The sequence below is a fragment of the Arachis hypogaea genome, chromosome 3, assembly GCF_003086295.3.
Source record: "Arachis hypogaea cultivar Tifrunner chromosome 3, arahy.Tifrunner.gnm2.J5K5, whole genome shotgun sequence".
Taxonomy (NCBI): domain Eukaryota; kingdom Viridiplantae; phylum Streptophyta; class Magnoliopsida; order Fabales; family Fabaceae; genus Arachis; species Arachis hypogaea.
The window spans coordinates 27904494-27976582 of NC_092038.1; the positions used below are offsets into that span (position 1 = coordinate 27904494).

Genomic DNA, 72089 nt, shown 5'->3' on the forward strand with positions numbered 1-72089 from the left:
TTTTAGTTTCTTATGAATATTTTTTCTTGGAACATAAGGGGTATTGCAAACAGAGAGACGGTTCACACACTCAAAGAACTAAAGAGGTTGTATAAGTCAGATGTGACTATTCTTCTAGAGCCAAGATGCAGTGGAACAAAAGCAAAAGAGGTGATTCAATCAATTGGGAGCCAGTTCTCATGCGTGGAAGAACGGTGGGGTTCAGTGGTGGTGTGTGAGTGCTGTGGGATGATGCCTCTTTGATGATTTCCATTATTAAAAAATAAGCACAGTTCATTCACATGAGGGTCAAAATAATGAACAATCCTAGCTGGTACATTACAGCAGTTTATGCTTCCCCACAAGAGCGGCTTCGTAGACAACTCTAGGAGGATGTTCAGGACATTACTATAGGTATGACAGATCCTTGGGTTTTAGTTGGAGATTTTAATGAAATTGCAAACTTATAAGAAAGGAAAGGGGGAGGTACCAGAACCATGAATGCTTGCAGGAAGTTCCATAGATGGATTTGTGACTGTAATCTGATTGACTTAGGATATGTAGGTTCAAAATTCACATGAAAGGGGGTAGAGAGAGAAGGAATGGAGAGGATTTTGAAAAGGTTCGACAGGACGGTTGCAAACAAAGAATGAAAAATGATGTTCCCGGATGTTAGAGTTGAAACACTCCCGAGGTGTAGCTCAAATCATCACCCCCTTTTGATAAAAACTATACCAGCTAGAATGGATATAGGAGAAAAGCCTTTTAGATATGAGAATATGTGGGAGACTCATTCAGAATATAAGGAGGTAATCAATGAAACTTGGAAACTAGGATAAGATTTGTCTCAAAAACTAATTTTGCTCACTAATGATTTGATGAAATGGAATAAAGAAGTATTTAGGGATGTGTTCAGAAGAAAGGAGAAAGTTCTTAGAAGATTAAATAGGATACAAAAATCTCCAAATTATGGCAACAATCAAATTTTATACCGGCTGGAGAAAGAACTCACAGAAGAATTAGCGGAAATATTGAAGCAGGAGGAACTCCTATGGCTAGAAAATCAAGGCAGCTATGGATTACAGAGGGTGATTGCAATACAAGATTTTGCCATACAAAAAAGTTGATAAGAAGAAGGAAGAACCATATAGTAAAATTGCGAAATAGTGATGGAGAATGGTGTGAAGATATAGAATGTCTGAAAGGATTAGCAATAAAGCATTTTGATGACCTTTACACTGAAGATCAACAAAAAAGTTTTCAGCTAAATAATACACTCACATACCCGCCTATGGAGAGCGAACACTTGGCTATTATGGAAGCTAATCTCAAGCATGATGAGATAAAGGAAGCGCTATTTGGAATCAGTTTCCTCAATCCCCAGGGGAGGATGGATATCCTGCTCACTTTTTTGAAGAGAATTGGCACCTGGTACAGGAAGCATTTTGCTCATATATCAAGTATTTATGGCTGAATCCGGAAGCTATTACAGAGGTTAACCAAACTTTAATTTCCCTTATATCTAAAATCCTTCAGCCTGAATTTATTACATAATTTCGTCTAATAGCTCTATGTAATGTGGTATATAAATGCATTACAAAGATCTTAGTTGTGAGAATTAAACCCACTTTAGCCACAAGGATTGCTCCTAACCAATCGAGTTTTGTGCCAAAAAGAACTATACATGATAATATTATTATAGCCAAAGAGATGGTTTATGACATGAAGAAGATGAAGGGGAGAAAAACCTTTATGCTATAAAAATTGATTTTGAGAAAGCGTATGATCGTATAAGGTGGAATTTCATTCAGAGGAGTCTTGAAGAATTTGGAATTCCACACCACCTAAGGCGCATTGTAAAGTCTTGTGTTAAATCTGTGTCTTATAAACTCTTGTGGAATGGGTGCAAATTGGAGAAATTCCTTCCAACTCGTGGCATAAGACAAGGAGATCCAATTTCTCCTTATCTTTTTGTCATTGCAATGGATAAACTATCACAACTCATAGAGGAAAAGGTCAACAAAGGAAGATGGAAACCAATGAGGGCTGGGAGACAAGGACCAGCCATTTCACACTTGCTTTTTGCAGACGACCTTTTGCTTTTTATGGAGGTTTCTACAGATCAAATGAAAGTGGTAAAAGGGGTTTTTAAGGATTTTAGGTTTGCCTCAGGATTTCAGGTGAATGTTACAAAAACATCTATCTTCTTCTCTAGAAATATGACAGGACAGACTGAAGAAGCAATTAAACCAGAGCGAATTTACAAAAACAGACTGCTTGGAAAGATACCTCGGAGTGATGATGACAAATGCCCGAAAAGGTAAAGAGAAATTTAAGAATTTAATGGATAAAGTAGCTGGAAAGTTGAAGGGTTGGAAAAGTAGTTGTTTATCTTTTACGAGGTGGGTAACTTTAGCCAAATCCGTTATAATCCCTTCTATGAACTTTGATATGATGCATATGAAGATTCCAAAAGGAATATGTCATGAAATTGAAAAAATGCAAAAAAAATTTGTTTGGGCTGGTGATATGGAGAACAGAAAATTACATGCTGTTAATTGGAACACTCTTTGCCGACCAAAATATTTGGGAGGACTGGGATTCAAAAAGCTGGAGACTATGAATGTTGCTTTTGGTTGAAACTTTTGTGAAAAGTTCATACTTATAAAGAGGCATTATGGGTGCAAACACTAGTGAACAAAAATGTAAAGGATAAAATTTTTCTACATGATATGAAGGCCTGTACTACGTATTTTCTATTATGGAAGGAGTTAACTAAACTCCAAGGATTGTTCTACCAAAACATTTCTCACTCTATAAGGGATGATAAGGAAACAAATTTGTAGAGAGATAGATGGGTGAAGAATGAACCTCCGCTTATGCTGAATAACAAAAAACTTATTGATAACACAACCTTTAATATGATAGTTAGTGAGGCGGCCATACATGGGCAATGGAATTTTGAATTCCCGCAACAATTCCTGCATGAGAAAACTTTGTGCAAGATTAGAGCTATACCACTAGCTGAATCGGAGCTTGGTAGAGATGGGTTGAGATGGAACCCTGCAAATGACGATAACTTTTCCATCTCAAGTACATATCGAATGCTTGAAAATCATGGAGAGCAAACCGATCAAATTTGGAGGATTATTTGGAAGTAGAGAGGACACGAAAGGATCAAATATTTTATATGGCTAGTTGTCCATGAAAGAATCATGACTTCACACAGAAGAGCATGGATATTTGGGATGAAAACACACTACATATGTTGCGGGACTATCTAATGGCACCTAGAGTTTGGGTAAAACTAATCCATCATGAGCACATACATGATTTCTTTAGAGCTCCTTTTAATGCTTGGATCCGATGGAATCTTGCCATGGATCTTGGAACCACCAAACAAGGAAACTAGGAAACAATTTCTAGTAACTTGTTGGTGGTTATGGAAGTGGAGGAATCAAGAAATATTCAAACCACAATTTCAAAGACCAATGCAATTTTTGCCTTTTATCCTAAAACAGGTGAAACTAATCCAGGAAGCTTTCAAGAAGGAGGGTCAGAGGTAAAACAAAATTGAAGCGAATATATGCTAGGAATGCCCACCTGAGGATCGGATGAAAGCTAACACAGATGGGTGATAAACCACTATTTTATGGTTTATATTGTTTTTAATTGAGTGGTTTTATCAAGCTTTTCACCAACTTATTCATAGGATTTGCATGATTTTACAATTCCTTCTTAGTTTAGTTCTATGATTAAAAATATGCTTCTTTGGTCTTAATTTAGCTAATCTTAATCCTCTCTTATTACCATTCGATGCCTTGATCTGTGTGTTAAGTGTTTCAGGCTTCATAGGGCAGGAATGGCTTAGAGAATGAAGAGGAAGCATGCAAAAATGGAAGGAACACAAGGAATTGAGGAGATAACCAGCGAAAAGTCACGCGGTCGCATGGCTCACGCGACCGCGCGAAATAGAAGGAATTACCGTGACGCGCCCACATGCCTGACGCGACCGCGCGGATTGGAAGCTGCACGAACGACGCAAAGGCGTGGACAACGCGCACAGGTGGTACGAAAAACGCTGAGTGACGCGATCGCGTGGACGACGCGGACGCGTGACGTGCGCGATCTGCAGAATTACAAAAGTCGCTGGTAGAGATTCTGGGCCGCATTTCAACCCAGTTTTTGGCCCAAAAACACAGATTAAAGTCAGGGAACATGTAGAGACTCAAGACATCAATTCATATCAGATCATAATACAATTTTAGGTTTTAGATGTAGTTTTTAGAGAGAGAGGTTCTCTCCTCTCTCTTAGGATTTAGGATTAGGATTCCTCTTAAAGGATTTAGTATTTCTTTTAATCATTGGGATTGTTTCTTCGTACCAGGTTCAATAATTTATGTTTCTCTTCTACTTTCATTTACTCTGATGCTTTCATTTGTATCTGATTTGTGTTACCCAATTGGCTTATGAACTTTTCATGTTAGGATTGATTTTCTTATTTAATACACATTATTGAGATGTTTTCAAATATATGATTTTAATTTAGCTTTCTATATTCTTAGCTTTGGTTGACTAATTGGTAACTCTTGAGTTGTCAAACTCATTGTTGACTAAAAATTGGAATTCTTCAAGAATTAATTCGAGTTCCAATAACTCTATCCTTTCCCAAGGAAAGACTAGGACCTGAGGAATCAAAATTAATTCATCACTTAACTTACCTTCATAGTTATAGGTTAACAAAGTGGGAGAAAAATCCAATTCTCATCACAATTGATAAGGATAACTAGGATAGGACTTCTAATTTCTTATATATTGCCAAGAGTTTATTTTATAGTTATTCATTTATTTTACTTGTCATTTAACATACTTCTTTCTTACTTTCAAAACCCCCAATTTACAAGACTCATAACTAATAATAAGAACACCTCCCTGCAATTCCTTGAGAAGACGACCCGAGGTTTAAATACTCGGTTATCAATTTTAAAGGGGTTTGTTACTTGTGACAACCAAAACGTTTGTATGAAGGGATTTTTTGTTGGTTTAGAATCTATACTCACAACGCAACTATAGTTTTACAAATTCTTTACTAGCAAAAATTCCGACGTCAATGGGGCTCCAAAGAGAAATCCTAGAATGACTAGATGCAGAGGTTTAATTCGTAATTATCAAGGTAGATGGAATGCAAGTTTTGTTGCAAATGTTGGTTATTGCACAACTTACTATGCAGAGTTATGGGGGGTTTATTATGGACTCAAAACAGCATGAAAATTGGAATTGAGGAAATCATTCTGGAAGTAGATTCCAAAATAGTGGTGGACGTGATAAAAGGAGCAACAAATTCCAATAAGCACACAGAAGTAATAGTGAGAAAAATAGTGGAGCTCCTCCAGAGGGAATGACAAACTAAACTGGTACATAGTTATAGAGAAGGAAATAGAGGAGCAGACTGCGTGGCAAATGAAAGCTTATTTACTGAACCAGGATATCATTTCATTTATCAACCAAGTACCAAACTTAGGAGCATCTTAGCTGATGATTGTAGAGGGATTACCTTACCCCGATTAATTTCTATTTTGTAATTTCTTTGTTTTGGGTGTTATGCCCCCATTTTGTATGCAAAAAAATAGGCCAATAATAAATGACATGCTAAGGTTAGTCAATGAACGAAGAAAAAAAAGTTTAAATGGTCACAAACAGTAATAAATGACATGATAAGCGGCCAAGTTCTTCGTATGTTTTTGTTTCATTTGCTTTACTGGATCACTACCACATAATAAATATGCATTTAATTAATACTAATATTGATAATAAGAAGAAAAAAAGATAAATAGATCATTGACCTTTTGTTCCACGAATATTTAAGTCTCCGATGATTTGAAAATATATTAAATTTCTGACCTTCTCAAAACCTGGACACATCAATCTCTCTCTTCAATTGGGTCTTTCAGACTCAATGAAAAAATCAAACGTGATTTTCATTGTATTGCCCTGGATAATATACGATTGTACATGTGAGAGAGTTTTTAAAATGGGACAAATTAGACCCAAGAATCGATATGTCTAAATTTTGAGAAGGTCAAAGACTTAAATATATTTTCAAATCCTCGAAAATTTAAATGTTCACGGGACAAAAGGTCAAGAACCTATGTGTTATTTTCTCTAATAATAATAATAATAATAATAATAATAATAATAATAATAATAATAATAGGAACAATTTACATATATAAAATAAACGGAAAAAAGTGTTACACAAATACAGCATTTCAGAAAATCAGATGCAATTGCAACATTCCTAACTATATGAAAATCGCAACACCCTAACGTGGATTCAACTTATACGTAAACCGCTAGACCCTGTCGCGGTTTACGTTCATAGCATGCAAGCACATAAACCGCTACACCCTATAACGGTTTATGAAGAGATACATAGTGAATGTATTCCACGAGACCCTGTCGCGGATTATGAAGAACGTGGTAGCTTGAAAGATTTCTATATATACCAACAAATTGTGTAGAGTGTCATTTTCATTCAAAACTTAAGAATGGAGAGTGAGGAGAGATTTTTAGTGCTAGTGCATTCCTCTAGAAAAATAAAAAAGAGTAAGAGTCATGGTGTGAAGTTTACCGATAGAGAATCACTGAGTGTTTTTATCAGGTCATCTAATACACTGTTAGATCTGAAGACCAGTATATTGCAGAAGTTGGGCGCGTGTGGCACAAAGTGGGTGAAGAAGCTATTCTACAAGATTCCTATTTCGATTGTGTCAACTGGCGTGAAATATGAAACATTCGTGATATGATCGGATGAAGATATGCAGGTGTTGTTTCATTGTTACCGGAGTTTTCTGGAAGTGAGGATACACGAGTTGTTTGCAAAGTTGAAACATGACATCGATAGTTCTGGGGTATCGGCACCGAATCCTCAGTCGACGATGATGGGGGGTGTCTCCACCTCGATGCCTGTCATTGCACCTGATTGTTTGTTGGCTTGTCTTCCAGTTGGTGTAGTTGGGGTCGTTACCTCAGCCCGTCCAACTCCATATGTTGGACGTGAGGGAGAACCGGATCGGGTTGAAAATGTGATGCTAGAGGATGATTCGGATGAAGAGCCTACTGACATTGGTGGAGACAGCGATGATGATATTCCGACAAACTCAGCAACATGTCAGCCACCGTCAAGTTCTGGCACACATGAGCAACCTGCACAATTTTCTACGCTGAACCTGGAAGCCGTCGACCAAGGGCCGGAGTCAGTTCCAACCTTTGGGAGTCAAAGATTGCACGAGGAAATGCTGTAGTTGAATTTCAAGTTAGTCAATCTTTCCAAAGTAAGGAGGAAGTTGTTCTTAGTGTAAAGGATTACAACATTCGCCATGGTGTGGAGTACAGAGTGATGGAGTCGGATCATCTTAAGTATCATGGGAGGTGCAAGGAGTTCAGTAAAGGTTGCACGTGGATGATTCGCATTAGCCTTCGGCAGCGAAAGGGTACGGGGAGGTTCGATGGTACAACGGACCACACACATGCTTGTCTATATCGATATCTAGTGACCACCGACAGCTTGATTATCACGTCATCTTTGCGAAAATCTTTCCTCTGGTTTGAGCCAATGCAGCGGTATCGATAAAGGTATTGAAAGAAGCTACCGAAGCAACGTACGGGTTCAGGCCAACTTACAGGAAGGTCTGGTTGTCAAAACAGAAGGCAGTAGCACAGATCTACGGAAACTAGAAAGAGTCCTATGCCGAGCTACCCCATTGGATCCTTGGTGTGCAGTCTACCATGGAGGCGACCGTTGCCTTGTTGAAGACTTCTCCGGTTCGAGTCAATGATGAAGTTGACGATTCCACTGTGTACTTTCATCGTCTTTTTTGGACATTTCTTCCTTGTGTTGAAGCTTTTCGACATTGCAAGCCATTGGTAAGCATAGACGGTACTCATCTGTATGGCAAGTATGGCGAGACTTTGCTCCTAGCCATCGCCCAAGATGGGAACTCCATCATCTTGCGTATTAATTTCAGTCTCGTGGAAGGGAAAAATGTCAAGTCGTGGTCTTTTTTCCTGACCAACCTACGCCAACATGTGTCTCCGCAACAGGGGATACTGGTCATCTCGGATAGACACAACGGCATCAAGGCTGCACTTGAGGCACCTAACAGTGGGTGGTTACCCCCTCATGCGTATCGAGCATTTTGTATTCGACATGTTGCAGCTAACTTCGCACTCAGTTTCAAGGGCACGGATGCAAAGCGTTTGCTTGTGAACGATGCTTATGCAAAGACTGAGGCATAGTTTCACTATTGGTTTGATATAATGTGGACTGAAAATCTGGCAATGTGTGATTGGGCGAATAGAATAGACTACGATAAGTGGACTCAGCACCAGGATGGTGGTAGACGATTCAGTCACATGACGACCAATATATCTGAGTGTGTTAATTCTGTTCTGAAGGGTACAAGGAATCTTCCGGTTATCACCCTGGTAAAGTCCACATACGGTCGGCTTGCGGAGTTGTTTGTGATTCGTGGTCAGACGGCAGAGGCTCAGTTGGCCAGTGGTGCCAAGTTTTGCCAGTTTTTTATGAAGACGATGAACCGCAACTTGAGAGTCTCCAGGTGCTTCACTATCACCCTATTCGATAGACACCAATCTGAATATACTGTTCCCGAGACGACTTCGACCAGAAATTTTTTGCTTGGGATGTATCGAGTTTTCCTTAGGGATCGTACCTGCGACTGTGGATACTTTCAGACTCTCCATTATTCATGTTGCCATGCTGTTGCATGTTGTGCCCAGTCACAACTTGACTGGTCTGTTTATGTCGACGAAGTTCACACCATGTAGAAGGTGTTCATGGGGCAAATAATTTACATGTTTTGTGAATTTAACGTATGTGTATTCTTTTTGTTTCAATTTATATATGTTTTGTGAAGGGAATAACGCATCATAAAGAGATGTTCAAAAATAAAGAATTTATTTTAGATATCCAAACACAAAAATAAAAAAAAATATGAGAGAGAATTTCATTTTTGATAAAAAAAAGAGTAGTAATTTTAATTTTAACTTTTAAAAGTATGTTTAATTTTAGCTATTAAATTTAATTCAACAGTAATAATTACTTTATCACATTTTTATATAAATAAAAGTATAAAACAAATAAAAACTCATCTTCATTAGATATATTCTCTATAGTTTTTTTTTTTATTTTTTTTTAAAAAGGGATAAACAAATTTTAAATGAAGAAAAGTTTAATTAAAAATTACAACTCTTTTAATTATTTTGCATAATTTAATAAATAATCAAAATATTTAATATAAAATTTTAATTCATTTGATAAATATTTTAAAAATTAAAATTCAATTAAATTCAATAATTTTATTAATTTATTTTAAATGTTAGAATTTAATTTAATTGTGACTAAAATTTAATTTTTAATAAAATTTAATTTAATTTTATATCATTAAAAATTTTGAAACAGATTAGAAAGCTAGATAATTTCTTTTTGTTAATCTATTTTTAAGTAAGATCTCTCATCCAACTATTTTAAAACTTAGCCTAGGAATATGAGAATGCACCATAAGCAATTAAGCATGACTTGGTCTTCTTACCGGCCGATCAAAGCCGGCACTGTGAATCTTAGGTAATTTGCAGCCCGTATATCACTTGATATCTTTAAATTTTAAAAAAAAAATAGGTTGACAATAAATTTAGTGAATAAGGCAGTTATATATACGGTAATCACTTTTTTTCACTTGTGATTTTCATGATTTTCATAGGAGTATAGTGTGTTTTTATTTTATTGAATCAAATTTAAAGTCCGTTATTCACATTATTTATTAAAGTCATTGTCTACCTAATAAAATCGTTAAATTTATATTTAATGTTTTTACATTTTTTATTAAATAAAAGAATATTGGATATTATGTAACCGAATTCCCTAAGAAGTTCATGCATACTTTTACACACGATTGTTTTTTGTAATTTATAATATAATTTCATACACAACCTTATATTCTTCTATATCTATCTAAAATGATGACTTTAGTGTTCCTTTTATTTTCTTTCTATTTCATGGGATTTTCCCCGTTTCTGTGATTTATTTATTTAATTTTACTTAGATGTCAACAATTGTCATGAGCTCGTTAGGGTCAGGGGATGTGCCACGGTCCGAATGATTCCAAATGTATACGAATTGTTCAGAACTTTTGAAACTGGAATTGATCTGATTTAAGAATTAATTTTTTTTTTGTTTAAAATACGTAAGAAGTAGAAATTAATAAGATTTGAAAATAACTAAATATCATAGATTTATATTTTAACTAAACTTATCGTCTTAGAAAAAAAAAGAATAATTAGTGGGTTTTTTTACACATTATATATGTTGTCATCGGAACTATATAAATAGTATGCTCCATCTTCATACTGAGCATAACACACTTCACTCCCTCCGCTTTACGGATCTCTGTGTCTTTCTCCCATTGACATGGCTGATTGGGTTTCTAAATTGTTTACTTTCGTAGTCTTCCTCTGCCTTGCACTTCTGCTTTTCTCCTACAAGAAAAAAGGCCTATGGCCACGCTTTTTTTTGCCACGCTTTAAAAGCGTGGCCAAAAGTGGTCAATAGCCACGCTTTTGTGAGGGTGGCGATTGAAAAGAGATTTGGCCACGTTTTTTCTTGCCACGCTTCAAAAACGTGGCGAAAAGGGTCAACGACCACGCTTTTGGAAGGGTGGCAATTGATTAGAGAAACGGCCACGTTTTTTTCTGCCACGCTTCAAAAGCGTGGCCATAGAGAGAAACAGGGACATTTTAGAAGTGTGGCGACAGAGTTTCATTACGGCCACGCTTACAAAATGTGGCCATATCGTAGTATTCTTTTGGCACGCTTTAAAAGCGTGGCCAAAAGCTTTTTTTAAAAAAAAACCCTAAAGACCCGGCCCCTAACCCAGTCCCCAACCCAATTGACGTTCTTTCAACCCGTCCCCAACCCTTATCGAGCTACCCTCATCGAGCTCATCACATCCCTTGGTCACTCTTTCACCCTTGCTACCCTATTCGAGCTCACATCCCCGCCGTCTCCAACACCACCCTCGCTGCGCCGTTAGCCTCCGCTCCCTCTCCGCCTCGTCTCTTCGTCGCCGTTACCAGCATCCTTACCGTCAGCGTCAGCGCCAATGGCTTTCCGCGTCTCTTGCTCGGTGTCGGAGCTCGGAGGCGGCAACTGTTTTCTGCGTCTCTTGCTCGGATTCGATGTCGGTCTTGCCCTTGTTGAAGGAATAGTTGCTTTGTTGCATTGTTTCAGGTTCTTCTCCTCTTTCTTTCATGTTTCAGTTCGCGCCGGCAGTGCATTTGCAAATTTTAGGGGTTTTTTTAGTGTTGTGCACAATTTGGGGGAGGTTTTGGTGGGGAACGGGAATTGAAAAATAACGATGAAATAAAGGACGGTTTGTTTATGAGTTCAAGCCTCTGGAAATTTTGAATTCCATCTGCTTATAAATGCATTCATGAGCCAATTTTTTGGGGTTTCTTTAATACCTTGTTTATAGAATATTTTGTTGTTGTTTTGTGTGTTTGCACCTATGGTTACATGTTTGTACCCGTGATTCTTTTTTTAAGTTCTGTATTCCTCTTTTCTTTTCTATTTGTTTTCTTCACTAAATCAACTTCCTTTTGGTACTACTCTGTTGTATTTCTCTGCCCTTGTTTGATGTTTTTTCCATTGGAAATTTGGAATTTTGCTAGCAGGCCAGGGAAGTATGTGACTGAAACCTGAACTAGATGTAGGAATGATGTAATTTTCGTTGGCTTTTCAAGAAATGTTGCTTGTCATCCTTGAGTTTGTTTATTGTTCGAGTTGTGATTTTTTTTCTCTGATTTAGGGACTGGTATAACCTTGAGAAGTCGAAGCAGGTGAAGGCATTTCGTTGTGGAGAGTATGGTGAGTGCATCGAGAAGGCGAAGGCATCTACTGCTAATTCGAATAAGAAGGCGGTGAAGTATGCTCGCAGGGAGGATGCTAGTTCTGGAAGTTAGTTCATCAAAACACTCAGCACCAACTTCTTCTAAAGTTTATTCTGCAACAACTTTTGGCAGTTGCTCCATCCTGGTTCATTCACTTGGTTGGTATATTCTGTTTCGTAATCATCAATATACTTGGTATGTTTCATGGTTGGCCGTAGTAAATTTGTGTACTTAGTGTTTTCGAGTTTTTTCAATTTGTTTGCAGATGGTGAAGAAATTATAGGGCTTCAATATTTTCAATCTAGAGGAATGAACATGAAATACAATGTCTCTCTTTCTTCTTTTGGATTTATTTTCTTAATAATTTGATTTCAAGGTAGCATGACTTACCATTGATGTGAAGAAAAGAATCACAAGTTCACAACTGTGTTTCTTTGTTGTTGTTGCTTCTCAAAAGTTTTGCAGTGTCATATTCTGGATTTTTTCAAGGTACATCATGTTTAATGTTCTACTGATGTTTGTAATTTTGGCTTTCTAGGATTTTCTTGGCTTGGTGGAGAAATTTTACTATCTCTCTGGCATATATGACATTGAGCTGACTGTTGGTGATGCTGTCATGGTATCTTGAAGTGTTTGCTCAGCTTAATTTCCCCTTTCTCAATTCTATTGGCAATCTGAGAAAAAAAATGTGTATTGTTTCAGGAGAACTCTTTCTTACGGCCACTTGGCCATCTTGAATTAGATCTTCCAGAAGCACCTACTATCAAGGCACCCCGTCTTCCTCCACTAGCTGTTGATCCATACACGAGATATGGGCCCAAAGCAGAGATAACCCACTTATTCAGGACTCCTGAAAGTAAAGTTGCTGTAGAAGGGAGAGTTCAGTTTGATCTGCTCCAGGTAATGTTGATTTTGCTTTTCATTAACTACCCTCTGTTTGGATAATCCAACTTTATTGTTGAGTAAGTTTTTTTGGCTTTGTTTTATTTGAAGGTTATGCAAAGAGACTACAAATTAAGTTCTTATTCTTTGAATTCTGTTTCAAAAAGTTTAAGCTTTAAGTGTGTAATTGACCGCAATGTTTAAGACTACAAATTAAGTTCTTATTCTTTGTATTGATTGTATCGAGTTAAGTGTGTAATTGACTGCAATGTAACTTGGCTATAGCATTGTTTGATTTGTATAGTTAACCTCGGCTAATATTTTGATTTTTGTGCTTTATGTGTGTGCAGGTCAGCTTCACCGGTTCAATGGAGGTAGGCCGTGAAATAATGCATGCTGCAGCTAGCAGCAACTTGAAACAAGTTTCACTTGAATTAGTAGGAAAGTCACCTCTTCTTATCTTTGATGATGCTGATGTAGATAAAGCTGCTAGCCTTGCTCTCTTGGGCATAGTATATAACAAGGTCAAATTTCTCTTAAGTGAATAATAATGAAGAAACTCATGTTACACATTATAATGACACTCTTTAACATTTTGTTCTTGTTTCGATTTCAGGGTGAGATATGTGTTGAAAGTTCAGTGTGTTTGTTCAGGAAGGGAATGTGCTCAATAATTATATTAAAAGATGGATTTAGGCATTCTTTTCTTCCTCTTTCACACCCTGCAGGTTTTTTCAAACATTTTAACTAGAGTTCCATATTATGCTTATTATTTTTTATTTATCAGGCAAGGGTTCCTACTGGAAGAATTATTTTGGAATTGCCTGCTGGAATGTTGGATGACGACAAGGGTGATTTCGTTGGCACTGCAGTTCGTGAGGCTTCTCTCTCTCTCTCTCTCTCTCTCTCTCTCTCTCTCTCCAATTCTCTTCATGGCTTAGTTGTGCCTCTGACAGGTTGAAGAGGAGACTGGCATAAAGTTCAAACTTGAAGACATGGTTGATCTCACTGCTTTCTTGGATTCTTCAACAGGATGCAGATTTTTTCCCTCACCGGTATAGTTGTAGCTTGAAAAAAGAGCTAATAATGCATCTGCTTTATAGTTGTTCAATAATTTAGTTTGGTATTTTGAGCATAGTTTAGTTTCGTGTTATTGTACTTTTAGATTTGCATTTACCAATCAGTGAGCATTCAATTCAATTTCTGGCTATCTGTGGTTCAATCTAACAGTATTTGATAATCCTCGCTTATGGGTCTTTTTTTTCTAAATAAAATAAAATAAAATAGTGAGAATTTATTATCTCTCTCTAAGGATCTAATTTTTTTGCTAAATGATTAACAGACAGTAGACTATAAGAGACCAACCTATGAAGAAGTTGAGAACCTACAAGCCTTACTTCCAAGGGAGTGCAATATCTACCAAATGCAAATCGGCGAAATGGTGAACTTTATGGATTCAAAATGTAGTTCAATCCATTTTCTTCACTAATTTTCACTTACTATGAGTTTGGAATACCACTGCCACTATTTGTAAATGGATGCTAGGTAGAAGCTGCTCATTAGGTGCCTACTACTTTTTGTAATAATAAAGATAAATAGATGTTCAAGGTGTTTGGAATTTTTATTCCTATTAGCATAACAATGCTGATGAATTTTTATAGTAGAATGTGAACCTGGTTTAATTTGGAATTGTTAATACATGAATAAATTAGATTATTTCTTATAATATTTTTATATATATCGTTTTTGTTGGTTCAATTTGTTCTTGATATTTTGCTGCAGGCTAGTATTGGAATGGATAACTTGAACCCTTAATGCACAAAGTGGAGCAGTTTTAGGTTGATTTTGATCTTTTACTAAGTATTTAGGTTGATGATCATCTCTATTAGTGTAATTTGATATATTATGAGCAATTCTAACTTGTATTGTTTCTGTATTTTTCTTCGATTTTTAGTTTTGGAATCTGAACTCGAGATTTATTTTGTATTTGAGTAATAGGTTTTTAATGTATAAAACAATTATAGTAAATTATATATCTCACTAATTATTGTTTGATTTGTCTTGTAATAAAAATTGCATACTATATTTGTAGGTTTGGTAATAAAAAAAGATTGAAAATTTATATTGTGTAGCAATGAAGATCAAGTACGAAAAGAATTTTTTTTTTAATTTAACAAGGCTTTCGCCACGCTTTTAAAGCGTGGCTGTATATTTTGCTATCGCCACGCTTTTAAAGCGTAGCCGCATCTCCACCTATCGCCACGCTTTAAAAGCGTGGCCGTATCTCCACCTATTGCCACACTTTAAAAGCGTGGCCATATTTTCCACCTACAGCCACGCTTTTCCAAGTGGCCGTTTGTAAAAAAGCGTGGCAATAGGCTGCAAAAAGCGTGGCGATAGAGCAACCGCCACCCTTTGATAGGTCACCCTTTCAAAAGCGTGGCGGTAGCTCAAAAAGCGTGGCAAAAAGCTATTGCCACGCTTTTTTCAACTTTTCGCCACGCTTTAAAAACGTGGCAAAAGACGTGTTTTCTTGTAGGTTAACCTTATTATCATCACTAGATAAAATTAGGCATTTAGGTTTATAGGAAATGATATTGCCATAATTCTTATTTTGATAATGTTATTTCATTTTTTCTTTTTATAAATTCGTAAAAGCATACAATGCCAAAAAATCATATTTAAAGTGGCATTATCAAAAATAAGAATGGAATGATCATTTTCCAGGTTTATATGTACAAATGATAAGATGAGAGTATTTAAGAAATTTAATTAACGTGGCATGTAGCATATAGGCAGGCACATACCTACATAGAAAATGATGAGAGCACTTGTCCCCATTAAAATTTTAATTTTTTCAAAAAAAATTATATTTATATATAATATGACTCCATTCTAAATTTTAAATGATCTCATTTTAAATAAATTAAATTTAATTATTTAAAATTTTAAACTTAATTTTTAATTTTTTATCTCTTCAGTATTTTGATTATTGGTTAACCTATAAATTTAGTCTTTTTTCATTCTCAAATCACAACAACTGTAAATCTTTTATTTCTTTAAATTCTCTTAGTTTCTTTTTAAATTATTAACAATATTGAAATGAAGAGAAAATAAAATAGTAACCAAATTTTTTATTATTTATTAGTTTTATATTTTCAATCTTCTTTTTCTATTCTTTATTTAATGGTCATTTTCTATTTGTCAAAAAGTAAATTGTAAATTCTCTATGTTCTTCTATATAGTTCTCTTTTTGATATTTTTAATTCGATGAATTATAATTTAAATATTAATCTAATTTTTTATTCTCTTTATGATTTTATATATTTATTTTATTCTTAATTTATCGATCTTTATTATTTATTTTTTTTATCTTTCATTCTATTATATGTAATTATATTGCATATAAATTTTTAAAGTAATTTGATCAATTTTTAGAATATGTTTTTAATTTTTAAAAATAATAAAAGATATATTAATTACAATACATAGTTAAACAGATACATAAAATCTTTAATTCGATATTATATTAAAATTATTTAAAAAATATAAAAATTTAATTATTTTAAAAAGAAAGAAAGAAAAAATTATAAAATAAGTTTTTATTATTTTATATAAAGATAATTTTCATATACAGGTTTTATATATTTGGTATTTATATATAATTTTAGCTTCAAATTATAAATATTAGTGTATTATTAGGCATTAATTATAATATGTCAACTGTCAAATGATTCAATCTTTTATTATTATATGTATATAAAAATAAATGAAAGTAAAATTCGTTGGAATAACAAATTATTTATAATTTAATTAAAATATTTTAAGTTTAAGTTTTAAAAATATTTTTTTTATAAATTATATATAATGAATAATATTTTAAGAATAAAAGTGTTCATTAATTTTTTTAATTTTATATTTCTATTATATTTTTTGTATAATTAATCATGTTCAATAAAATTTATTTTAGTATATATATTCTTATCTCTACTTCTAAAATTTTTTGAATTCATCACTGCATGTAGGTCTAAATCAGTTAAATCAAAATATGAGATAGAGTCACCATAAAGAAAATGTTTTTTGGGTTCCATTTTGAAATAGAATAAACTATTAAAAAAATATAGAAACTTAATTTTTAATTAGTAAATATTAGTCATTTTTTGAATTATACAAATTCTTATTTTTTAAAATATTTAAAGTTTAAGGTTTATAATTTAATATTTAAAATTTAAAATAAATAAAATAATTTTTTAAAAAAATATCTGATGTTGACTAAAAAAAATTACCCCTAGCATTACTCAACCTCTCTAATGATTTCAAATTACGAACGACAAAGTCATAATATTACGAGTTTAGACTGGCCAGTTCAATCGCATTAAGCTGCAACTGCTATGCGTAAAACAATCACATAACTTGATTTAATCAAGATTTTGAATTTTGATCCTCTCTGTTTTGGTTCTTTTAATTAGAGATGCATATTGTGGAAGCACTTTGTACACAGCCAAGCGGGACATTTTCGGGACTTTGTTTCTCGAGCAGCAGCTGCGCTAACGTGTGTACTACGAAGGACAATGGAGTTGGGGGCTACTGTTATGGGCTTGTTTGTTTGTGCATTGGCACATGTTAAGAATTTAAACCCAAACTGCTACTCATGCTACATGCCTATAGCTTTTTCTTTTGAATCAAAACTGTTATGTACTTTTTCTATCGGTGAAATTTCTTTCTGAACAGGATGCATGTGTGTATTATTTTTAAAAGTGAAGTGACAAATAAAATCTTATAAACCTTATATTTCAGACAAAGTAGTTTTTAAAGGAATAAAAATATCGATAAAATTTTCAACGATAATAGATATGGATACATTGTCTCTAAATTAGTTTCCATAATCAAGATAAAAATCTTAATTTAAACATAATTTTTGCATGTTTTTTAATGTAAAAGACTTTACTGATATTTTTTTTTAAAATTAATATATACAAAGTATAAATTTTTTAAGGGCTTATTTGTTATTTTATCCTTTTTTTTTATTGACAACAATCAAGTTTTATAACCTACTTTACGATTTTATTTATGCTCTATTTAAGTCTCTTGTTACATGATACATGCGTTATCAGCGTAGTTAGTGCAGTTCGTATTTGGCCAAGCTTAATAGAATCAGTTATAGGAGATGCTAGTTTATTTAGTTATGTTGGTTAATATGGTAGGCTAGGAGCCGGTAGTTACAGCCATATGACTCCACGAGTAGTGTTGGTAATGGGTAGGGTCGTAGGATTTAGACTCTACCCTAATTCTACCCACGGATTGAAAATTTTTTTAAACTTCTACCCTATTCTACTCTATCCACGGGTTGAGAATCTCTCAACCCTAACTCTACCCGCACCCTAAAATTCTAAACCCTATCCTACCCAACCTTATCCGCAGAAATAAAAAAATTTTTAAATAAATATAAAATTCAACCATTCCAAATTTCATATATAATAATAAAATAGAAAATAAAAAACTAAGCTCAAATTAAAATTAAAAAAAAATAAAATCTTAAAGAAATCCAACATAAAATTACAAATAATATGATAATCAACTAGTTTAATGATTATTTCAAGTTTTTATAAGAAAAAAATTGTGAGTACAAGACTCACTTTCTTCACTACATACGTAACTTTTACATGTATATTATATAATATATTAAAGGTTACTCTAAACCCGTACCCTACCCTATTTGCAGGCAAATTTGCACCCTACCTGCAACGGGTGGTCCGGATTAGATACCCGTGGGTAGAGTATATATTGCCAGCCCTACAAATGAGTTATGTGAGGGTTATTTTTTTATCTAAATAAAAAATTATATTATTTACCAATTTAAATTCATTTTAGAAGATTTATCAAGATGTACTTTTTGAAAATAATACAATTTTTTATTTAAAAAATACCAGTATATGAGTTAGATGAGATAAAAAAAATATTATATTTATTAATATATGTATTTTTTGAGATATTTACATTTTGTTTGCTATCTCATTAGCATAGTGTAAAAAAATGTTAGTGTCTATCTCGTTTATATTACCAACGAGATAAGTATTAAATTATGTTTTACTCTTATCTTGTTTTTAAATAAGATATATATTTAAAAAAATTTTTTATTTGATTTGTAATTAGGAATGGTGGAGAGAAAGTCTCGTTTGAATACGCCTATCCTACCTAATACCTAGTTGTCATGATGAATTGTTGGTTGAGTTGAAAAATCTCAAATATGAGGGCATTAGATAAAATAAAATAGTGAATTTTGGATACAGACTTCTAACAGTTGTTAGAAATCAATGCTTTCGATATCGAATTCTTTTAGCTTGAAGGCAATGAACAAGTTCGAGTGATATTTGATTGTCATGCAAAATTTTGGCCTAATAAGTGATAGAGCTCTACATTGAGGTTGTAGACATCGGGGAGGTGCAGGGCCTTCAAGATCTAGTCCGCAAGTTCTATTTTGAGATTATTATAGCTGTAGAGGTTCAGCAGGAGCACCACCTCCCATCCGGTACCCATGCTTTAATCCAGTCAACCACATGGAGGAGGATTCTGGACCAAATGACGAGTATGCAATAATTGAGACCAATGTATCCAGTGACAACGATGAGGAGTTTGAGTTTGTGCATAGTACCCCAATTCTTTCTATTGAAACCAATTCTTGTAGTCTATCACAATTTTTCTATTGACATCATTTTTGTTCTAAATTAGCTGTCATTGATTCTGAGCCACTATTTCACTTTGGTTTTTGATGTAATGCAAGAGAATAATTCATTTAGTGGTCAAGGGTTGAATGATCACAAAACATATGAGATGTCAAGTTTATGTGAGGCACGACATTACAATAAATAAGAATTTTTGCAATGGTAAAAAACTATTGTTGTAGATCAGAAAATCGTTTCTAAAAGTTTAGGCAACGCTTTGACAACGATTTTTTATCTGTGGTATATGCGGCCATTACCAATGCTATAGGCAATGGTTTTTTACCTAAGGTAACGGCAACAAAAAAAACCGTTGTCCTTGTTACCCTAATAGACAACAGTTTTCACAATAATTTTTATACAACGATTTTTACCGTTGTCTGTGATTATGCAACGGTTTATAACCGTAACAGGATTGGCAACGATTCTACGCTGTTGTAACTTTGTTACTAATTTAGACAATGGTTTGAAAACTGTTGTCTTTTGTTGATGACTTTAAAAATAGTTTAAGAACTGTTGCCTTTTGTGTTTTTTTTTTTAATAACGGTTTTAATATAATTGACATTTTGTAGATACTGTTTTAATACCATTGTTTTTTGAGATTTTTGACAATAATTTTTTGTAGTTATATATTTTTTATTTCTAATGGTTTTCTCATATTATATTTAAATTAGTATTCCAACTTTTTTTTATTTAGTCCCAATAAATAACCTTAACTATTTGATTCAAATTATTAAAACAGCTAATAGAATATTTACCAACAAATTCGATTTATAAAGTATTCTATAAGATTCACACACATTACATCATCATTGCAAAATACTATAATACTAGTCTAAGTCATAATAATCTCTAACTATAACATCTTTGCAAAATATTTAATAACAGAAAAGAGTTAAAGTAATTAAGTAGTCTGTAGCTTTATCATCATGCCCACAACTTCATGACTTTTACTCTTTAAAATTTGATCTTCAAATTTTGTAACATTAAGTTCTTTTTCCCTTTCAAAAATATTTTTTTGTGAATAAAACAAAAAAATAGTAAATCAAATATAAAACTACACATTTCTAATGCTAAAAATGTTTGCTATGGAAGAGAAAAGGAGAAGGAACTAAATTGCATTGGCCAACAAACTAATTTATGACTTATGAGAATGAGATTAGGTGCATGCTTCAAGACATACAATACAAATCATTAGACAAAAGGGACAAGAATTTAATTCGGCGAAGGCTACCATAGCCTCAGACACCAAGATGCTCTGAGAGTGGAGAGAGGAGAAGTTGAGGGAGAAAGAAAGGAGATTGATAGTTGACGAGTGTTTATGGCTAAAACAATCTAGTGGACTTGCAACATTTGGGGACTACCTCTTTCACTAATGGGATATAGGATTTCTTTGGGTTGTTCAATATGTTAGCATCACAAGGAATGGATTTGGTCTGCAACCAAGGAAAAACATCAATGAGAAGAGATACTAAAGAAGAGGTTATTGGAAGAAAAGAAGAGCATGACAGAGGGGCTGGCAGGAGGCAATTAGGTGGCGAACCAGAGAATGCATGCAACAGATTTAGAGAGCGTAAGGTGAACAATATATCTGAAAATCTGAACCTATAGAGAGAAAAATCTGAAGAGAGAGACGTGTTTTTGATGGGTCAATCTATGGTACAAAATCAATTTGATACAGATTTTACAGATGTTTTGTATGAAGTAGTTTGTGAGTGACATGTTATTCTGTCGTTGTAGGGTTTGTCTCCTGATTGATGGTATGGGTGGTTGAGCCGTGAGCCAGGTTTTTTCCGTTGGAGTCTGCATTGGTGGACTTTGCCAAGAAAAACCATTGGGTATTCAATGAAGATGGGCCCTTTTTTCTTTGGCAATGGGATGAAAAAAAAAGAAAGGCATACTGTGATGCATCCACGGAGGGTGAAGCATTGAGAAAGTTTCTATGCCCAGAAACGAAGCCTTAGGTTTGAGGGAGACGAACACAGCCGTATAAGGTGTTGCCACATCGGAGGTCGAAGCCTTCAAACCAACTACAATCATGGTTGCTTTGACGTCTCCTATTGGGTGCTGACTGCGTCTGTCCCTGACACGCTGCCGCTGCAAGCGTGGTGGGAGCTGCTGTTGTGTCACTTGGGGGGATCGCCGCAGGTATGAAATAGGTTATTTTTGCTCTATTGCAGTATACTTTATTGAAACTGGGGTGTTGCTCTAGTGGTTTGGAGCATTGGGTGTAGCGAATTCAAATGAATCCATGATTTTTTTGAAAAATTCCGCTTCAATGGTTTTGGCTTTGGGGTGCACTAAGGAGTATCGTTATCTGGTTTATGTTGTTTTCCTGGACATTCGACTGCCTTCGCACTTTTCTAATTTTCAATTTCTGTCACTCGAATGCCAACGTTTGTCGACCAACATTAATAACGAAATGGGTGTAGGAATAGAGTTATGATAATAAACTAGCTTAATGATTATTTCAAGTTTTTACAAGAAGATTGTGAGTACAAGACTCACTTTCTTCACTACATACAAAATTTTTTCATATATATTATATAATATATTAAAGGTGCAGGTAGGGTGGGGTAGGGTATACCCTAAACCTATATCCTACCCTATTCGCAGGCAAATTTGCACCCTACCCTACCTTACCCGCAGCGGCTGGTCTAGATTAGGTAACTGCGGGTAGGGCATATAATGCCAACCCTACATATGAGTTATGTGAGGGCTATTTTTTTATTTAAATAAAAAATTATATTATTTATCAATTTAAATTCATTTCAGAAGATTTATCAACATGTGCTTTTTGAAAATAATATAATTTTTTATTTAAAAAATATCAGTATATGAGTTAGCTGAGATCAAAAAATTTATATTTATTAATATATGTATTTTTTGAGATATTTACATTTTGTTTGCTATCTCATTTGCATAGGGTAAAAAAAATGTTAGTGTCTATCTCTTTTATATTACCAACGAGATAAGTAAAAATTATGTTTTATCCTTATTTTGTTTTCAAATAAGATATATGTTTAAAAAACTTTTTATTTCGTTTGTAATTAGGAATGGTGGAGAGAAAGTCTCATTTGAATACGAATATCCTATCTAATACCTAGTCGTCATGATGAATTGTTGGTTGAGTTGAAAAATCTCATATTGATGAATATGAGGGCATTAGATAAAATAAAATAGTGAATTTTGGATACAGACTTCTAACAATTGTTAGATATCAATGCTTCTGATATCGATTCTTTTAGCTTGAAGGCAATGAGCATATTTGAGTGATGTTTGATTGTCATGCAAAATTTTGGCCTAATAAGTGATAGAGCTCTACATTGAGGTTGTAGACATCGGGGAGGTGCAGGGCCTTCAAGATCTAGTCCGTAAGTTCTATTATCAGATTATTATAGCTGTAGAGGTTTAGTAGGAGCACCACCTCCTATCCGGTAACCATGCTTTAATCCAGTCAACCACTTGGAGGAGGATTCTGGACCAAATGACGAGTATGCAATAATTGAGACCAATGTACCCAGTGACAACGATGAGGAGTTTGAGTTTGTGCATAGTACCCAATTCTTTCTATTGAAACCAATTCTTGTAGTCTATCACAATTTTTCTATTGACACCATTTTTGTTCTAAATCAGTTGTCATTGATTTTAAGCCACTATTTCACTTTGGTTTTTGATGTAATGGAAGAGAATAATTCATTTAGTGGTCCAGGATTGAATGATCACAAAATATATGGGATGTCAAGTTCTATGTGAGGCACGACATTACAATAAATAAAGATTTTTGTAATGGTAAAAAATCTTGTTGTAGATCATAAAATTGTTTCTAAAATTTTAGGTAACGCTTTGACAACGATTTTTTATCTATGGTATATGCAATTACTACCAATGCTATAGATAATGATTTTTTACCTAAGGTAATGGCAACAAAGAAAACTGTTGCCCTTGTTAACCTAATAGACAATGATTTTCACAATAATTTTTAAACAACGGTTAATGCAACGACTTATAACCGTAACAGAATAGGCAACGATTCTACGCCGTTGTAGCTTTGTTACTAATTTAGACAATATTTTGAAAATCGTTGTCTTTTGTTGATGACTTTAAGAATGGTTTACGAACCATTGCCTTTTGTGTGTTTTTTTTTAACAATATTGTTTTAATATAATTGACATTTTGTTGCTATTATTTTAAAACCAATGTTTTTTGTGATTTTTGACAACAATTTTTTGTAGTTATATATTTTTTAGTTCTAATGGTTTTCTCATGTTATAATGAAATCAGTATTCCAACTTTTTTTTTATTTAGCATTAGTACATAACCTTAACTATTTGAATCAAATTACTAAAAAATCTAATAGAATATTTACCAACAAATTCGATTTATAAATTATTCTATAAGATTCACACACATTACATCATCAGTGCAAAATACCATAACACTAGTCTAACTCATAATAATCTATAACCATATCATCTTTGCAAAATATTCAATAACAAAAATGAATTAAAGTAATTAAGTAGTCCGTAGGTATATCATCATGCCCACAACTTCATGACTTTTATTTTTTAGAATTTGATCTTCAAATTTTGTAACATTAAGTTCTTTTTCTCTTTTAAAATGATTTTCCTGTGAATAAAACAAAAAATGGTAAATCAAATATAAAACTATACACTTTTAATGCTAATAATGTTTGTTATGCAAGAGAAAAGGAGAAGAAACTTAATTGCATTAGTCAACAAACCAACTTATGACTTTTGAGAATGAGATTAGGTGCATGCTTGAAGACATACAATACAAATCACTAGACAAAAGGGACAAGAAAAGCTTCATTTAGTAGGAATTCATGGAGGAGACATCATTTTAGAAATAGAGGACAAACTTGAGAAATCATTGCAAAATGAGGAATCTTATTGGAAAGATAAGTCTAGAGTCAAATGGCTCAAATTCGGTGATCGGAATATAGCTTTCTTCCATCAGAAATATAGAAATCAAATCCGAAGGAATAAAATTTGGCAACTAACTGGCAATGGTGGTGAAGTGGCTACTTCAAATGCTGGTATTGCTTCTGTAGCTGAATCTTATTTCAAGGACATCTTCTTCTGTACTTGTCATGAGAACCCTGAACCTCTGTTTACTGATTTTGAACCTAAGGTTACAGCTCACATGAACCATAGGCTTCAAAGACTAGTGACTATGAAAAAAGTGAAACGTGTAAAATTTAGCATTCATCCTCAAAGTGCTCCAGGAGATGATGGTATGATAGTAAAGTTTTTTCAAAGCTTCTCGAATATACTTAGTGGTGATGTGTTTCGAGCAGTTAAGAGCTTCTTTTTAGGAGGCAGAATTTTGAAGGGTTTTAACCACACTTAGATCTGTCTTATTCCCAAGATTTCTGATGCTAAAGATATTACTCAAGTAAGACCAATAAGCCTATCCTTAGTCTTTTACAAGATTATCTCTAAAGTACCTGTACATAGACTTTAGGGTATGATGAATAGACTAATTTGCCCTATGCAGAGTGCTTTTATTAAAAGAAGATTAATCTCTGATAATATCCTAATTGCTAATGAGTGTATGCATTACTTGAAGAACAAAAAAAAGGGACTCAAAAATGAAATGGCGCTAAAATTAGATATGAGTAAGGCATATGATAGGGTAGAATGACACTTTCTTTAGTTTATATTGGAGAAGTTTAGTTTTGACTCCTGGTGGATCATGTAGATTCGAGAATTAGTGACAACTGTTTCTTATTCTATCATTGTGGAAGGACAACCCTATGGTTTCTTCAAACCAAATAGAGGTATTCGACAAGGATCCTCTGTCTCCCTATCTTTTTCTTTTCTGTGCAGAAGGTCTCTCCTTGCTACACAAGGCAGAACAAAATAGACTAATTCAGGATCTTCAGATACATAGGCGATCTCCCAGGGCCAACCACCTCCTCTTTGCTGACGATTCCATCTTATTCTGTAAGGCTAATCCTGAAGCATGTTCAAACATCCTACATTTATTGAATTCTTATGAAAGCATCAGTGGCCAGAGGGTAAATCTTAATAAATTTGCTGTATTCTTTAGCCACAACATTCCCTCCACTACTCGTACACTACTGGCTAACTCTATGAATATTAATCATATTGGGGCCCAGGATAGATACATTGGTTTGCCTTCTACAGTCTCTAAATCGAAAAAAGGCTTCTTTTAGTATGATCAAAGAGAAGGTTCAGAAGAGAATCCAAGGGTGGAAGCGCAATCTTCTATTGTCAGGTGGTAGACAGGTATTGCTTAAGGCAGTGGGAGAAGCTATTCCTATTTATACATTGTCTTGCTTCAAGTTGTTTGATGGTTTAATTTCGAAAATTCACTCTCTACTTTCTTAGTTCTGGTGGGGACAAAAAAGTTCTAAAAGGCGGATGGCTTGGATTAGCTGGGATACTATAACTCGCCCATGAAGAGAAGGAGGCCTTGGATTTAAAGATCTCAGAATCCAAAATCTGGTGCTTTTAGACAAACAGTTTTGGTGACTTGTAACACAACCTACTTTCTTATTATCCAAAATCCTAAGAGGTAAATACTTTAGCAATGGTAATGCTATAATTGCATAAATTGGAGTCTTACATTCTTGGGGATAGAGGAGCATGCTGGAAGATCGAAAGATTGTTGAAAAAGGTCTTAACTGGGCTGTGGGTACTGGAGAGAATATCCGAATTTTTGAGGATTCTTGGCTGCCTCGTCCATATCCTTTAATGATTTCTGACATGCCAAACAGACATGCTATTTCTGAGTTGGTTCAAAGAGTTAAAGATCTAATTACTAAAAACAGGAATTGAAATCAGAATCTCATTTAAGAATTATTTTCCCAAGACGTTGCAGACAGAATTTTGTCAGTTAAAATTCAGCAGAGTAGGGACAAATTGCAATGGGATTTGAACAAATTCAAGCAATATGATACATGTTCAAGTTATAGAATTGGCTATTTATTTTACCATCCACCTTTGGAGTTTTGCCCTAATTATATGCAATAGAAAAAGCTGTGGATTGATCTATGGAAGTTGAACTTGCCTCACAAAATTAAGCTATTTATCTGGAAAGCTCTTCATGGCCGGCTTCCGGTGCTTGTTCAGATTCACAATCGCATCTCATCTATATCGCTAATAAACCCCTGCTATCATGAAGCAACAAAAACAATCACTCATGTTTGATCGATTGCTCTAGAATTAAAGAAGTATAGTCTCAGAGTTATTTTCGTGATTGTCTTCCCCCTTAGAGCCCTAACGACTTTTAGACATGGTGGATTGCATCAACAGAGATGCTTAACCCGTTGAAGAATGCTGACCGTAATCCTTAATTGCTTACCATCATTTGCTGGAACTACCAGAAAGCTCGCAACCAGTTAATTTTTGAAGGTTCTACTTCAATGCCGTCTACCATTCTAGCAAGCTCTGTCAAGTTACTCCGTGAAATCCAAAGAACTCCCAATTTAGATCGTTATCTCCATGAAGCAAACTCTTAGTTTCATTCAATTTGATTTATCATTCTTTCTTCTTTAAGATTTTTTTTCGTTTTTTGACCATGCACTATTAGATGAATACCTTCAGTGTATTGTTTTAAAAAATCCCTACCTTTCATGATGTTATCCTACTTTTGGACATCTTTATATTTTATTTTTCAATAATTAATGAAATATAACCTACTATTTTAAAAAAATATATACCTTGACCCCAAAAATTATTTCAATACCAAAAGGAGTACATCACAAAATTTACAAACAAACTTTAGATTTTTAGAATAAATTGACAAAAATTTATATAAAAAAAATTAGAATAGATAAAAATACATCACAAAATTTACAAATATTAACATATATTTTAAAGATTATTTTTTATAGACAAAAATATTCATATTTTACAAATCCACAACAATATGATATTTTTGTTTGTCGAAAACAAATTTTGTGATGTACATTAATATTTACAAATTTTAATTTGTACTATTGTCCATCCAAAACTTTTTTACTATACTTTTATCTATTTATTTTATATTTTTATCAAAAATATTATTTATATATTATTTAGTGGACATCTAGCTACCGCGATTATATTTTTATATGTAAGGTACGGTTTATTTTTTTCCATCAATAGGAGAGTGTTTTCTCAGAACACGAGATTTTGTTCCTTCAAAGAGCTTTCTAAACTAATCTTAATTTCTTTACAAACCATAAAACTAAATAACTTTCACTGTCCAACCAACATCACTGTCACACTTATCACGTAACATCGTACCCATACACTAGTTCAGATCTCATATTACAATGGCAAATTTGGGATAATTGACCACAATAAAAAAAAGACTTCGAAATTCCTACAGCAATGGTTTACTGTGACCAGTCAAAATGCAGTTGCACAAGGGAGTGGAAAGAGTGGAATTAGGGCTGATGGGATAGCAAAGCGTGGGAAATAAAAATTTGCTTTCGAAATACCAATGGCAAAGAGGAATATCCAAGAATAAAAAAGAAGGACTGGAAGAATTAGAGGTGGTCCATCTCATCAGCAGAATAGTTAGGGATCTAAGTGAGAAGAGAAAAGGGAAATTTAAAAATGAGTCCCGCTAGGGAGACAATGACTTATTTGTACAATATGTACAATGGGTTATTGAGTTATAAAATGAACATCCCTCATACTATCTAGAATAACCATTTGAGTACTAGAGATAATAAACATCTTCCCAAAAGCTTAAATTGATTTTCGAATTCACCAAGGATTGAACTCTTAATCTTTCGGATCTAGAGTTCTAATACTATGTTATGATACTACTCATCTCAAAAGGTTCAACTGATAGAAAAAGGTAACACTAATAGTTATATCTCTAATACTCCCTAAATTTCCATTGTACACATTATATAAATATTTTATTAACTCCTCGTGCTTTCTTTTTAAAAAATATAAGTATAGGCTATGAAAGTATGAATGAATAAATTAAAGAGCCAAGTCATTGATGATAAATGGGGCTATATCTTCACTCTAACTTCAAATTGGCCCAAAAGAAAAATATGTCACACTTATCAAAATAGTACAAGAATAAAAAATACGAGTGGATAATGCCTCCCTTTGAGCTCAAAGGAAATAGAGAAATTCAAGCAAATCATAAAAAGGTCCATAGCCCAGGGGAGCACAAGCAAGGAAGTCAGTCCGAGCATGGAGCAAAAAGAGACCGAATAAGTGGATATACAGAAAATTAAGTTGGGTTGGTCTAGCGATTAGTTTATTAATTCGTTCAAGTAAGTATTGGAAGTTTGAATTTTATTTTATTCATGCGATAACTAATTAGCAGCGACAAATTTTTAAATAGTGCTCCGATCAGCGACGAATACTCCGATCACGAATTAATCATTGGCCTACCAAACTAAAAAATATCGTGACAAAACAAAAAATGAATCTACGGAAAAAACAAAATTTAGTAAAAAACAGACAATAAAAAAAGGACAATCAGCTGTCGAATAGGTGAAATATATTGTATAAAAAGTTAAATTTCTCGATCAAGTTCTTTAATTTTTTTAAATTTGTAATTAAGTCTTATATTTTAAAAGTTTTTAATTAATTTCTTATATTAGTTTTAAATTTATAATTAGATTATTTTTAACAATACGTTACAAAAAATATTTTCATCCATTTCACTAATTAGTGAACCTCAACATATCCGTTAAGTTAAATGTTTTTAAACGATAAAGATACTATTATAATTTTAAAATTAATATAAAAATCTAATCAAAAATTTAAAATATAATAATTTAATTATAAATTTAATAAAATTATAACAACTGATAAAATAATTTAACCGATATGAAATTGGCTAATGACGAGGAGAAAAAAAAGAGAAATTTAAGCGAAGCCTAGCTTATACACTAGCCATTAGGAGCAATCTTTAGTAGAAGATATCAAAAAGGAATTGACGTTGAAGAGATGAGATAAAAAGCACCATATTTTAATAGTGGAAATTCATATGCAGTCGACTTCATGTGAAGTTGATTATTGAGAGCGGTTAGATAATTTGACTAATTTGACTAAATTTTCATTTAACGACTCTCAACTATCAACTTCACATGAAGTCAACTGCATCTGAATTTTCACCTATTTTAATAATATATGAAGAAAAAATTACTAAAAAAAATTAAAACTAAAAAAAATTTGTAAAAAGTAAAATGTACAACTTGATAGTATCAAAAATATTTTTGACACTCAAATTTTGGCAATAAATTTTACCTAGAGTCATCGAAAACTAAAAGATCAATATAAGTTGTAAATCTCAAGTTCCCTTTTCTAATTATTTTAAATTTCTTCTAATCTAATTATTATAATTCCTTGTGATGTATCTTGTCATAACTAGTACTATGTATTTCAACACAAAAATTTAACACACAATTTATCATGAATACTAGTTGAATATAGTACTAATTATATTTAAATTAAAATAAATCTATACGATTTATTAATTATCTCAATTGGAGAAAAGAATACAAAATCAATTGAGATTGAATGAAAAGTAAAAAAACTTTATTCAAAACCAAGTAATTACATACATTTTCTACTATAAGACTCTACAAATATAAACGATGCGAAAATACGCATGTCGCTAATTACGGTGTTGATTGGTGATGGTCAAGTCCAACTATCTAATCGACATCAAAGGGCTCCCGCTATTAGTAGATTTTGATAAGAGTAATGTGTATAATGGATTATTTATTTAGTCTAATATGAGTTAAAAATAAAAATTATTTACGAAATAATAAATTTAAAAATTTTTATTTAATTATTTCACATTAAATTTTAAATTTCAAATTCTACAATTTCAAATTTTAAATTTTTAAAAAAATTTATTAGTTATTTCAAAAAAATAACCATCTGAAATTCTTAAATATTCTCTTCTTTTTCAACCGGCGGCCACCACACCTTCATCAATAATTATCCCATTTCACTGTCGCTATTTGGCTTGTCACACGCCACTCATCCTTAATAAAAATAATTATCCACTTAAGGATAAAAATAATCATCCGTATACCTAATGAATTGAACATCTAACATTTTAATTATATATAACTAAACTCAATCCAATCAAAATAATCATCTACATAAAAATAGAATAATCATCCGCATACTTATTAAAATAATCATCCTAAATTGACCATTAAAATAGAAGAAGAAGATGAATAAACAGAAGAAACTATTATTGTGGTGAAATATAATTTTAAAAGACTAGTCATGACAAAAGCGACACTGTTGTGAAGCATAGGGCTCAAATTATGAAAGAAGCTAACCATGCTTGGATTTGAAGAAGAAGAGCATAGTGGTATCATTTGTGAGAAGAGACTTGAAGGAATGGGAGAAAACGAAGGCGCCTCCGTCACAGCCAGTGTGTCGAAAAGAAGGCACACACTGGCTGTGACGGAGGCGCTGGACGTCCGGGTTGCTACAGTGCCGTTAGTTCAACCCACACAATATGTGCGTCCTTCCTTGGCGGTGGCCTGTGCGGCAATGGTGCTAGTCGGAACAGTGTCGGCGCGATTTTCGATGGCAACTGGTGACCGTGGCGTTAGTGTACCGGCGAGACTCCATGAGAAAGACATAGAACGCTGACAAATCGTATTAAGAGAGAAAAGTGAGAGAGGGATATAATTTCACTACTAGAAAATTAGTTATTACAGACGGATATTTTCGACGGATTTTATCCCACGGAAATACAGACAAAATTTAAGAGGGATTTTTTTGTCGAAAAACAAAAAAAATGAATTAGCATAAATTACAGACGGAAAATAAAATCCGTCGATAATTCCGTCGAAAAAATTATTTTTTTTTCCGTGAAAAATGATACAGACGGATTTTTCCATCTGTAATTAAATAGACAAAACGCTATTTTTTATTAAATTATTACAGACGGAAAATCCGTCTGTAATTTAAAATTTTCCGTCGGAAACATTCAGATAACCCTAAACTCAACCCTATCTTCTCGAGCTCCATCCACACCCCACACAAGTGAGAGCTCCGTCGCACGAGTTTCTTCCTCTCTCCTCCTTATTTTGCAATATAAAATTGTGCTCCTCCGCTCCCCTTGCCGGTGGTGCTACCGTCCTCCTTTTGATGTTTCTCTTGAGCTCAGAGCCGGCGGCTCCATTCACACTCCACACAAATCTAACGAGCTTCTCCCTCTCTCCGTCAACGAGCTGCTTTTTCTCTCCGTCGCATGAGCATCTTTTGCCGCTGTCGCCGCCGCTCGCGTCGCACGAGCCCTCTCTGCCGCCGCTCTCGTCGCATCTGCTCCCTTCGTCATCGTCCCTTGGAGGTTAGATTTTTAATCCGCTAATTACCGAAACTAAAGCCCTCCGTTTTTCTTCGCTTGGAGGTTAGTTCATTCAGTGTTTCATTCTTTTCGTTGTTCTTGTTCTATGATTTGATAATGGTGATTGATGATATTTATGCAGATCTGCTTTCATTCCTTTTGTTCCTTTCGCTTGGTGGTTAGATTTCATGCAGATCTGCTTCAATCAAAACAAATAAAGTCCTAGTGGTTGTAACGATGAAGAAAGACAATATAATATGGTGTTGTCTATAGTGTTGAAGGGAAAAAGGGAAGAGTTCTTGGAACAGCTTTTGAGTTCTAGGAACAGATCAAGATCAAGGAGTGGAAAAAAGAGATATTCATATGCGGAATGCTCATCATCTTCTTCAGATGTTAGTAAGGAATAATGATTGACCAATATTTTACTTTGCTTTTGACACTCATCATCTTAGGAATATTTCATAAAACTCTTTTGTTGCAGCAGAAGAAGATGTGGCAAAGAACAGCAATGATCTCTTTAAGCAGTTTGATGGTAAGTGTATGGTTTCATTGCATAGCAAAATTGGTTGCAAAAAAATAGCAAAATTGTTTTATTATTGGCATTCTGACGTGTGTGTCCATTAGCAATCTGGTTTCAGAACTCTACTCTTTATCATTTTAGCATGTTTCATACCTCCCACCATATTCAACCTGTTCCTGCCACATTGTTTCATTATGTAGGAAATTTGTGTAGGAAATTGATGGCTTGAAGTCACGGGTGGTTGAATGTTCTAGAGACAAAAACTTGATTAATATGGCGACAGAGGAAATGGGGCAGGCCATAGAGGAAGAACGAAGACTGCAACATTTGCTGTTCAAGTCCTTACTTCCTAAGGACGATGCTGATGAAAGAAACTGCATTTTGGAGGTTAGAGCAGGTGATGTGTCACTGTTGAATAAGAATATCTATTAGTTTTTATAATCAAAATTGTTCTCCGATGAATGTGTATCAAGTTGTCTTGGGTTGTGTTGATTGTTTCTTACTTTTGTTCTGTTTTGACTTTATTTGTTGCCACTTTCATTTGCTTTTACCACTTTTGACAGGCACTGGTGGGGAAGAGGGCTTCTTTGTTTGCAATGGACATCTTCAAAATGTAAGGTTGCATTTGTGTCATCCAAATCAAAAGGGAACTACTGTTACAGTTTTCTAAAAAATGATATTGTCTACCATAATACAGGTACGAAAAGTATGCTCACAAGAATGGCTGGAAATTTGAAGTAGTAGATATTGCTCAATCAGATCTTAAAGGATACAAGGTACATATTTTGTACATTCTGTATGATCTGAGTTACCTGCTTTACTCAAGTTCCTGATATAGTAGAACTGCATTTCATCCTTCATCTGATGGATTTTTTGTTTGAACTTCACTTTCTCAGGAAGCTAGTGCAGCAATTGTAGGAGATGGTGCTTTTGGGAAACTAAAATTTGAAAGTGGAATCCATAGAGTACAGGTTTTGGCTACAACCTTTTACCATCCATGAACAAATGTACTTTCTGTTATTGCTGACTTCTTTCTTCCTTTTTTTTTTAAAATAAAAAACAACAAAACAAAAGAGAGTTCCTGTGACAGAAAAATCAGGACGAGTTCATTCCAGTGCTGTTTCTTTTGCAATCCTCCTCAGGCCGATGAGGTAATTAAATAACTAATAGCTATCATTATGAAATAGTATTTTATGTTCAGTCTAGTATGAGACAATGATATGTTTAAGTATATGCAGGTTGATGCTCAATTGAAGAATGAAGACCTAAAAATTGATACCTATAGATCTAGTGGTTCGGGTGGTCAGCATGCAAATACAACAAACAGTGCTGTTAGAATAACTCACATTCCAACTGGGATTACAATTTTTATACAAAATGAGCGTTCTCAACACCAAGTGAGTATTTTCAAAATATTGGGCATAATTTTCATTTGATGATTTTAATCTGAAATGTGTTCCATCAGTTAAGATGTCTCATTTCTACATTCTACATATGCTTTCTTATTTTTGTTTAGAACAAGGCCAGAGCACTTAAAGTATTCTGTGCAAAGCTATTTGAAATGGAAAAGAAAAATTCTTGTATTTGAACAAGATATGCTAGATTTAGAGAGGAAAAAAAAGTAGAAATTATGATAGATTTAGCATGGCATCAAATGTATTGTTATAATTGAATGTTTTTATTTATTTATGAAAAACTTCTTAAATTTAGGGTTGACTACTTCAAATAACAAATAAAAAGGGTTGGTGATATCTTTTCTTTGTTCGAGTCCGAAACGGTGGAACACTTTCTCTGAAATTGTAGAATTGAGGACATATCCTAATTTCATGGTTAAACATATCCATTTGTGTTAAAATCCTGATTTAATGTAGCTGGCTCCTAATAATTTTTTGCTAAGGCTTTATGGTGTAGTATATACTATTACTGGAAAATGTAAAACTTGAATGGACTTGTTGCTGGTAAATTGCTCTGTGATTTCTTCTTTGCTGGTAAATTACTTGAACCCGCCTGTACCACATCATTCTTATTTTTTGACATTAATAAAGTCCGCGTGATATTTATTATTAAGGTTTCAAGATTGCAAGCTGAGAGGGATCTTAGAGCGGCATTGGAAGTTGGATTGAGTATGTCTTCAGGATAGTTTTCCAATTCACGCGGCATGGATTCCAAGGTTCTTTCATTTCTAGCAAAACTTGATATTCTTTTTCCATTCTGATTTCTTTCTCTATATACACAATCTTACAAAATCGACTTATGCGAAGACAAAGGCCGAGCTGGAGGAGATTTCACTTGCTGAAGCTGATGTTGCCAGGTTGAAGCAGAAAGTTGCAGAACTTCACCATCAACTTAACCAGCAGCGACGACATCACTATGGTTCACTTACAGATGTGGGTGATCGATACCAACATGCCCAAAACCATCCTCAGCAGTAAGTATGCCCAAGCAATGCTGAAACCAAGTTCTAAATCGCGTTTCTTTAATTTATAAGGACCTGCTTTTTGTTTCAAAACTAGGATCTCTAGTCGAATACCCTATGTAACTTGATCTGATTTATGCAGGAGATTTCTTCAGCAAGATTTTGATTCAACTCTTGCCTTTTATAATCATGAAAGGAAACAAAGGACCGAGATAATTTTTGTTCATGAAAACTTATTCCGCCCACCATTAACCTCATAGTTCGAGGGCCGCCATTTTCTCACTTGAAGGCCAATCTTTTATTTTGTATTTTTTATTTATTATGATAAAATCTGGCCATTGTTATGAATTAAAGTTTTCATAGCTTAAAATAACATGGCTATGCATTTTTTCTTTCATTTTCCTCAGGAAGGCTTGTTGGGCACAGATTGGAGAAATCTCAAAGGACATGTATTAGCAGCCGGTAATGGCAGTCGACAACCTACTCGAAAGCAATTTATAGTGATTCAAAAAGTACTGAGGCATCGACAAGCATGTCTGTAGATGAGCTTGGTGCCGTTGACTCCGCTGCTATGCCCTCCACCTCAAGGGCTGCAGAGGTAAGAATTTAGTTCTTAAGAATTGTGCCTTGAAAAGTGCCTCTTTTTCAAAATTTCATTAACGTGTAGAACTATGAAAAACTAATTGTGTATGTAGTCAATGCTTCTGACTTAATCTTTGTTCCAATCACAATATCACATGTCTATCTAGGACAATTTTGGCAGTATATATAGTATGATGCAGATCAAGCATTGTTCTACTCAATGAATAAATGTTCATGTGAGCTGAAAACCATTTCCAGAAGATGGTTCTATTTTTACATAGGTTGAATTATTGTGAACTGCAATTGTCTTGGAAATTATTTGACTTTTAAAATTTGAACCTGTTTCTCTTTTTATAATTTGTTTATCTGATCTCCTGCAAATGGATTATGATTTTTAATTGAAAATTGTTTGGCTTACGCAGTTTGGATCTTAGAAGAATTGAACAAGTCGCCAGGAGATTTTTAATTGAAAATTGTTTGGCTATCTGTTCATCTCATATTATTGTTTCAAACTGTGGTGAGGCTTGCTTCCGTAGCAAATGGGAAGAAATGAAACAAACATGAACAATCAAAGTCTCAGGCAAGTTCTCAAGTTCTACTCACATCATCTGTTGATTTTATCTATAAATAAGTAAACGATGTTCTGTTGGTTAAGATTGTGATACTCTTCTCTTCTTAAGTAATCTCTATAGCTGACAGAGGGTTTTGGTAGCTAGTGGATATTACTCAACCTATTTGAGTTATAGGTTTTTTCATCTGATTTATGATATCTTGTTTCTCGTGGTGAACATTTAGGCTTCTTGCATTGGCTACTTCCTTAGCTAAGGGTATTAATAGTCTATATACTGTGAACATTTAGGCTTCTTGCTAAGGCTTCTTGCACTGGCACTCAACCTATTTTGGAGCATATATACGACTATATATTGCTTCTACTACAACTTTCTTTTCGTCTCGTATCTTTCTTTCTTACTTGATTTCTACATGCATCCATCATCCATGTATTTACTTCTCTGCTGATCTCTCATTTCTCTCTGACCTTTTTTAAAAGAAAAGAATACACCTTTATTTTTATTTTGTTTCCTACAGGGGCTTATGCTTTAAATTAACTTCTTTATTCACAATCATCGAGTACATGAGTATACTTTCTAGTTATTAAGAAGCACCACCAGTTATTAAGGAGACTCCTCTTCTAGTTCAAGATTCTGCAAAGATTAAAGAAGCACCACCAGGTTCTTTCTCTTTTTCTCTTATTAAATTTGCAGCCCCAAATCGAAAGTTATTGGAACTAGACCAGATGTTGAGGTGAGCTTCACTTGTGAATTTGTTACTTGAGATGAAGAATACACTGTACACAGATTATGTTGTCACTATTTTTTCATTTTTGTCAGAATTTGATACTTGAAAAACAGATGAAAAATGGAAAAATATAAGGAGGCAGAGAAGCCTGAGGCAGAGGATCAATTCATGACCACACTGTTTCATTATTGTATATTTTGACTTAATTAGAGGACAATAGTTGATGTATCAATACACTTTGTTGATGTATGGTTGTTACTTGTTATTATAATTGATGTATCAACACTTTGTTTATATTTTGAAATATATTGACTTGTTTGTTTATAGTACTTTTCTTTAAGTTTGATAATACGATAAATTTGTTTATTTTTTGAAATATTATAAATATTTGAATACAAATTAGATAAAAATTTGTATTAAATTTATATTTATTTTGTATGAAAACAAGTTTATTTTGTAATTGAAAAAATAAAAAAAATTATTTTACCTTACTGACGGATTTACAGACGGATTTTCTGTCTGTAATCAGAGTGTGAAATGATTTTTCAAGTTCAAATTACCGACGAAAAATCCGTCGAAAAATCCGTCTGTAATTACAGACGGAAAATTTGTCGGAAAATCTGTCGGAAAATCCGTCTGTAATTACAGATGGAAAATCTGTCTGAAAATCCGTCTGTAATTACAGACAGAAAATCCGTCGAAAAATTCGTCTGTAGTTACAGACGGAAAATCCATCGAAAAGTTCGTCGCTTTTGGGAAATGGATAGAAAATTTACAGAGGGAAAATCCGTCGGTAACTGGTAAAAATCCGTCTGTAATTTTTCGACGGAAAAAAATCCGTCGGTAAATAATTTCCGACGAGGCTTTTACAGAGGGACAAAATCCGTCGGTAATTTCGTCGGTAACCAAAAATCCGTCTGTAATAAAGACTAAATCTGTCTGTAAATCTGTCTGTATTAATCCATTTTCTAGTTGTGTTTATTTGTTTTCAAAATCGACGATAATCCTAATATTTAATTTAAATTTTAAATTAAAAATTATTCAAAATTAATTAGTTATCTATAATTTAAAATTAATTAATTATTTATCAAACATTTTAAATTTTAAATTAACTCTATTATATACATTGTACAATATCTCTATTGTCTTTTCGTACTTTTTCTTTTCATAGATACCAACATTTTTCTTAAGATTTGCATAGGCATTGTAATAATGCAACGGACATATTTGGATGGCTCCCCCCAATTTTATGTAGGTCTCCAGATTGAAGTGGTATAAAGAGCGAAAATAAATTTTTTTATAGTTATCTTTTATTATTTTATTGTTATTCAAAGTATGGGTCCTACTTTTTTTAATCTCTCTTTTATCCCATAAAAAAAAAGATATGTAAATTTACATTTTTACCATATAATTTACCATTATATATATATATATATATATATATATATATATATACCATAAGTTTCCTATGTGGGACCTAAGTGAGAGGGTTACACTCATATTCTCATTGACTATGAGGTATGACTACTATTCAATCTTGTGGATTGTAATTTATTTTTAAATTTTTTAAAATACTCATAACTGATGCATAGAAATTATGTTGATTTGTGCACTACTAGGTTGGTCAGTTTAGAAAATAGTGTAGGAATCACCATGTGGAGAGACTATTCAGATGGCGGTATAGGCTGGACATTACGGGGCTTGATCAAGTATATTATGACTGTTTATGTTAAGAATGTTAATGGCATATGTTTAGGTGTTAGTGTTTATCCTTCATATTGTTGTCTTACCTTTTTGTGTGCTATTATATATTTTATGTAATCTTTTAGTTTCAGTTAACAATATTTGATCTGTAAGAATTGTTGGCCATGAGTAGTTGTGAGGTTTATATATGGAGGGTTGTTATTCCATTGGTGTGCTTCAATTTCGTCCAGTTTTATCATGTGGGCCGAGTTAAGAGGAAGTTTTGGGTCGGGGTGAGGATGTATGATGCATGGTTTGAGGTGCATTGGGATTTGGGAGTGACATGATGGATAGAGAGTTCGTCACTTTTCTACTCACATGATTGTGATTGAGCTAGAGTTTGATCCCCAACCCAGAGAGTTATTTCACTTTATAGCTTCAATGATGTCAGAATAGACACTTGTTAGTTGATAAGGTGCTTGATGATCCTAATCTCGCAGGTTTATCCGATGATGTTCGACCGAAAACAGTGGCAGAACAACAAATATTAAAAATTACAATATTCATTGAATGTTTGACTATATTTTTTAGAAAAAATTCAATTGAAATTTGAAAGACCGATAAAATATAAAATAATACAAAACTCAATAAATAAAATTATCCAATTTTTTAAAAGCTTGCAAATTCTTCATTAGTATATATAAATACAATTATACTAATATTTATTGAATATTTTTATATTTTTTCTAATATAAATTTAAATTTAAAAAACTAATAAAACCTAAAATACTACTAAATTACATTAAAAAAAACAAATAAGTTTGTTCAATTAATTTTTCTTTTTAACTAAGGATGGGGTAATGATAAGGGTACACGTTAATAAACTAACCTTATTCAATTTTAAGCAAATCATCCAAAACTAAAAACGTAACGTGAATCACCACATGATGTAAATATATAAATCGAATTAGTCTAATTCGATTTAGAAGCTATAGTAGTAAATTGAATTAGACTGTGTCGATTTACCAAGAAAATGTGTCTTAAGCATAAATTGAATTGAATCATTTTAAGTTAAGATTGCTCTCACTAAATCGAATGAAGGTTGTTGGATTTACTTATAAGAATTTTTGTTTTACATGTCCATAATACATCAAATAAAGGTAATTCGATTTATACAAAATGGTGGCTATTGTAAATCAAACCAGACTTTGTCCATTTACTATGTATTGATCTATATGTATAAAGAAATATAGCACACTAATAATAGATTTAGTGAGAAATCAACTTATATAAATATTAATTTTAATGATAAAAAAGAGTAATTAAAAGTTATAATTTTTAGAGTAATACTCCTAATAGGTCCCCAAAAAATTTACCATCCGACAGTTTTGTCCTCCATAAAATTTAACTAGGATTTTGACCCTGAGGTTCTCAGATATCCCCCAAATACGTCCCCAAAACTGTTTGATCCGGTTAAAGTGGTGACGTGTTAGGTCAATTGTGACATGTCACCTTTAGGACATTTTGGTCCCCATCCACGGTGGACAAAACGACGTCGTATTGGAACCAGTGGCAAAACGTCGTCGTTTCGGGGAGGACAAATTCGTCCCCACTTAGACAGAGAATGCAAACGGCGTCGTTTTCATGCTGGGGACCTATTTGTCTTATAATAGTATCTTAGCGGACCTATTTGACCTATAATTTGTGATGTTAAAAGAAGCTATATTTACTTCAACACAAACTTTAAAAACACATTGACATTGGTCTGTTCATTTATCAAAATGGTAACATAAACCTGAGAACTCAAACATGTTAACCACACAAATATTTGGCTTCAATAGCAACACAAACCAAATCAAGTCAAAGAAGGTTTATTTTCTTTAACACAAACTAAACGAAACCATTCTAAATAACATAACGTCTCCTTCTTCCAATATAACAAAAGGTGGTAACATAACTAAGACAACAACTTTCACACTAATTCTTAGAAGTATCATTTCTTGAAAGACTGGTTCAACCCTCGTATGCAACAAGTGGCACAGTATCTAAGTTGTTCAAATTCATTCCAATACGAGGGTTGAACCAGTCTTTCAAGAAATGATGCTTGTAACAGCCCAGACCACCCGCTAGCACGATATTGTCCGCTTTGGCACACAAGGCCTCACGATTTTACCTTTGACGATAGGGATGCTAGTCGAAACCCCCCCACACTCACTCGTCAAAACGCGTTATGCTAGGGAGAGGTATCCGCATCCTTATAAGGCATGTTTCATTTCCCTCCCCAACCGATGTGGGACCTTACAATCCACCCCCCTAAGGGAGCCCAGCGCCCTCGCTGGCACATCGATTCGGGCTCTGGCTCTGATACCATCTGTAACAGCCCAAACCACTCGCTAACACGATATTGTCCGCTTTGGCACACAAGGCCTCACGGTTTTGCCTTTGACGATAGAGATGCTAGCCGAAGGCCCCCACACTCACTCGTCAAAACGCGTCATGCTAGGGAGAGGTATCCACACCCTTATAAGGCATGCTTCGTTCCCCTCCCCAACCGATATGGGACCTTACAATGCTTCTAAGAATTAGTGTGAAAGTTGTTGTCTTAGTTATGTTACCACCTTTTGTTATGTTGGAGGAAAAAGACGTTATGTTATTTAAAATAGTTTCGTTTAGTTTGTGTTGAAGAAAATAAACATTCTTTTAACTTGATTTGGTTTGTGTTGCTATTGAAGACAAATATTTGTGTGGTTAACATGTTTGAGTTCTCAGGTTTATGTTACTATTTTGATAAATGAACAGACCAATGTCAATGTGTTTTTAAGGGGTTTGCGTTGAAGTAAATATAACTTTTTTTAACATCACGAATTATAGGTCAAATAGGTCCCCTAAGATACTATTATAAGACAAATAGGTCCCCAACATGAAAACGACGCCGTTTGCATTCTCTGTTTAAGTGGGGACGAATTTGTCCTCTCCGAAACGATGTCGTTTTGCCACTGGTTCCAATACGACGTCGTTTTGTCCAGTGTGGATGGGGACCAAAATGTCCTAAAGGTGACATGTTACAATTAACCTGACACGTCACCACTTTAACCGGATCAAACGGTTTCGGGGACGTATTTGGGGGATATCTGAAAACCTCAGGGTCAAAATCTTAGTTAAATTTTGTGGGGGACAAAACTGTCGGATGGTAAATTTTTTAGGGACCTATTTGGGGTATTACTCTAATTTTTATATGTTATTTTTAAGCTAATAAATAAATAAATATTAATTTTTATTGTAATAACAAAAAATTATAGCATACTAACATTAGAGTACTAAAAAAATACTATATAATATAAAAAATATAGTTAATCAAACAACTTTTGTTCAATTTAGTAGGAACAACCTTAAATAATTCAATTCGATTTATGTTTAAGACCCATTTCTCTAGTAAATTGATATAGTCTAATTTAATTTACTACTATAACTTGTAAATTGAATTAGACTAATTCAATTTATATAGTTACATGCATGGTGTGATTCATAATATATTTTTAACTTTGGATGATTCACATAAAATTAAATGGGAGTTGATTTATTAACGTGAATTATCCTAATAATGAAATTGTTAATATCAAATATAATTTTGTGAATTTATTAAGCCCATTCTAACATTGTTCATTATTAGTCCAACATACATATAATGACAAAATTTTTGATGAATGGTAAATTAAAGATGAAAATTGAACGAAGTACGTGATGCTAACCAAGGTACTGATGAGCTAATTTTGTTTTTGTCAATGGTTTTACAAAATAAGGTAAAGTACATTTTTTATTTTTGAAATAGACAAAAATTTTTAAAATATTCTTAAATTTTATTTTGTTTTAATTTTGTATCAAAAGTTTTCGATTTGTATTAAATATATCTTCGACAGCTAAATTTTTAAAAAAATTAAAACTAATCTAACAATAATGCATGAAAATTATGCTTCATTTGTTTGTGTTGAGGGTTGTTCTTATGAAATTGTTGTTGAATTTGTCTTAAATTTTTTGAAAAATTAGCCGTCGGGGATATATTCGATGCAAATCGAAAACTTTTGGGACAAAATTGAAACAAAATAAAACTTAGGAATATTTTTAAAATTTTTGCCAAACTTCAAGAACAAAAAATATACTTTACCCTATAAAATATTTAGGGGTCATGACTCCATAGTCAAACAGAAATTTGCCTCAACTGAGAGTCACATAGCCTTGATATTATTTAAGTCTTGTCCCATTGTTTTTGTAAACAAGTTATATGGAGTTAAACTTTAAAGTAGTCTTTGAGATTCACGAAATGCACCGATTTAATCTCTGACTTCTCAATTGCACTATTTATATATACCAAATTAAAAAAATGCACCAAATTGATCCCCATTTTTTCGTCTAAGTTGCTTCCCAGCGAGAGTGACCTAGAAAATGATGGAGGACAAATACAGAAGAAGGTTATGTATTTTGTGTATGGTGTGAAGCATGCTGTTCAGAATTGTGTTTGGTTAGGGCTTGTTTTGATAGCTTGGCACCTCTTGTTTGATCAGAAAATTTAGAGAGAGACTCATAGTAATTTTCTTGAGTATGTTACCAAGATTTTGGTGTGTTTCTTGGTTGGTACTCTGTTTGGTTGGTGAAAACCTTTATGATTAAGATTTTGGCCCCTAGTTTCCATGTTAGCACATATTTTGATAGGATTCAAGAGTCACGGTTTAATCAATTTATTATTAAGACACTCTCTGAGCCGCCTTTGGTCGAGCTTCAGTGATATGAGGATGAGGAGCAAAGGGTTCTTGAGGATGTCGAGAAGCTACAGAAAGCCGGAGTTACCATACCTCCTGACCCGAGGACTAATGCCTTCGCGACCAACAAGAGTGGAAAGTTGAGGAGTGAGATTCTCCAGAAAAGCTCCAGGATGGTAAGTGGATGGTTTTCAAGACCTCTCTCTAAGAAGTTAGAAGTTGGGAATGGTGGGATAACTATTGATAACTAGTAAACTGGAAAAAAATCAACTCCCGCCAGAAAATAATTTGGACGGAAAAATGACAAAGGATCAATTTAGTGCATTTTTTTAATCTAGAAAACATAAATAGTGTAATTGAAAAGTCAGGACCAAATTAATGTCTTTCATAAATCTTAGAGACTATTTTGGAATTTAACTCAAGTTATATATATATATATATATATCAATATTAAAGTTTTGGAAGCGGTTCCCATATGGCACGGTACTTAAGCGGAATGTCATATTGCAATCGTTTTGACTATAGAGATATAAATTAAAAGGGTCAATCTATGGTACAGATGCTATTTGATACAGATTTACAGATATTCTCTTTTAATGAATATGAGATGGACACCTGGCTGATTTGTTGCAAGGCTTGTCTCCAGCTTGATGTCAGGGGTGGCTCAGCCAGTAAACCAAGGTTTTTTTGTTTATTTGTATTTTTGGACATGGCTGAAGGGCCAAAGAATTGACCCAACCCACACAAATAGAACCCATCCCGACCCGAACACTACCCAGTACCCACGCAGAGACCTGCCCTTACCTAATAGCCCCAAACCTCCCTTTCTCCCCTTTCTAGCAGTATCTCTGAAGCTTTACATCGTTTGTTGCATGGAGGCAAAATCAGGCAACTGGGTCATTAACCGTGGCCACAATCGGAATCCTCAGGTTCTGCCTTCTTGAGGTCGCCCATGCCGCGTCTACCCCTAGTCGAAAACTCTGTTGCTCGTGTTGAATGGTGACCATTTGTGCCTGTTGACAATGAGTGCGACCTCTCTCTAACCCGCATGTCATTTCATTCTCCTTGGACTGCGCTTGCCAATGCCTTGAAGAAGCTCCTTCTCCTGCTTCGTCGTGATTCTGAACCTCACCTCCTGTCTTGCCTCCCCACATGCATTGAATCTGTCAGCAACTTCTTTCTTGGTCCCTCCTCCCCCTCCCTATTGTCTGATATATAAGCCGGTGGAATTGTTGAACGGATTCATCTCCTAGCCCGTGTTGCCCTCGTCTGGCAGTCGACGCTTCCACTGCAGGCGCGATTGGAAGTTGCCGTTGTTCTGGTTTGGTCCTCGTCACAGGTATGAATGTCATTGTTTTTGCTCTGTTCGATTTCATAGTATTCGAAATTCTGTGTTGCTTTAGAGGTTTAGAGCATTGGGTAAATTGAATTGAATTGAGTTGAATATATAAATTTAAATTGAATTTTCCTTTGAAAGTTTCTGAATCGGACCTAATAGCAGTGCAGTCATGTTTTTGGACTGTACAAGGAGTAGAATCGGGGAGGGTTGATGTGAACCGGTAATAATCTGTCGAATTTGTTAAGAAAACATTAATGATGCTTATGCTTATGATTCTGAAATACCTAGCTATTCTTGAAACATTAGTGGTAAATATGTATTTTAAATTACATAGTCAAATTTTTTAATGCTATTAACGTTTAAAAGATATATTCGACCGAGTCAATCGGTCCAACCAATGATTAACCGGTTGAACCGACGACCCAATGACTCAATACTATAAGCTGCTCGATTAGCAGTTCATCACTGGCAACTACGATCCATTGTTTTGTCTCCTCACGAGAAGACCGAAAAGATTTTACTATGATAGGTTACGTCCGTTTCGAATAGTAATAAGGATATAAGGTCAACAATTACACGAGATTGATAACTGGATTATAACTTATTGATTATAATTTGTTGAAGCATAATTGTTTTTAAATTATTAGTTAAGAAATGTAATCTAAATTTTTACTTCAGATTTTTTAGTATTTTTTTATTTATATAAGATCGGTTCAACAAGTTTAACTAAATTTTCTTTTAAAAAATGTATTTTAACTAAATTTTCTTTTAAAAAATGTATGAGTAAACTATCGTAAAAAAATGATGACTACACTATCTTGTAATATAATGTATAAAATAATTTTTTATTTTAAAATTAATTTTGGTCAATAAAATAAAATTAAAAAAATTACACAAATTTAAATTTGACTTTAAAATTGATTAACAACTCACCTTTTTTTAAATTTTAATAACAAAACAAAATTAATTAAGTGCAAAATATTCAGTATTTAATAATTTCAATCATTTAAATTTCAGTCAGCGAAAATTGGATTAGAAATTAATCATAACTTAATAATCGATAATATATTCATATTAGTACACAAACAATAATATCTAATGTATAATTTATTTAAAATTTTTCAGGGTTCATATATAATTAATTTATTTTTTTATCTCAATAATGTATAATTTATTGAGAATTGATTTATTATCCAAATTTTTTTATAATCATTGTAGTACGTAAAAATAGTGGTCTTATTCTCCTATTTTTATTTAAAAAATTATTCATAATTTTTTTATTACATAATTAACTTAATTAATAATCTTTATTATTATTTCTCTACAAAAAAAGTATTCTTTTACTATTTATATATATATTTTTAATACTAATAAATAAGTAGATATTTATATTATATTTATTGTCCTAGCTTAAGTTGCTTATTTCATATATTAATAATATGAATAGAAAAAAATTATGTAATAAATCATATGTTATTAAAATTAGTTAATTTACACATAAGTTAACTTTACTAAAAATAATTTTTTTTGTATATAATCGTCTTTAATATATGTGATATTATGTATATATTACTATGACATTTTAATTATTATGTGAGTGACGATTATTATTATTATTATTATTATTATTATTATTATTATTATTATTATTATTATTATTATTATTATTATTATTATTATTATTATTATTATTTGTTTATTTTATTATGTTAGTAAATAATATTTAAACTAAAACTGAAAAAATATAATTAAAATATTTTAATTTAATTAAAAAATTTCTTGTAAGCATATCTAACTTTTATATATATTAAATGCAATAATATTTAATAGTATAGTATGTTTTGCAACAATGACTCAAAACATTAATTTAAGTGAGCAAGATCAACCTAGGTCCATTGTCCGAATTCTAAATCCGAATTATGTTTATTATCTTGGGACTCAATGCAGATGAAGTCCACGTGTCCCATCTCAAATTGGCTAAAATTGAATTTCCGTTCTTGACACGACGTTTGATAGGAAGAAAATAGTTTGTTGTAGAAACAACCAAATAAAAGAGTAATTGAGGGCTACTGGTGCTGGGAACCAGGCGACGATGGAGGGCTACTGGTGCTGAGGACCAGGCGACGGTGGTGGCGCTGACGACCTAAGACCGCGGCGACGATGGAGGGCTACTGGGCTGGGAGCCTGGGAATGCTTCGGTTCAGAGGAGGAGGGCTAAGGTTCACTGTGAGACTGAGATGAACGAATGGGGCTCGGGGGAAGAGGGGGTTGGGTTCGTGAGTGGTTCCTGGGTCGGGTCAGGTTTTAGTTTTTATTTTTTTTAAATAATAACAAAAACGGCGCCGTTTAAAAGAACCGGCCGGTCAACGGTCCGGCCCAAATCGACCGGTTTTCGGTCGATTCACCGGTTTTCAAACGGTTTTTTGTCTGGCGGTTATTAGGAAAGGACCGGACCGCTTGCGTCGTCGGTTCGCAGTTAAACCAGTCGAACCGGCCGATCCGATCCGGTTTTTAGAACCTTGCTTGGGAGACAATGATTTTCTTAACTTAAATAATCTGTATTTATTATATTCAGTTAGAATAAATAATAAATTATCTATTTTAATATGCACCTTATAAATTAATAAATTAAAGTGTATCATATAATGAATTATAATTAATTAATTGATATAAATTATCATAAATTATGTATTATTTGAATAAATAATCATATCAATTAGTGGATATAATTAATTTAATATAATAAATTATATTTAATGAGTTAAAAGAAATAAGTTACAAAATACTTTTAATATATAATTGTTTGATATAAATTATAATATGTGAACTTATATTTAAATGTCTAATTCATGGGTTTCGAGACTCTCTGTATTCGAAAGGAAAAAAAAAATTCATACTGTTATATTTGATAATGTGTTGTAAAAATAAATTTTAATAATAATTTTAATAATGTCATTAACTATAGTTAGACGACAATAATTTTATTAATTATAGTAAAATATGTGAAATTAGTAATTCTTAAGCGTAACTTTATGTATTATAGTAACGTAATTTACGTACTTAGCTACTTTTTACTAATTTTATTAGCTAAAGTAATACAATCCGAGAAAGTAGTAAAACTTTAAACTAAGTTAATTAATTATATAAATATGGTTCGCTCAATGAACAACTTTGTTAAATTAGTTTTATTAACTATAGTAATTAGTTTTGTCAAATTATTAGCCTTATAGTAGTTATAGTACATATAGTAAAAATTAGTACAGATATAGAGTATATACAGTGTACAGAGAATACACAAAAAAATTCAGGAATATAACACAAAAAAAAGAAGAAATCTCATATTACAGAAATAAAAATCTCATAAGTCCTAGATACGAAACTCTCAAGTTGTAATTTTAAAATTAATTTGATTAATTTTATATATTTTATAAACAAAATTAGTAATTTTATATTAATTTTTATTAAGTACAGTTAAATGATACGGTAATTAATTTTATTAATCTTAGTAAGATGTTACACAATTTTAGAAATTTTTTAAAATAATTTTATAGGTTTCAGTAATATGATTTAGGAAATTAGTGACTTTTTAGTAAGTTTATTAATAATAATAATAGTATATTATAAGAAATAAAGAAAATAAAAATTATCTTTTGTATTATATTAGTCTCAGTTGGCAAATTAATTATTATGTCCTAAAAATTTTATCCAACGTAGTAATATATCATGAAAAATTATAAATTTATAGAATATTAAATTAGTATTTTCTAAGTAAATTTTATTACGTAGTTGATGGATATTATCATTGATTCGGGAAACAAATCAAAATTGAAAAGAAAATGTAGGTAACAAGTTTTAGGGTTCAAATAATGAAATAAAATATTTTGAGGAAGAACAAAAGAAAACCCTAAATCCTAAATCTTGTATTCTGAACTCTAAATTAGTAATTTATAGAGTAATTTAATTTATTATTCTAATATATATATTGAACCTCTATTGATTTGTTACATTAATATTATTAATTGTAGTTAACTGATATGCAGAAAAATTTAGTTTACTATATTTATAATAAGTCTTAGTTTTTCAAAGTTATATTTATTTTTAATTTAACAAATATGATATTTTTTTAATCATTTTTAATAATTTTAAAAGAGTAACACCAAAAGAATATTCTTGCTCATCACCTCGCAGAATTAACGTAAAGCTAACCTCAACATCTCATTTTTTGTTGATTTCATCGTACTCAAAAAAGAAGCGTACATAGTAGCATTTTTTTATTTTGGTAGACGTTATTGTAAAAGTTATTTAAAAAGATTATATTTTAAAAAACAATTCTTTATGAACATATATTCGCCGTTGCACTGTTAGAATTTACCTAAAATAATAAAAAAAAAGTTAATAAGAAGTAAAAATAATTGAGATAAAGTCATATCAGTAACAATAGACTGTAAAAAAACGTGTAGTAAATTTTTTAATAAAAAATGTTAGCAACATAATAATTTTATCGGCTCCGCTATGTTACCAACAGCATATCTGCCAACTTCTGCCAACTCTTATTTATAATTGTGTTTCATGAAAGTGTGTTCGTGGATGTGTCTAATAAAAATGTATTTTTTATAACTGTGTTTAATAGAAGTGTCTTTATAGATATATTTTCTGGATGTGTCTCTTCATATATGTATTTAAAATATATTAATTATTAGACACATCTATGAATACACTTCTATGAAACACAAATATAAATAAGAATTGGCAGAAGTTGGCAGATGATATGTTGGTACCCTATACTTTTCCTAATTTTATATTTTTGGTTGAAATAGTATTGTGCAGTTACCTTCTATACTCATTAAAATAACTATTAGAGTTAATGTTGGTAAAATACGATAGTTACGAATGGAAAAGGAACAATAGAAACAAATTAGTCTGAAAATATATTTTCCCATCATTTGTTATTATTTGATTTGCCAATCCAACTTTTCCAATCGAATCTAACAAGAACTTATGCAACCTAGAACTGTTGACTGAGTATATATAGGGGGGCAAATATACGTTCGACCTATATCATAACAAAGCCACTAGGTTGGTCCTCCTGTTTCAGGCTCCTCGCATGCGTAGACAACAACACCAGCAGGTGTCAGAACCGAGCAATGTCCACCGGCAACACCCCCCAAGCCTCTTACGAAGAGGTAGCATCCATGGAGCACATACGCGACCTAATCGCTGAGGCACGCGGAGACATCCCGGAATGCATCTCCGTCGCAGAGAGACTGAGGCAAGAACGCTGGGCGGCCGACAACGCGGATGAGGTCGCGAGGCTCATTAGCAACACACGGGGAAGAGGAGCAGGTGAGACACTTAACTTATTCAAGTTTGCATGCTTTAGTTTCCCTTATGTACGCAACTGTGGCACACCCGTTCCCCATGGATGCATTCAGCTGAACCCAAAAGAACCATTTTTCTATTTGCAGTCGACGAGATGGTGCCGGATCGTGACTGGAGCAAGGTTGCCGTTTAGAGGAGCTGCCAAGCAGGTCTACATCAACTTTGCAGGGAGCTGGGTCGAGCGGCTCCATATTACCAGATCCAAACATGAGACTTCACCGTTGTGGGAATTGTTCACAGGTTCTTCATCCTCATTCCTCCGGGAAGGCGCACGGGTGCTCTCTCTGCAGTCGGCAGGTTCTCCACAGACCCCCACATTGCCCTGGAAAATGGGGCGTCGGAGATGATACGGCTACTACTGGAGATTTTCGGTAAGCACCTGGATGACTACAACTACGATCTGCTTGACGAGTCTCTCGCAGTGAACTACGATCTTCAGTGGGAAATCGGGGCAGTGAAATCCAGCTACCGGGAGCTCCGTTCCTCATACAGGTATGTACTTCGCTGTAACAACCCGGAGTTGGTCGAGTCTAACTCCAACTCTTCGTGATAAGGTTCGAAAGTATGAATCTCCCCAACCATCCCTGAAAACGCAGTAGCCAAACCGTATCAGCTGGAACGTGGGTTAAATGGCGTTCATAAAGTATGGCCGGGAAGATGCCAATTTTCTTTACGTCTAACTTGTGTTTACTTAGTGTTGTCCTCTTATTTATAATTCTCGTTTTGTGTGACTAGAAATGTAAAATTCATGGTATTAAGTGCAGTGTTTGTCGGATAAGATATCTTTGCTTCGCGAGTTAAATCTGTTGATCCGGGAAACATGATTTTTTATCTCACCTTGACGAGCGGCGTTTCGTATGTTACTCTACCCGTAGTGTTTATTGACTATAACCGGCGACTAATACGTTTGCCATTTTCCAACTCAATCGTAGCATACAATAGTGTTTACTTAATTAAATCAATCTTATTTTGTTGAAATTGATTTGATGTTATGAATTTTACACTAAAGTGAGGAATATAATTCAATGGTAATCCTGATATAATGAATGACGGTTAAGTGGTTCATATATGTTTCGATATCGTATACTAAGTCTCTAAAAGTAGTGTTGCATACGTCCCACTATAGTGTTGTAACCCCTCACCCAACTGCATTAGACAGTACCGGGTTGAATGTAACATAATCTCCGGTGCAGAGATTGAATGGATTGGACAGAATACATGAATTTAAAAGAAAAGCATAGCGTTCAATGCCAGTGGTGAATATGAAAGTATAAGCATATTAATTAATTAAGATTACATAAGAGTCTCGTGGGATGACCACAAACTTGAAAATTTGTCAAAAACACCAAAACATTTACTTAGTCATGATCTTTGGCCTTTACATGTACAATGAAGTGCAAGCCCATGTTCTTGACACCATCTTGGTTGTAACAGTTGAACGATCCTAACAACAAACTGGCATGACACCCAACGAAAAAATTAAATAAGGCTGTTGACAAATTGTGTGATGTGAAACACTCAACTTTTGGTATTAACATGTAAACATTTTTTCCTACACCAAATGGGCCTTATTCAAAAGTGACAAGAATTCAATTTAAAAAGCCCACGTATGTCCCACAATGGGTTTGCTATTCTGAATTTAGTGGTTAGAAAGTAAGTTGTCGACCCTCCCAGGTAACCGGCATATCACGCTTGTCGTTCGAGGGGTGGGAGGATCCCTGTATAAGAAAAAGGAAATCAAATTACCTAATTGGAATATAATGTCCAGATAGCCAACCGAAAATTACAACAGAAACTCACAATAGCTAAGTAACACAAAAGGAACAGAGGGCAACCAGAAAATCAGCAAGCTTAAAATTAAAAAACTTACACACTCGAACTTAATACTCATAACTGTAAAATTGCTTCAGTTACTTTACATTAGAGAGATTGAACTGGATAAATGCAATTTCAAAAGCCCATGAAACCGAAAAGCCAACCACATGTATACTGCCAGTGATGCTCAGAATTATTTAAAGAAGGACAACGAAAAATACAAGTGATCTTACAAGTAGTACTTTACATTTTCCCTACGGGCGATGCAAACACAACCAATCAAAACTTACAGCAAGTAATCCTGTTTCTGACTTCCTTGATTCTCCAGATCTCATTGAGTCCTGAAAATTTCACTGTCAGGGATAATTATGGTGTACTCACTTTTATGTGTTTATCACGTTGTAATAATCGACAATCGGACTTACCTAACATTTCTCATTCCACCACAACGACAACAACGACGAGCTGCTGAAGAACGTGTGAGGATGTAAATTCGAAACAAGCTGCACCACAAAAAATTACAAACTGAGGGGGTAACTGTCCTGAGAACAAAGGCCTGGCGTATTGCTCTAGTTGAAGACAACAAGATTTACTACAAAAATCACCTTGCCTATAAATTGTTGCCCCCATGCTCCTCCATGTCCTCGTCAACAATCGGGGTGAGAAATTAACGACAATCGTATTAGATATTTCCGTCAAAAATTCTATGTAACACTTTTTCTCGAGTAAAATGCAATATAATGTTCCCTCAACAAAGAAGAAACACACATCATCATCACTCCAGTTAATATTTACATCTTCTTTGTCGACTGTTAATATCTTATTTAAGACGTGCTGCCGACTACAATATTTCCCGTCGTTTTTTTAACAGAATTACAGGAAAGGATTATCAAATCCGATATCGTTGGATTTTTCAGCCGCGGATGGAATAAAAGCAAAATGGATCAAGAAAGAAGATGATAGTATTTGGCTGAATGTAGCTTGGCAAGGAATTGTAGAGCTATACAGGTTAAAGCATCAATATTTTGTAATTTTAAGTATTATGGTGAATCTAAATTTAATCTCGTGGTGATCTGTTCGAATGCTTTGGAGATTGATCACTCAAGTTTGAGAAGTTTCCATAATGCTCACCCCCATATGACTCGGAAAATTATTTCCCACAAGGTGGTGATCATCATGGAAACAAATCAAACTCAAATTATCAATCTCCGAGTCACTCGAATGGATCACCAAGAACTTAAATTTAGATCCACCAAAACAATTCAAAATCATAAAATACTGACGCCCTAAACCCAATAACTTTACAGTACCCTACCAACATTCATTAAACCAAATACTAACATCCTCTTTCTTATTCCATTTTACTTTTATTCCTTCCCCAGCTGCTACCTTCACCGATAACGGATCCGACAACCCTCTCCAACAATCCTTTAAAACTATCCGACTTTACCGCAGCACGTACTCAAATTATTACTAACAACAGGCACAGAAAACTTAACCATACAACAGTATTCTCTATTCTAACGACTTTTTATTGATGAAATAATTTGAACTGGAATTAATGCAATTTAAACAAGTTCTGAGTGATTATTTTGCTTTTTTTTTTGTCAACAAACTATTTACATGACATGATGCGTTGTGTAAATTGACATGTGTAGTCATGTGATTAGGAGAGTGGATTTTTGTGTGTATTGTTGTAGTTAGAACATGTAAATAGGATGCTATATGAGTATATACTAATGAAAGAAAAACATAAAAATTGTCTTTCTTTTCTCTTGGAACACAAATTTAAAAGCAGCATCATAATCAATATTTAGGAGATATCACTATGACTTATATTAAACATAACTACACAACTAATTATGTGGCGTCTTATGAATTATCTGAAATATAATTGAGTCTTGAAGATGATTCTTTTTTATGGGAGTCATAGTTGTATCTTCTATCATACCATTATATGCTCAGGTTTCATGATACCTTTGTCTGCAAATTGTTTAAATTTAGCATTTGTTTAATGTTAAAACTTGGCATTTTAAGCAACAATGCAAATTTTTTTTACACACTTCAATCTTTTTCACTGTTCATCTTAAGCTTGAACTTATAATTTTTTAATTTTGCCAATCCTTATAATTAGAATTCGAAAGGAAAAAAATTATTTTTATCCACAATAACTTTGTACGCAACAGAAATTATTAAAATACAAACCAATTCATGACTAAGGATAGGAGGAGGGAACCACGAGCCGCCTCAACAAATTTGGAGCTGCTCTTCTGTCTTAAATTGGTCTTCGCGTGATTCCATCGGGTTAGAGACAAAGTATTACGATGCGGAGGGACCGGAAAGGCAATTAGAAATAGAAAATCCAATTACTAAGGACTATGAATAATCCACTACCCCATGAACATGGACAGCAATAACTAACTACAGTAACAATCATCAATCATCAAACCATTTGTTTTTTTAAACTAATACGTAGTATTCTCAATTAGACAACATGACAGTGTGTGCTTTGCTAGCATTCAATTGTTCTCATGTAAATCCGGTGGCTTGCCAATACTGATCATGCTTGAATTTTGTACATGTAGACTTATTACTATTCATAGAGAAATTTAATGACATGAATTTCGCGGTTTTAATGACTTTTCTTAACTTAACTGGGTCAGCGATATCGTACCTTCAATATCATATATGGCACCTTCGGCCCTTCCTACCATCAGTAGCAAAAAACAATAACGGTATAATGGGCCAAATTTAGCAACACAACATCATGCAAGCTTGACGGTGACTCACGTTGGCAATTCATACATGCAAAAATTTCTTTTAAGTATTTAAAAAAAATTATTTAGATAAATTTAGGATTAGAATTGTTTCTCCAACTTATAAATATCAGAGTCCTGAGAACAGTATGAAATTGATCAAATTACCTGGACTGATCAACAATAAGTTTTCACTTCGTATCTAATTGAAGTAACAAAGCACCAGCAAAACAATAAAATAAAAATAGATTGGACATACAGTCATCCCATACAGTCGAACAACAGCCCATAATAAAAATAGATATATAAAATAAAATAAATAAATAGGTTGGACATACCTTCCACCTCCTTCATTACCAAGATTAACATATTTGCAGAAACATCGCTGGTTTAACATACCTTTTTTCCAGTTCTAGTGTATGCCAACTTCAGAAATCCCTCCTCAGTACACGTCCAAACGGCAATCGCCCTCATCAGCGCTCCGGATTTCTTACTCTTTATCCGATCTCTCCGCCACTCATAACCTCATTTCACAATTAATCAAACAATAAATCCTAAACCAAAACACACAATGTTACAAGATAAATAACGCACAAATTAAAATACTCTGAATCCCAGAAGATAAAGGCCACGACTTACCATAAAGGCCGGACCGTTTCATACCAAAGAAGGGGTTGACGTTACTGCTTCTACGTGTGATGAACTGGGGTTAGGGTTTTCATTTTTATTAAAACGGCGCCTGCTACATTCTTTTTACAACTGTTACTTTTTCCTGGTCTTGGCCTTAGCCCAAAAAAAATTATCCGAAACAAAATCCCATCCAACCTAATTGAAACCCCACTCAAGACCCGAACGAAACAAAAAATCAAACGCACCTCATTCTCCACAAACACTGTACACGGTTCACAAAGCCTCCTCATGCCATTCCTGCTGCTACCAATGATGCCCAAAAACAAAAACCAAAAAACACTGGCCCAGCCCAGTTTTGGAAATCCAATTGGGGTTCTATAAACTTGGCTTCTTCTTGCCTGTGTTCATTAGCCGGTTAGCACTTCCACACTCAAGAGAGATAGGCTTTCAGAGCTCTGCCAAGCCTGTTCCCTGCAATCAAGGTTCTTGCCACTTGTCAACAAATTTTTCAATCTGTATGTATTAATCTGTACCATATAACTAACCAAATTAAAATATATAAACGATGCAGATTGACGTCATAATGGTTTGAGTGGACACACAATAAAAAGATTTATGAAAGGCAAGCTAAACCAACACAGTGTGGAGACTATTTTTGTAATTCCTTTTTATCACAATTCATAAATTCTATGCTTTGTTTAATTATTATATAAATGATAAATCTAAATTGGGTCGTTATAAAAATTAATTTATTTTACTTATTTTTTTAGAATGAATTTCATTAATAGTTTGTTATATAAAATTAGTTATATAAAATTATTTTATATTTTTAAAGAATTAAATCTAATAATATTAGTTAATAATACATAAAATAATTTCTTTTAGAATGAAAAAAATTTGTTTTATATTACTTTTATTCATGAAAATATAAAACTTAACAATTTATCAAATATAAAAGGCTAAGAAAATAAACAAGAAATAGAGTAATATATATATAATTTACATTATTATAGTTTTTTATTCTAAAATACAGAAGAGTAGTTATCAACTAACCATCTGCGTATTTAAAAAGTAAAAATAAAAAAAGCCACTTGTATTATTATATTAAAATAATTCTATCAAAATATTATAAATATTTAAAGACAGCATGATATTACCTGATATAACATATTACTATTAAATATAAATACATAATATTTTTTAACTCTTTTTTGTCATAGTGAAAGTTGACAAATAATTTTTTATCAAATATAAAAATATTATGAGTAAAAAAAAGCAAAAAAAAAAAAGGCAAAAACAGAACGAAACATGTAATTTTTTAATTGTAAAAATAATATTTGAATTATTTTTTTATATATCAAGCTATAAGGAGAAAGGACAAATTAGACTTTGTGCAGTAACAATTTAGGTCCAAGAGCTCCAAGTTCACCTTTAGATTTGGGTCTTAGCCATCACCAATCGCAAGAGTTAGTCATTTCAGACAATTTATTATAAAAACATGGATTATTTTGATCCTTTAATTTAATCCTTCACTACACGACAAATAGTTAATGGGTAACTTATTTGTATACGAAACACACTGTTTCACTAAGTGATTGCCATACGGGATAATTTTCCTAAAATTTTATTAGCCATTGTTGAGTTTGAAAAACTAATATTAAAATGATAATCAAACATTATTAAAATGTTAATTAAATATTTATTAAAATTATTACAAATTATTTGTTTAATAAATTTTGTTGAGTGTGCAGGATAGAAAATTGAGTTTCTTGATTGGCCCAATTTAACAAGCCCATCAATAAACAAGTTAATTGAAAACAAGTGGCTGAAGAAAAAAAATAAAAATGGTCAAATAAAAGAAATCAAGCCCAAGTGGTAAAGTAGCTCAAGGAATCAAGAATGGATGAATCAAAGAAAGGAACCTAAGGTTCTCAAAGCATGCTTCGGTTACTCCATCATTTGGTAATTGGAACTTGGAATTCAATTTGATTTAATTTCATTAATAGTTTCCATCAAAAATTTCTTTCTTTTCTCTCTTCTCTCTTCTTTCTTGTTTCGGTCACATCATGTGTTCATCCCAGAAAAAGAAAGAAGAAAATGAAAGGTTTAGATATCAGATTTTGAAGAAAGGCAAAATTTTTTTTGCCAAATCAAAGTGAAGAAAAGAAGACTACAAACTATAGCTACTCTCTCGGTCAAAGCACACAAAAAGTTTATTTCTTTATTTGTACTTCGCTGAGGAACGAAGTAGAAAGCCACAAGTTCTCAAGCATGGAAGAAGCAACAATGAAGAACTTGAAGCCATCTTGGGTCAAAAGCACATCAATGGTCAGAATCAAAACTTGGGGCCAAAGTCAAGCTCAATGGTCAAAATTGAAGAAAAAGGATGAGAGATAAGAGGTGAGCATGCATGCAACAACCTCGGGTCTCTCCCTCCTCTCTGTTGAAGCCACTGCTACTTTGATGTTGGAGAAGAAAGAAGGTGTGATGGTTGAACAAGTTTCAACCTTGGAAACTTCACTCTTCTATATTAAGGGTGAATGGCCAAGAGTTGAAAGCAAAGAGAGTAAGTGAAAAGTACAGAGTTCACTCTCATAGCTATCCAAGCTGTTAGAGTTCTTCTCCTTCATGTAGTTTATTTTGTATTTTCTTTTTCTCTGTTTGGATCTGTCTAAGTCTCATTATAAAAGACAAACATAGTGAGACTTGTAAGAAAAAGCCAATGAGAGGTAAAAGGTAGTGAGTTTAAACAGTGAGAAAAAGCATTCAGATGTTTCAGAGGTTCTTTGCACATCTTTCTATTTTGTGTCATGATCCTGTGGAAATTTTCTTACAAGTTGGGTTAGCACTTTGCAGTTGAAAGCTATATTGAGGTCTAGTCAAATTCAGGTTGGGGTTAGAATTTGGATTTGTCCCTGATATGATTGGGTAGATCCTAGGAAGTATTGGTGTTTGTAATCTTGAAAAAGAGATAGTGAAATTCCATTATAGTTTTGATGGAGACAGGATGTAGGCTACATTGCACCTTGTAGCTAAATCAGGATATGTCTAGATGTTATTTCTTCTTCCCTTCTACTTTTCTATTTCTGGTTCTCAGGAGACAAAAATGAAAATATCTCTCAACTGACTATGAAACAAAAGTGAAAATATTTCCTAAGTCTCATCGAGAAAGAAAAAGTAATATTCAGCAGAAAGAGTAGCTAAGATTCAACCCCATTTCTCTTAGCCACTGATAATCATCACTCGTATATTATTTGTACATAAAGCAAATTTGTATATGTCCAATTCACATTGTATGTAAATGAAATAAGTAATAGAATACAAAAATATAAATAATTTAAAAATATATTTAGAGTTAAATATTAAAATGGTCTTTGAATTTGAAATCGAGTCTCCAATTCGTCTTTAAACGTAAAATTGCAATAAATTTATCGCTGAACTTAACAACAGTCGTCCCTAAGATATTTTTTGGCGAATATTTGTGAAGGGAGTGATGGCATGTATGGAAAGAAGTCACAATAGACAACCAACGGTTATATTACGTGGTAATTATAAGATTTTGACTCAATTTATTCCCTGTTATTGATTTATAACCCTAATCCAAATTTAAAGTCCATAAAGTGTGATCCTCCACCTTCACTAGTTCCATCAGATTGATCACCACTCCTTGTTCATAATCTCCATCCTACTATAGAATTTTTCCAAATTTACCTTCACCTTCAGTATCTGCCCTCTCTTCCTCTTCTTCTTCCCGAATTTCACCATAGCGAGCTCTCCTCTCCCCTCGACAGCACCACCTCTGTGGTAGGCCATCAGCGCAGAAGCAAAAGAAAGCAAAACGAACTGTTGAATTTTGGATCTTTGTTGATAAATTATTTCAGATAATCGGTGATCACACGGTTCTTGGTATTTCCAAGGTCATCAAAAGAGAGAGAAGGTAACTTAGCAGCGGAGAGGAGGTCAGCAACACGGCATCGGCAGCTGGTGGGAGAGGATTTGAGGCGGCGGGGACGGGAGTATGTATGGCGGCAAGAATCGGAGCTCTCTCATTGAAGAGAGAGAGTCGATTTTGAGGGTGACGAGGTGGCAACGTATGTAGTGAAAGATCAAAGGCAGAGAGGGTGAAGAAAGGCAGGGAATGGCGTTCTGACTGTAAGAGAGTTGTAGTGTCTATTCAGGAATTTTATGTTGAGAAATTGTTGCTGCTACTACAATGGCAGCACCGGTAGCTGCGAGGTACCTGCAAGAATTAGGTGAGAGAAAAAGATACAGTAACACCAACACATCAAACTCCTGTCAATACTCAATACGACATCGTTTCAGTTGTATTTGGGGCATAAAGAAAACGACAACATTTTATGAGTTCAATATGGTCTCCATCCAACTACGTCATCAATTCATCGCTGAAAAATATTTCAAAGACTACCGTTATTATGTTCAGGAACAAATTTGAGGCAATTTTAAATTTAAGGATGAGTTCGAAATTCGATTGCAAGTTTAAGACTACTTTAAGATTTAATTCATATATTTGTGTATAAATATTAAATTTATTTTGTTTATTTGAAAAATCCTGTAAATGTCTAATGACACATTCTAATCAAAATTGAATTATTATAAACTGATCTAGAATTCACAACTAAAAATAAAATAAATAATAAATAATTCTTCGAAAAGGTTCGTTGTACAAGACTACTACCTTGTATATGCATGCACATTTGGTTTGCACGAATTTCATGCATCAAACGCATATAGCTTGCACGTTTGAAACTTGTTTAAATTGGGAGAAGCCAAAAAAATCATCCCCAAAAGAAGAAGAAATCCATGCCATAAAATAGCAACGCTGGGTCTTTGGTCAAAGAAAAATATCCAAATAGAAAGGATGGAAAGGAAAAGGGACAAGAGAGCAGTCATGTTTAATTTGCACACATGCTCAAGGAACGAATCAAAGAATCTGTAAAGCCGCATATTTGTATGATATATATCTCACTCAGTCGTATGTGCTTTCCAGCATAATAATAATAATAATAATAATATAGGAGAAGGAGAAAGAGAAAATTGTTTTTTGTTAACAAGAATATTTGTTAAAATTATAAAAAAATAAAAATGAACGATATTATATATAAAGCAAATTTTTATACATTTATAATTATTGAAAGTTTTCAATTTTTTAAATAAAAATTAATACTTTATATTTTTAACAAAGGTTACATGTTAATAAAATCCAAATAATAATAGAATATTAAGAGCCAATATTTTTAGTAAAAAAAATTAATATTAATTCAAATACAATATAAATTCAAACAAAAACCTAATAATAATAATAATAATAATAATAATAATAATAATAATAATAATAATAATAATAATAATAATAAAAGAAAAGAAAGAAAAAAAAAGTTAATTTAAATTAAAAAGTTTTGTATTACACAAGTTTTGTTATACACATAATTATTCAAAATTTAAGGTAAGTTTATTTTATATTAAATTAAATTTATTCGGATCAAATTAAATAAAAATTTAGTAAGCCTTTATTACATAAGAAATAATATTTTCTGTATTTTAGAATAAGTATCACCCTTTTAAGTGTATTAGAAATATTTATTTTAAAATAGAAAGAATAACGCAGATGCGTGATATTAGGCCAAAAAGAAGAAAGGAAAAAAAAAGAAGAAAAGTTTAAAGCGGAATAACTGGCACCAGATAAGTATACAAAAGGTTATTACTTTGTTTTAGTTTGGTAAAATTTTTTAAAATAGTATTTGTGTTTTTTAAAAGTATAAATAATTTATTTTTTATTTAATAAATCAAAAAATTTATGCACTTGTACTTATAGTTTTTAAAAGTTAGAGATATTTTTAAAAGTATTTAAGAGAAAAATTTTTAAAATTGACTTATCAAAATAAAAAAATCTAATATAATTTCATATATTAATTCATATCTAAATTTTAAAAACTATAGTTTTTTTAAATTTAAAACCCATTTTAAAAGCACCTCTTGTCTATTATAATATTATTAAATTTTAAAAATTATTTTATCAAACACACTTGTTATTTATGTTTATTAAAAACTATTCTTAATTTAATTTATTAAATATAAATGTTACAACTTTTAAAAAATTAACTTTTAAAAATTAGTTCATAAACTACTTTAAAAAAATAAAAATTTTATTAAACTAAATCTTAGTACTAGTCACTAGGTTTTAGGCTTCAATAGCAGAGTCCTATTCATAAAATGAAGAGGTGAAGTTTGACTCAGTTTTATAGGTCAATTGGCATGAATTTTAAGGACTAAATTTTTAAAGTAGTTTCTCATATTCATAGTTTTTATTATTTTAATTTCTTAAATTTAAAATTATTTAGATTTGTTTTTGAGATTTAGTTATAGATATTGATTTTTGGACTTTTTTAGTACTGATTAGCAAACTAAGTGTCGAATTAATTATGACATGCCACGTTGGACACATGGTTAAATAGCGTTATTTCGTTTTGACATTATTTAAATAAGGCACGAATAAAAAGAAGAAGAATTTATATGATGTGCAAATTATTATATCTTCTTTCATTCTCCAAAACGACCTCGTTTTTGCCTTATTTAAGAGCTAAAATAAAAAGACGCTATTTAATCGTGTGTCTAGCATGACAAGTCAAAGTTAACTCAACATTCTATTCGTTGACTCAACGATGCAAAAGGTCCACGGACCAATATACTACTTGAAGCTGAATCTTATTAAAATAATTTGCCCCCAAAAAGTTTACTTATTTTTATGATTATTATCCTGTTATTATTGGTGCTTGATTGGGTGTGCTATTAAGTTAAAAAATCTAATAATTTTATGTTTGGATATCTGATATAAATTTTTTTTAAGCATTAATTATATTTAAATACAATAAAATTAAAATATTTTTTTATATATTTAATACGTGCAAAATATCTTTTTTTAATTAAAAATATCTTTTAAAAAAGATATACATTATTCTGATGTAAAAATTTTATCACACAAAATATCTCTTATCATAATTTTAATAACAATTATTATTATTATTATTATTATTAAGTATAAAAATACAACAAGAGCCAAAGGTTATTATTATTATTAACCCGTATTGATTATTGATGCCATGTGCCGGTGTCCATTATTATTATTATTATTATTATTATTATTATTATTATTATTATTAAAACTCTATCACCAATAATAAACACTAACACATTGTTATTGTAAAAAGTGAAAATATATAAGTGGTGTTTAAATTTCCTTTTTCTAGCTATTAAAGTCTTTGTCTAAGGAAGGTCTGACCTCTCACAATTTTCGCTTTTTCCAGTTCTCGCCGTTGAAAAGCTGCTTATCTCCTCGCGTCACCGTCTTGATCCTTTAGGAGCTGCTTGACGCCTTGCTGTCTCTAATCTCGTCGTCAAGCACGGATTTATCGTCGTCGTCAGTCCGGAGCTGTTGCTAGTCTATCTTCTTTTCTTCGATAAGCACTCGTCTCTATGGCGCATTGTTCACTATATTGTATAATTTGTATAATCGCGTAATTATGTTCACCCTGTTACTTCTACCTTTACTTTCATGTTGTGTGATATGTAAATTATGTATAATATTTATGTGTGAAATGTGATTCGAAAGCTCTCTATTTGACCTCTAGATCCTCTATTTTTAGATGACCTTCTTAGTTCAAATCAAAGTTACCTTTACATTGTAATAAGAAGCAATTGTTTCTAACTATTTTTATGTATTGTTCTGGTTAAGTTGTTGCATTGTAAAATTGTATGTTTCTGGTTAATTTGTATAAAAATAACCTACCTACATTTTTAGAGAGAATGTGATGTTTTTTTGTTTGCATATTGGTATCAGGAATTTAAGATGGCTAAGAAAGGTCGTTACACAAAAAAATCAAATTTTGGACCAGCGTGTCAGCAACTTCCAACGGGAACGCCTGCGGCTTCGTCTTTCCACCACGATGACTCCCAAATTTCCTTGGTCAGTGGTGATAGTGTCCCCACAACTTCACACGCATTCCGTCTACCGCATAGTGAACCAAGGCCTGATCCACAGACGAGCACAAATTGATCGCTAATGCAAATGAGGTAGATTCTCTTGATCAACACGTTGACGACCTCTTTGTTGCTTCTGGATCTCAAAGTCGCAAAAAACGCAAGACTACGAAATTTTAGAATGTTAAGATTATTGATAACATATATATTCAAATTTCTGTTGTTCAACATGATTAAGACTCTATGTTATATATTAATTTTCTTGCATGTTATCCACAATGAATACATGTAGAAGGTTATTTTATTTTTTATAGATTTCAATGGCATAATTAAGCAGGAAAAATTAAGTGTAAGGGAAGTTATGGAATGTCCTAACGATAAAAGGATCATACTCAAATTCAACAGCAAATTGCAACCAATGGGAGACGAAAATGGATTGTGAGAAAAATTGGCATAAGATTACCACTAAAGACAAGGTTTATAACGAATATGTAAAGATAAAAATTTATAGCATTGTTGAATTAAATCTACTTTGTTTGAGAATTATTAACAAATTGAACTTATCTTTACATCAAATTTTTCACTTTGATGAGGATAATGAAGGAACTATCAAGAAAAATATTTTGAAAAGTATGAAAAAGTTCTGGAAGGATATAAGACTAAGGTTGTATGATGCTTATTGTAACTCAACATTAATGCAGAATAAAATATTGAGAACCACCCACCAGAAATTAATAGAGAGCATTGAAGATGGTTCCTTGGATATCGCAATAAACCTGAGACATGGGTAAAATGTAGTATATCATTTGTAGCACAAAAATTCTATTTATCATACATTGAATCTTTTTAAACCAGTTTTTAATCGCCTTTTAACTCTGATAGACTAACAAGAGAAGTACAGAAAAAATGCGATGAATCGATCGAAACAAAAATATACCCACACTGGCGGTTCGAAAAGTTTGGCAAGGTAGAGGGAAGAAGAGGTAAGTTACGTTTGAATTCACTCTTTGAACTATCTCTACACCTACATTTTTTCTTAAAGGTATGGAATACGGTAATGGCATAAACTATGTTGTTACAGTTGGAACAATAAAGGAGAAAAGTTAGTAAAGAAGAGTTATAGACCAAAGTGCACAAAAGAAAAGATGGCTCATATATCAATGATGAAACAAAAGGAATTAGTGTATGTACTACTTTTTGAGTTGAAAGTGTATTACTGTATTGGTATGCTCTAGCGCGCCTATTCATATATCTGCTGATTTATGTTTTTTGGAAGTGATAAAGTATTTAAATAGCACGTATAGAAAGAAAGAGATTTCTAAATTTATAGATGACAGATAAATCCATTTTATTCAAAAATATACATGCAATTATAATATACTCTTATAGAGTTGTATTGCTTGAATGTAATTTTACTGAGCTGAAAGTCATGCCGTTAATTATCATGTTTGTCATGTTCTTGACATGAGATAGACCAATCAATAATTATTAATTCTATTTGTTGATTTATCTCTATAGAAAAGGATTGACGAGATTGAGCAACATGATTAGTCTTCTAAAGTGATGTCTCAAAATGATTTGTTTGCTCAAGTTTTTAGAAAAGAGAAATTGGGTAGAGTGCGTGGCATGCGTTTCGGACCGACTCCTAGTCAACTCTTCGATTCGAATTCACATCCGCCAAACAACGGAATCCAAGTAGAGGAGATCCAGAGGAAGCTGCTTGAACTATAGCCAAAGCTGAAAGCCGAGAAGTTAAAAAGGAAGGCAATGGAGGATGAAGCAACAACAGAAAAGGAAAAGCGACAGGCAATAGAGAGTGCTATAAGATATCTATTTCAACAGTAGCGTGAGGAGCTGGCACCAGACATCGCTGCGAGAATAAATTTCATAGATGGATAAAGTGAAAAATAAAATATTAAGATTTGAATTATTTTAGTTTGAAATATATTTTTTTTTAATTTGACTATACAAATTTATTGATATTTTTATAAATATATTATTTTATTTTACAGTTTATTTTTTGTTTTGGCTACAAGTTTATATTCAATAGACAGAAACTATTAAGATTTAAAATCTTTAAAAAACAAAAAAAGCGTAAAAAAATATCTATCATATTTAAAAAAAAAATCTGCAAATTTTAAAGAAAAATCCAAATGGACTTAGATTTGAAGGACTTGAAAAATATCACATTGTTTGCTGTCGATAAGGTTGTGGTCACGAAGGCATGAACGTTACGCTTAACGAACAAATGATAAATATTAAATAACATCCGAAAAAAGAGAAGAAAATTTAAATATCTTAAACCAAACATTGCTAATGCCTTTTTAGTACATTTTCATTCAGGTTGCTGATGAGTGAACCTGGGTAGCTATTGCAGCCAAATAATGCATATACATTCCTAAAAAACTTTCAGAATTATGAATGCTTTCACACAATTACTTGAACTATGTTTATTCTGCTTAGTTTCACATCGAACCATCGAATGTGCCTAGCATTTATCAAAACTGCATATTTTTCCCACCTTTGCCACTTTTGAAAAATCTATTAAACCAAATTACCACTACATATATAATATAGTGTTAGCCAAAGAATCCAACAGCTATTTACACAATTGCCCTTTCCTACACTAAAACCACAAGGCCTTGACAATGACAATGCATGACATCTTTTCATTCTCTGAATCCGAATCCAAATTGCTGATTCGGGTATCCGAATCCGAATGAGTCACCCGAACTCGACAAATACCGGTGGGTGAATACATTCGAATTCTGTTGAAATAACCCGAAATTCTCATCAATCCGCTGGGTCCTGATGCCGCTCTGGACTTCCTCCTCCGTCGGGTTACCCGGCACAACCATTGTGTTGACGTGGCAGAACTGTGACGCGGAGGGGACATATAGGTCATTTCCATCGTAACTTGTCATCCCCTGAGTTTGGCTCCCGAACTCAGGGACCGAGTCGAGACCCCCCGAGTTGACCCAGTCCGGGAAATTATTGCCTGTGGCGCCAAGGGTGAGCTTTTCCTCGTGCTGCAGCGAGTTAACCCGCGGTAAGGCGAAGCACCGGTCGTCGATCTCCGGCAATTCGAGCATGTCGTCGATGTGAGACGATGAAGAAGGAGACGATCCATTGCTCCATTCTTTGCTCGTAAAGCTTGGCATATTGACATTTTGCGATGAGCTCAAGTTCTTCTTGTATATCCGACACAAAACCCAATCATCTAGCTGCAAAACACCAATATTCATAAAACAAATGTTAATACTCATTGAAAATATATTTTTTAAATGATATATAATACTTCTGATGGAATAATGTTGTACCTTGGTGCTGCCGAGGCTCTTTTGAGAACCGTTGAGGAGACGGTACTCGTGCATGATCCAGTTTGTTTTGGTGCCTTTGGGTGCTTTGCCAATGTAGAAAACAAGTGCTTTCTTGATTCCAACTTTTCTGCCTTCGGTAGTGATTACTTTATCTGTTCCTGTGGCTTTCCAGTACCCAGAGCCAGCAACCCTGTTCGGTCGCGAACCGTTCGGATACTTTCTATCCCTGGGGCTGAAAAAGTACCATTCTTTCTCCCCAAATATTGCTTTACCTGCACAAAAAGAACCCAAATAGATAAACATCTTGCTCTCAATCACAGAAATAATGTCATTATCCCTTATCAAATATATACCTGGGAGGATCCAAGGGTCGAATTTATACAAATCGATTTCCGCGATGATAGGAAGTGAGAAATGGTTGCCAGCAACCTTGCGACATAGGTACTGAACAAGAAGCTCCTCATCTGTGGGGTAAAATCTAAAACCAGGAGGTAAGCTCAATTGAGAAAGAGGATCCTTCTCTGGAACTCCCATTATGCTAAAACGTTTTTGGTTTCTTGAACTCTTTTCCTTCCTCTGTTTTTTATTTTTATAAGGGCTTTCTATTATTTCTTCATGAAACGGAAGAGATGGCTGTTATTTATAAAGGAAGAGAGCATGAAGACAAAATAAGGGAAATCATTTAGTCGAAGAATTGGGTGGCGGGACCCACTAGAGTATCGGCGTCTGAGAAGCTGCCACGTTTCAGTTTGGCAAGATCACTACGCGGACAACCTTATCTGCTTCTTGTACGGTCCTTAGGCTGCGCCGGATTCGATTCAATGAATAGTTTTACACTGTAGTATGATATGATATGAAACACTTTAAATTTTAGTACTTTATTAATCATGCCTAATTTTTTGATTGCGTGTATTCTATAAACTATAAATTAGATTTTTTATGAACTATAAAATGGAGTTATAATAAACAAGAAATTATAAGTATGATTTATTTACCAAATTAATGTGAAAAAGTCATATAATGTTTTGGAAGTAGGTACAATGTAGATAACCGTCACAAGAAGAAAACTAATAAAGTAATAATAAAAAATTGAGCCAGTCATGCAGATAATGCTTACACGTGGTGGTCTGTGAAGAAGTGAGAAAGAAAAATGTGTTTGCTTAAGTTGTTTTCCTTTTTTTCCTTTACTGCGAGTGTGTTCTTTTGTTCTTTTTCAAAAATTCCGGTCAATGTCATTCTTCACGTGTGTGTTTTTTCAGAGGACGGTGGACACGTGCCCAACTGCAAAATTGACAGTCCACAATATATATTTGTGGCATTCATTTCACTTTGAATTCGGAAACGATATACACATGAATTTTATAAAGTTTAATTGATAATCTGAAGTTAATTTCGTTTACTGCATTTCATATTATAATTGATTAATATGTTAATATAATCAATTTATACTTTTGTTGCAAATTATTTGTTATTTTTTTTATGTAACTTCCATTATATTTAAATTGCTATTAAAACTGTCATTTTTTAATTAAAAAATAATGAAGAAAACTCTCGTTAGAAATCGTGATAAATGATTAATTTTTTCTTGGTGAAATTTATGTTTTTCAATAAAATTTTGTATTTTAAATAAAGGTATTAGACCACTGAGGTAATTACTTTTTTTTTTTTATCACTTTTAGATCTAAGTTGTTTAGGCAAAATAACTGATCATCTGAAATAGGAATATATTATCGTAATTTATGATTGGTTAAAGATGGATCTGAAACTTTCATTACAAAAGAGACGACGGAAATAGAAAAGATAGAGGCACTGAAAAAAAAAAAAAAAGTGGTGCGGTTTTGAAGGGTCCATTGGGTGACACGTGGTGCATGAAATATGTACTTCCTTGTCTTCTTCTTCTCCTTTTATTTTCGTTTTTGCTCTTTACTTTCTTTCTTTCTTTCTTAGCTTTGCTGCTTAGGCGTTTCTTTCACTCTTCAACCTCTATGAGAAAGCTTACAAGTATTGATTGTGGATGTGGCCATTGAAGCTTTCAGGTAATTTTCACGATAAATGAAAGGTGGAGACGTGGCTGGTCAAGGTCAAGAATATGAAGTGGTGTGATTCACTGAACTGTTCTACCTTGATTGTTGACGTTTTAGATTTTTGTGAACGTGGACAACTTTAGATTAAAGATAAGAATGAAAAGAAAAATCACAAAAATGCAATTGGTTCAAAAAAAAGAAGATACTAGCTATAAAGTAACTCATCTTTTTTTAAAAGTTTAAGTGATTAAATAAAAAAATATCTGAAAATTATGTATGTATTTAACACATTTTTTATGTACCTTATATTGGAATATTAAAAAATAAAATAATAAAAATTAAAATCTAAATATTTTGTTCATATAATTGTATGTTGTGGTTGACTGATAATAATATAAAAAATGGCAGAGGCACGCATGGCTTTTGGTATGTGAAGTAGTTCTCATCTGCCGGTCAAAATCTAAATGTGAAAGAAAAGATAACGCATAAAATAGAGAATTATGCTCACCAATAAAAAAGGACGTGTGGAGGGATTTGTCATTAAGTAAATTGGTTTGGAGTGTGGTATTTGTGTGCCATGTGGTGTTAGTATTTTGACAAGTATACACTACGTAATAGGCTTGTTTAATTTTTCTCTGTTTTTAGTTGAGCTTTTTTTCTTTATGGTTGAGAAATAATATGAAAAAGTTGAAGATTATAGGAGTGGCAGCTCAGTGTAGGATATGGATAATCGATAGTGTTGTATTTTTTTTAGTTATTTTTGGAGGTTGTGATGTGATGAGAGTTATTTATATATACCACGTGTTTGATTGGAGTGCAAGATGGCTTGAGCTTAATGGTTTAGCGAGAAACTTGGAAGATTAGAGTTCTGAAAAAGTTGCCACAATAATCATGTTACGTGGAGAGACATTGATTTCATGCACCTAACGTAGTTTCGTCGCAGCATCTGCACATTAATGGAACATTTTCGTTTCAATATATTATTAAATATTTATTTTAACTTTTTTGTAGGAGTTTGTTTAATAAAAATTTTAAAAAATTCCTACAAATAAATTTTAAAATAAAGATATTTTTACCTTTTTAGAAAGATTTATTGACCGCAGCTTTTATTTTAAATAATAAGAGTTTCAAAAATTCCTAATTAAAATCAATTTTTCCAAAAAAATTTAGGCGCATAATCTTCTATCCGCATTTCTTATTGCCTCCCACTTTCATGAGTAAAGCTAATTGCTCCTTCTTCCTTGATTGCTATTCTTTCCTTGATTGCCGTTCTTTCTTGTGATTTATCCGATCCTTCATCGCATCCGTGCCGCTGCTGCTGAATGTGGTTGTGCCGCTATTGTTGGTTGTTGCATTCCATTGCTGTTTGTAGCAGCTATTCTTCTATACAAAACGGTATGTATATGGTATATGTTACATGTGAGTATGTTTGGCAGGTATGATGCATTTGGATTATTTATGTGAGTCGTGTATGAAGTATTTTAGGGACCATAAAAGAACACTTTGAAAGTTGAAGGACGATGTCTTTCAAGAAAGAAGTGCAAAAATTTTGATTAGTGAACTTTTTCTTAGTAATATCGAATATCTGACTGTGTAGGAACGAATTCTTTTTTCAGAACAAAAAACCATATGTGGTGGATTGTGTTGTTAGATTGTTTTGTTGCTTTAAGGACAGGTGCAAAAGTGACCCTTAGCTTGTTGTTAATGGCTATGGTGACGGAAATGACATAGGTGTTACTTATTCATGTTATGTTTCTTGTACGCTTCACTTAGTGTGTTAAGCTTCTTTCTTTAAAAAAAAAAATGGTATCATATAAAATGTGTATATTAATTACAGTTTATTAACAAATTAACCTTCCACTACAAAAAAAATTGAATATTGTCAGATTTATTGTCGAATTTAGTATTGCAGAATAGTGGTGAATTTACGGCAGCAAAGACGTCGAATTCGTAAAGTTAAATAGTTACCAGCGAATTTATGTTTTTGATAGTAATTTTGCTAGTAATAATTGGAGAGAAAAAAAATTAGCGCATCCTTTACAGTTGGATATTCCGACGGTAAATTCACCTAGTGAAACGATGTGTTTTGGTGACCCGCAATGGTTTACCGTCGAATTTTTTCGACAATAAATTTGACAGTAACTATGACCCAAAATTGAAGTGCAAACTCATTTGAATCCGTCTCTCTTTCTCTCTCTAACTCTCTTGCCTCTCACACTCTCTCTACCCTTCTCATCTCTCCGGCGGCCCCCTCCTTTCTGGAAGTCACTCCTCGTTCGCCGTCACTGTTGTAGCTATTGAACGCTGAAGGAGCTGCTCCAGCCAACGTCACTGCTTCTGCCGCACACCAACATTGTTGCTTCTACCGCCGTCTACACCGTTGCTACTGCCACCGCCTACACCACTTTTTCTTCTCACCTCTAGTGCTCTTCTTCAGGAAATGTTTCTAATGTTAGAGTTTTCTGAAATTTTGATTTGTTGATATAAATACTACTTTATATGTTGAAAGTGTCTGATTATTGATTCTAGTTTAGTGGATTTAGGATTGTAGGCTTGAACTACTAAAAGTAATTGATATATCATGATTAGTGATTATTGATAATTGAGTCTAGTTTTAGTGGATTTAGGGTTGTAGGTTTGAATTGTTGAAAATGTTTGATATATCCTGATTATTGAATTGCAAAAAGTGTCTGATTATTGCATGTTGTTCATTGATTGTTGATATTTGGTGCTGTTTAAGTTAATTGATGATGGATAGAGTTTGTGGTGCATTCCAGTTATAGATGAAACCTTGCCAAAATTTGTAAAAAAACCTCTATATATTATGGTTATTTACTTCTAAAGTTTTAATTTATATTTTCATATTAGTTTGTTTTATGAATTGTTGATAGGTTTGCGTCAAACAACAATACATGTACCAAGGAGATGACCAACGTCATCAGGATGATGTACGACCATCCGTGGCCGAGCTACAAAAGATTCTCAGATACCAGAGAGCGATGGTTTCAGAAGTAGGCGGTAATTAATTTAATATGGTCAAACCTTCTTAGCTAGTTTATATCTTTGTGCAAAATATATTATTTGATACAATATTTTTTGATTAACTAATTTTAAAGTTCTTTGTGCAGCTTCTCTTTATATGGGACAAGGAGCACAATGCCCTCATCAGGAAGATATACGACCATCGAATGGGTAGGCGGCAGCAACAGATGCTGGAAGATGTACGTGAGAGGCATGACCACCTCTCTACCTAGCTCTGCCTGGAAATCAAGAAGGCTCTGTACGTTCATTGGGAGACCGATGAAAGGTTCAGGCATCAACGCCTCACAAACAGAGCTAACAAAGCATCGGCCAGGTCATCCAAGTATACGATGGCTCAGCGACCTTCATGAAGACTAAGGCCAGGCTGGTATGTAGCTTGTCTAATTTTGTTTTTAACTTTGTTATATTCTTTGACATATCATTAGTAGGCATCCTAACAGTTTCAATGCAAAATGTGTAGTCGAAGTCGTTAGAGTGCGATGCGACATTGGTGGAGACTTTCAAGTACACCCACACTTTGAAGGAGAACAAAGAGAGATTTGCTGATCGGCGGTCTCAGGATCATTATGTGAGTAAACATATGATCTTATGATATAAAATTAGAGATTAACTATATAGTTATCGTCCTAATCATAATAACATATGTTACATAGGAGTCCTACAC

General features: G+C 33.1%; 4 protein-coding genes, 2 long non-coding RNA genes and 1 pseudogene across 12 annotated transcripts; 5 read left to right on the forward strand and 2 right to left on the reverse strand.

Annotated features, from left to right (window-relative positions):
• Positions 1-7767: 7767 nt before the first annotated feature.
• LOC112775494 (uncharacterized) lies at positions 7768-8277 on the forward strand. The gene has a single exon (XM_025819134.1). The coding sequence runs from the start codon at positions 7768-7770 to the stop codon at positions 8275-8277; it is 510 nt and encodes a 169-aa protein (XP_025674919.1).
• Positions 8278-8298: 21 nt separating this feature from the next.
• On the forward strand, positions 8299-8829 carry LOC114927460 (uncharacterized). Its single transcript, XM_029297403.1, has one exon. The coding sequence runs from the start codon at positions 8299-8301 to the stop codon at positions 8827-8829; it is 531 nt and encodes a 176-aa protein (XP_029153236.1).
• Positions 8830-10413: 1584 nt separating this feature from the next.
• Positions 10414-14883, forward strand: LOC112775503 (uncharacterized). Of its 5 annotated transcripts, none has more exons than XM_072232680.1 (10): positions 10414-11287; positions 11865-12104; positions 12485-12565; positions 12649-12846; positions 13179-13352; positions 13445-13524; positions 13616-13703; positions 13785-13883; positions 14171-14291; positions 14611-14883. In XM_072232680.1, exons 3-10 carry the CDS (start codon positions 12563-12565, stop codon positions 14613-14615), a joined length of 768 nt encoding a protein of 255 aa, XP_072088781.1. In that variant the 5' UTR covers positions 10414-11287; positions 11865-12104; positions 12485-12562; the 3' UTR covers positions 14616-14883. The 5 variants fall into 5 exon arrangements, with proteins under 5 accessions (XP_072088781.1, XP_072088780.1, XP_072088778.1 ...); XM_072232679.1 differs by having other exon boundaries at positions 10945-11287; positions 14171-14269; XM_072232677.1 differs by lacking the exon at positions 14611-14883 and having other exon boundaries at positions 10945-11287; positions 11865-12108; positions 14171-14556.
• A 16603-nt stretch (positions 14884-31486) lies between these two features.
• LOC112790027 (peptide chain release factor 1, mitochondrial-like) lies at positions 31487-37012 on the forward strand (annotated as a pseudogene).
• A 14088-nt stretch (positions 37013-51100) lies between these two features.
• On the reverse strand, positions 51101-55190 carry LOC112790029 (uncharacterized). Of its 2 annotated transcripts, none has more exons than XR_011879665.1 (6): positions 55054-55190; positions 54814-54968; positions 52264-53943; positions 52084-52161; positions 51949-51999; positions 51101-51561 (listed from the first exon to the last, which is right to left on the reverse strand). It is a non-coding gene; the product is annotated as an uncharacterized lncRNA (long non-coding RNA). The 2 variants fall into 2 exon arrangements; XR_011879666.1 differs by having other exon boundaries at positions 54814-54938; positions 55054-55188.
• A 10137-nt stretch (positions 55191-65327) lies between these two features.
• Positions 65328-67212, reverse strand: LOC112790030 (NAC domain-containing protein 72). Of its 2 annotated transcripts, XM_025832243.3 has the most exons (3): positions 66713-67212; positions 66360-66631; positions 65328-66263 (listed from the first exon to the last, which is right to left on the reverse strand). In XM_025832243.3, exons 1-3 carry the CDS (start codon positions 66891-66893, stop codon positions 65709-65711), a joined length of 1008 nt encoding a protein of 335 aa, XP_025688028.1. In that variant the 5' UTR covers positions 66894-67212; the 3' UTR covers positions 65328-65708. The 2 variants fall into 2 exon arrangements, with proteins under 2 accessions (XP_025688028.1, XP_025688026.1); XM_025832241.3 differs by having other exon boundaries at positions 66360-66982.
• A 3900-nt stretch (positions 67213-71112) lies between these two features.
• LOC112770038 (uncharacterized) lies at positions 71113-71994 on the forward strand. The gene is made up of 3 exons (XR_003186572.2): positions 71113-71401; positions 71512-71792; positions 71886-71994. It is a non-coding gene; the product is annotated as an uncharacterized lncRNA (long non-coding RNA).
• The last annotated feature ends 95 nt before the right edge of the window (positions 71995-72089 follow it).

What these genes read in the sequence shown, in the direction of transcription:
- LOC112775494 (XM_025819134.1), top strand. Translation starts at nt 7,768, where the DNA reads ATGGAGGCGACCGTTGCCTTGTTGAAGACTTCTCCGGTTCGAGTCAAT.
- LOC114927460 (XM_029297403.1), top strand. Translation starts at nt 8,299, where the DNA reads ATGTGGACTGAAAATCTGGCAATGTGTGATTGGGCGAATAGAATAGAC.
- LOC112775503 (XM_072232677.1), top strand. An exon ending in TTCAGTTTGATCTGCTCCAG is followed by an intron (nt 12,847 to 13,178) that starts GTAATGTTGATT and finishes ATGTGTGTGCAG; the next exon opens with GTCAGCTTCACCGGTTCAAT. An exon ending in GCAGATTTTTTCCCTCACCG is followed by an intron (nt 13,884 to 14,170) that starts GTATAGTTGTAG and finishes AATGATTAACAG; the next exon opens with ACAGTAGACTATAAGAGACC.
- LOC112790030 (XM_025832241.3), bottom strand. Translation starts at nt 66,893, where the DNA reads ATGGGAGTTCCAGAGAAGGATCCTCTTTCTCAATTGAGCTTACCTCCT. An exon ending in AGAGCCTCGGCAGCACCAAG is followed by an intron (nt 66,264 to 66,359) that starts GTACAACATTAT and finishes GGTGTTTTGCAG; the next exon opens with CTAGATGATTGGGTTTTGTG.